The sequence below is a fragment of the Akebia trifoliata genome, chromosome 2 (genome assembly GCF_017979445.1).
Source record: "Akebia trifoliata isolate Shusen 1 chromosome 2, ASM1797944v1, whole genome shotgun sequence".
NCBI lineage: Eukaryota > Viridiplantae > Streptophyta > Magnoliopsida > Ranunculales > Lardizabalaceae > Akebia > Akebia trifoliata.
Genome location: NC_141376.1, coordinates 32,124,026 through 32,196,114, shown reverse-complemented (window position 1 = coordinate 32,196,114; position 72,089 = coordinate 32,124,026). Strand labels below are relative to the sequence as shown.

Below are 72,089 nucleotides of genomic sequence, written 5' to 3'. Positions count from 1 at the left end.
CAAAAAGGCCTTCAACTTTTATGGCAGATGTTTTAAAAATTGACCATTGACGGTTTTTAAATTTTTGCAACTCTAAGGCCTCAGTTACTGCAACATCATTGAGTGCACCAGGAAGATTCTGAATACAAGGCACCAGAAAACAAGTATAAATTTTGAGAAATTACAGTACCTTCCAGGAAATATTTATTTGCAAAAAACTTAAATGGGGAGTAGATGATAAAACTGAAGGAGGCCTTGTCAAAAAAAAAAAAAAATCTACTTCGCAAAATATGAATGTTATCCCCTCAATTTAGGTCATAGAAAAGAGAGAACACGGCAATAACAATAATCATAACTTTTTTGTTCTCAAAATTGAGGACTACTACACCTTTTATGTGGAATCTGATAAATTTCAACAATTTGTCTACTAAAATTCAATGAAAATCGGTCCAATCTCTACGATACCCTAGGAGACTAGAATCAAATTGTAAAAAATTGACACTACAACATTTTTTATCTACAGCGGCGGATGTTTCCGCCGCTACAAGGTAATTTTTCTGCCGGTAAAAGCTATTGCGGCGATGAGCAGCGGAACCAAAGATCCGTCGTTGTTCCCCATCGGTTCACATTGTTCTGCGTTTCTCTCCGTCTTTCATGTATTTGTCTTATAAATATTAGATGGTTTTTTATTGATATATAGTTAAGAATCAAAGATAGGCTTTAAATCAATCATGAAGACTACATTCTTCTTTCTTTTTCTATGTTGTGCTTTTGTTCTTATAAGAATAATGGGAGAAGAGATATCAGTAGCACCAGCATTTAGGCACCATGATACTTGATGTTACTTACTTCCAGTAGTTAACAATAGAGATACTTCAAATGCTAGGCCAACATTATGACTAATAGTCCTAAACTCACAACATTCCATTCAAACAAACTTAACTGTTGCACAGTTGATAGCCAACCTTTCTCGACATGTTAGATTCGTCAACACCGTTATTCCACCCACTATTGGAGCATTCAAGACAAGATCCTAGGAAGCATGGGTAATCTTTCTTGGCAATAATGAACCAAAATTGATTTTGGCAATACTAATATTTGTAGACTATCATATTGAGACACCTAGCATTTAGGATTTTTGAAGATGCCGTGATGAACACCTTGCATCTTTGTCTTACAATGAGACATAAAGTGACAAATAGAGACACACACTAATGTATTCCCATAAAGGAAACTAAGAAGTGTTCAAGAAATTGTTGAACTCAGTATAAACATGGTTTCCAAACATTTACAAACTTAATTCTAACTAAAATATTACAAAAGAAAACCAGTAACAACACATGCAGTAGTCATTACCAGCAAAGACTTTAAGCAAACTAGTAAGGCATTTTCTCTTATTTCATTACAAAGGGATACAAAATTCAAGGATGGATTGCAAACATGCAAATTGAGACTCAATTCCAACTAAAATATTTCAAAACGAAACAGAAATTCTTCGAATGAGATTTGAAGGATCATCTCTTTTTCTGCCTATGTATATTGATTGTTCAATAATAAGGATCATCTCTTTTTCCCTAACACGAGGAGCTAAAGCATAGCATGGAGTGACACTTGACACAATGTGGGTGGAAACTACATATCACCTTTAGAGGATACTGGCATGTTTCAATCATGGGCAGATGATTCAATATACATCTTTTCTGCTACACTTGGTGTGACAACTTTCACTGATTCAAATCTCAAAATCAAATATCCTAAAAGCATGACTGCCTATGTTGCACCGACGTACATCTATGCAACTGCTTGATTAATGGGACCAAGCTCAATCATAAACCTGAATTCCAATTTGACATGGGTTTTCCAAATTGACCCAGGGTTTCTTTACTTGGTTAGAAGGTGACTCACATTCTCCCCACAAGCTTTACACTCAAGAAAAATAACAATTTTTCTGCCCTATAAGAGTGGTGCAAATCCACTAAGATTTCTTCCCTCACTGACACAGGATGTGTGGCAGGCATATAACACCTCTTTCACGATGTGGACTAGGGGTGCACATGGTTCGGATTGGTTCGGATTTTGGCAAAATTGAAACCGAACCAAACATGATCGGTTCCATAAATTTGAAACCAAACCAATCCAATTACCCTATAGAACCGAACCAATCCAATCCAATCTTGGTTCGGATTGGTTCGGATCGGTTCTCGGTTCTCATACTTATTGAAGATAGATACCTTCTTCCTCAATCCAAGCATTCTATCTCCTCCAATCTTCAAACCTTAAAAGCAAGTAGGACTTTTTTTGAACGTGGACTTTGGATAATAAAAAAATTAAAAGGAAGAAGAAGAAAGAAATAAAATTGAAATTTTTATTTTTTAAATAATTATATATATATATATATATATATAGATATATAGATAATATATATATATATATATATTAATATATATATATATATATAATTGGTTCGGTTCGGATTGGTTCGGTTCTATTATATCCTAATCCGAACCGAACCAAATTAATCGGATTTTTTTTTCTTCGATCCGTACCCGAACCGTGGGTGTGTTTAGTCCGAACCAATCCAATCCAAAAGCTTCGGATTTGTTCGGATCTCGGATTTACCCAATCCATGTGCACCCCTAATGTGGACATAGCAACACAAGCCTAGTCTCCTCTATGTCATAATAGAGATTGGTAGTTGGTTTGAAATCCAAAACCCAGGGCTACAGAAACAGCAGCCCTCTTACATAGGCTGGAATCATTCAAGGCAAACAAAGGTGTTTGTTTAAAATAAAATAAAAAAATCAGAGAAGAACTTGGGAATAGAAGTTGACATATATCTAAGTTGCACACGTGTAGGCTTAGAGAAAAGAAACATCAAAACCTTGAAGTTTTCCCCAAGATATGAGTAGAATTATTGATCGGTCTTTGTATCCATTTGAAGCCATTTAGCATTCTATGTTATATCGAACCTTAAATTGCACTTCGCATAGATTTACCGCTGTTATTTACCAGAAGAATAGAAGATAGAGGAATAAGCAGTCTAATATGCAAGATATCATGCTACCGACAATCAACATACGTGGAAAATTGTGTCACAGCTATATACATATGAAAGAGCAGTCGCTAACACATAACAAAGAGGAAAGCAACAAGTACAATTTGAGAGCTAGAACATTCCCTTAATATTTATGTCCAAGGAAGACCATAAAACAGAAGCATGTCAAAGGTTTGAACGTAACCAACTCTTAGAACACATATATGATCTTCTATTGATTGCTAGTCTCGTCTACAAATAGGAGGGGGGGAAAAGCTAAGATAGACAAAGGAACCAACCTCTTCAAACTGAAGGTAAATGTTATGCTTAGAAACAATAGAGAATTTTGCAGAAACAAGCAGAGTTGCACCTTCCTCTTCCCTTATATGAAAGAAGCAAAAAGAGTTCAGTCAATGGGCACAAATATTGTAGTAAAAGCAGATATGAACACTCTTTCAATATTATAACACATGGCTCTGGACAGAGTTGAGTGTAGTGGAATGGAGGAAAATATTTGTTCAATGAACCCAAATCTTTGGGTTTGGACACTCAAATGGGACAGATTATTGGCATGATAAGAAATGTCACAACATATTTAGAGACCCTGAATGTACATGGTATGAGTATGTGACAACATATTCGCTCTTAAGCTCATTAATAATTAGATTCAACATTCTTGTCTTATTTTACATTTGTATCGAATGAAGTCATTTCAAGAATAATATCTTTCTTGTGATAGTAACAAAGTTAATTGAGGGTGACAAATCGTAGATCAAATACCCAAAATGGAAGGATAGCACAAATATTCTAAAAAATCATGAGAAAAGGTCATAAGGCATTGCTTGAGGTTTGTTAGAGGCAAAACATGAGGATCTTAAGAAAAGAAAATCAAAAGATGCAACTGAGTTTTTTTTTATAGTAAGAGAAGAGAAAGTCATCTTTTTATGATAGTGCCTCTCTTGCCAAAGTTTCTTTTTGTCCTCACTATCTCGATCAAGTCAAGAGATGATGTTTCCTTGCTACTGCAACTTTAGAATAGCCAAAGATAAGCCTCATTATACCCTGTTTGCATTGTTTATAAATGGATGGAGACGTGAAGTTCTTAGCTCTTTGTTTGTGTTTGTGTTGAAGTTGAAGAGCTAGATTGGTGTTTGGGTTTAAGTTAAACTGTTAAAGAGCTACATCTGTTTCGTGGAAGAGAAGGAAAATGTGTGAGTTTAAATCATGCATGATTTGTAGAAATTGCCAGTGAGTACCCATCTCCCCACTCAACGACGCATAACAGCGTAACCAATTCCAATTTCATGGAGTCAAAATGAATAGCTACAATAAAGAACAAAGTGAATTCAAAATGTTAAAACAAATGCAAAGGAATAACAATCCATGATTCATATATAATCATAAAAAACATTGGATCATAGTCAATCCAAGGCTGAGAGGCACAACCTTGAAGAATCCGAGTCTAATTGTTTTAATCCAACATATCAATTGAGAGTATAATCATACTACACATATTTTCATAATATATTGGTATGTCAACATTTCGGAATGTTCCACCAAAACATTCCGAAGTTGAGCAAAACTTTGAACAATGGATAAGCAAAACTTGGACTTCCTGCCTTGTCTTGTTCATGAACAATATTGGTATCTCGGGCATTTTTCGAAACCTTGTTTTGAATTAGGGTTAGTTAGGTTTAGATGTTCTTTATAGATGTTTATTATATTTTTCATTTTGAGGTCATGAATGAAAAATCCAATCCACCTCAAATCAAATCACTATTTCATCTTCTTCTTATTTAATTCTTAATTTTGATATCTAATTCATCAAGTTAGGAATTAAGTTTGTAACAAATTACAAACAAATACAAAGAAACAAACAAAATAAATAAATAAAACCCAATGAAACACTAAAAAAAAACCAACAAATTAAAACAAAAACAAAACAATGGAGCTTTGAAAAAAACTTCACCTGAGGGATCGAGTAGAAGAGATTTATGAGATGAGTAAGAGTGTTCGCCTACTCTGTGACAGCCTTCACCCACTTTGGATCACCATGGCCGAGAGCATGAACTACTATACCAAATACTCTCGCCCTTCAATATCATATAATATACATCATTGGCCACTCGAAAGAACAATTGGATTTCTAGCATAAGTTCCAACTATAACACTAACCTCCATCGCTATAACCTCTTTACTCTCCTCAAACCGTGATTTCCCAGAATTTGCAGAAACCGATGCTTGCTCCTCCAAATTAAGGCATGCAGAAATTCTCCCAACACCATTAACTCGAACAAAAGATCTTCCTTTCTTTAGGTTAAACAAACTAGGACGATCGATTGCAGGAGAAATTGAATGGTTGAGTAATAAACTAAGAGAACTCACGTTCAAGAACTCTTGATCTCACAGAAAAGCTTGATTTCTAGTTGAACTGGTCAGATAGAACACCGCCCCATGAAAATCGCCCAAATAAACAGCTCTACAAGCCCTAGATTTTTGCAGTGAGAGAGAGAGAGAGAGAGTGAAAGAGACGAAGGATGAGCGGGAAAGAATCGCGGGTTTTCTCTCCGTCAAATTTTTTTTAAGTATTTTTTTTACCGATGACTTTTTTTATCCGCTGCAGATAAATTGGATGAAATTCTTTTTTCGCCCAATGCATACGTCCTATAGGGGCAGATAAAAGCATCCGCTGCAACTAAATTGGATGAATTTTATTTTTGCCCAATGCATACGTCCTATGGAGGCGGATAAAAGCATCCGCTGAAAATTCTTTTTCACCCAATGTACACGTCCTATAGGGGCGGATAAAAGGATCTGTTGCAAAAAATTGTTATATTGCATTCCTATAACGGAGGATAAAATGATTCGCTGCAAAAATGTACATATAATTTTTTTTCTAGTCTCTGTAGCAGCGGATAAATTAATCCGCTGCTATATTCAATCTCACTAAAATGAAATATTTTATATTTGGGTCCCTATCCGTGGCCAACAGTTTGGCAAACATTTTGGCAAACACTTTTTCAAAACATGGGTTAGAGGTCTTGGAATGGGCTGATTTTTGGTGAGGATGATCTCTACGGTGAGGAGATCATCCTCACCAAAAATCAGCTCATTCCAAAACTTCTAGCCCCATTTTACAAGTTGAAAAATCGTGAACCGTCCATTTTTTGTAAACCATTTTTGATGAGGTTAGAAGTTTTGGAATGAGCTGATTTTTGGTGAGGATGATCTCCTCACCGTAGAGATCATCCTCACCAAAAATCAGCCCATTCCAAGACCTCTAACCCATGTTTTGAAAAATGTGTTTGCCAAAATGTTTGCCAAACTGTTGGCCATGGATCGCTACCCTTTATATTTAAAAAAAATTCATTCTGTAGCGGCAGAAATAATAATCCGCTGCTATATTCAATTTAAAATAAATTGATAAAGAACAACTCATTAACATAACTTTTTATACTAAAAAAATAAAAATTGATTTTTTAGTGGTGGATAAATTAATCCACTATTATATTCAATTTTCACTAAATATTTAAAAAATTCATTTTATCGTGGCGGATATAGTAATCCGCCGCTATATTCAATTTAAAATAAATTGATAAAGTGCAACACATTAACTGAACTTTTTATATTTAAAAAAATTAATTTTTTACTGGCAGATTTTTCAATCCGCTGTTATATTCAATTAAAAAAAATTTATAAGCAGAACTCACTAAACCGAACTTTTTATATAAAAGAAAATTGGGTTTTGTAGAGGCGTTTGGGAGGGTACCTATCGTGGCGGATACAATTATCCGCTGCAAAATATATATATAGAGAGGCGGATAAAATGATCCGCTATTATAAACCGCCGCTGTAAGTCAAAAATGTTGTAGTGAGATTCGTTTGATGATTGTGTTTCTCTTCTATTTTTTTTTTTACACACATGATGTTACTTGTCTCCTCACAACGTGAAAAAAGCCCTATATTTGACGGCCCAAGACCGTCAAATTTCATAAAATTTGACGGACCAAGGAGTCAAATCTTTTATTGTCAAATTTATTTTTTCAACGGACCAAAACCATTAGATTAATGGAGGATGGGAAATTTTTGATGATTTTAAGCCGTCGAATTGGGGATCATAAAAAATTTCAACAGTTACAGGCCATCAAAATTCGCTTTCTAAAATTTATGTGCTTTGGCCTGTTGAATTTTCTTATCAAAATTTTCAGTTTTCACATAGTGCCTGGTATAGGAAAAAGCCCTTCAATCAACCAATGAAGATTGAAACCCTTCTTACTTTGCTTCTACTCTGAGCTTCTCTGAAACCATCAAAGCATGTTGAAGAGATCGAGATATGATTGAAAGAGAACCAGGGCTTGAGGGATAACCAGAGATTGAGAGAGAAGTTCGAGAATGAAAAAGAGAGAAAAATGAGAGGAGTTCATGAAAAATAGGGTTTTCTATCATAATTTTTTTATTTAAAAAAAATAGTCTAATAATCGATGGCTTATGAGATTCGAATATTTGGAGAATTGAGGCCCATCGAATTAGCTGGTCAAAAATTCCCATTTTTTTAGGTGGTGTTCCTTCTTCAATTTATTTTTATTTACAACTAAATACATATTAAGAAGATAAAGATTTCAGATAAGGATTACAATATCTATAAGATAAGAGATACACCAACAATCCTATAACTATTATGAAACTAGTTGTTTTAATCGTGAGTGTTTGACTCTGAGGCGTCTATAAAGAAAACTAGTCATTCGAAGAATAATAGCACAGTTAATAATAGGAAAAAAATGAGACATGTGCATTTGCACACCACCTTCTTGTTATAATAAATGGTAATCGGATTAAAACAATAACAAACATCCACTTGGAAAATTTTTTTAAGGATTTCATGGCATATTTTGATTACTCAACCTCTAATTTATAAAGGTTTCTTATAAAAAAATACCTTGCATGTTTTGGTAACTCATCCTTCAATGTGATAAAGGCTCTTGTAAAATGTCCCTAAACAAAAAACTTCCACTTCAAAGGCAAAATATTATTTAAAGCTTTCATGGCATATTTAATATGATAAAGGCTTTAGTAATATATCCATACATAACAAACTTCCACTTAGAAGGGAAATTTTTCGAGTCGTGATAATATAACGCCCCCTTCTAACAAACACCCTCATCACAGAACTGTAGATCATTTTCCTCGAGATACGCAGAATCACAAATATTTTTCTTATGTGTCCCAAGGTGAATAATCTATGGTTCTGTGATGGTGGCGTAAAGGGGCGTTTGTGAGAGGAGGGTGTCACATTATCACAGTTCAAAATTTTAAGGATTTCATGGTGGATGTTGACAACTCAACCATTAATTTATGAAGGTGTCTTTGAAAAAGACCTTGCATTTTTTTGGTAACATACACATCCTTCCGTATGATAAAGGCTTTTGTTAAATGTTCCTAAAAAGAAATGCTTTAAAGACAAATAGGTTGTTAAATAATTTAATTTAAGAAGGTTTATCTTACAATCTACAAAAGAAGGGATGGTGGTCTATTTAAATCTTTTGGTCAAGACCCAAAAACTATTATTTGATTTCTTATTATTTAAGAAATTTTCTTTAAATTCTAAGAATTGACCTTCCTAAAAAATAGTTGATTTTGGCTATTGAATAAAAATCAAAAATAAAAAATTTCCGGTTTTCAATGAACTGGGCAGTCATTTCTAAAAATTCCGATTTTTAATGAACCACAAGTCATTAATAAAAATTTCGGTCGGACCCAATCGAATCGTTGCTCCGATCCAATTTTTAAAACACTGGATCCATGTAAAAGATTATGGTTGTGAAACCTCCCTGGAAGATCGACTATGAAATCATACATATCAAAAGAGAGAGAGATGGAAGAATCATTTCCAATGAAGGGTGGAGATGGCCCTTACAGCTACGCCAAAAATTCTTCTCATCAGGTTCTCTTTCTTTAATTTTAATTGATCTTGAATTAATAAGGGCAACCACACCATCGGTAAATTTTTTTGTGTTACATAGGTTAAAAGTTTTTGAACGAGCTGATGTTTTGTGAGGATAATCTCTATAGTCTGGAGATCATCTTCACCAAAAATCAGCCCATTCTGAAACTTCTAACCCGATCAAAATTGGTTTACAAAAAATGGATGATTTACAATTCTTGAACTTGTTTTGATGGGGTTACAAGTTTTGGAATAGGCTGATTTTTTGTGAGGACGATCTCCTAATTATAGAGATCATCATCACCAAAAATGAGCTCATTTTGAAACTTTTAACCTATTATTACAAAACAATTTGGCTATGGTGCTTTTATAATTACTCAAAAACAAAAAAAAAGTGTAATGATTTTCTAACTCTACCTGACAGGGTTTCAAAAACTCTTCTGACGTGTATCCTGCAAGAATTATAGATTATTTCCCTCGGGATAACAACTACATATCACCATAAAATATGTTCAATTGTGTATCCCAAGGAAAAAAATCTACAGTTGTTGCACTTGGCAACGTCAATGAGTTTTTGAGCTGCCTTGTCAAGTTCAATTACAAAATCAACACTGATAAAAATAAGAATAAAAAGAGTCCTGATTTTCTAACTAAAAAGCTTCACTCGGTCAATACTCGGCTAATGTGGCATGGAACCATAGAATCTTTTCCTAGGGATACACACTGCACATCCCCATAAAATATGTGTAATTGTGGATCCCGAGGAAAATAATCTAAGGTTCTATGCCACAGCAGCCAAGTATCGACCAAGTGAATTATTTTAGTTAGAAAATCATTATTCTAAAAAAAAGGAATAAAACGAGAGAATCGAGAGCTAAGGATAGCATGGAATGAAGGATCAAGATTTTTGTTTAGCTGGCTCCAAATCTTTCGATTAAAACTTTGGAAAGATGACCATATTTTTTAAAAGATGGATGTAAAAGGCTAAGAATAAGAAAATGAGTAATGATGAATGTATGTGGTAAGTCATACACGGTCTGTACGCGATCGACTTGTCAAGGGCATAGATCCACAAATCTTTTTCTTGTTGTACAAACCCCGTAGAAAAAGATCTATGGTTCTATGCCCTTGCCACATCAGCTGCATATTATTTACCGTTTGCATTCATCATTACTCTAAAAAATATAAACTTTTTTGACATCCAATTTCTAAAATATTGTTCTTAATTGCATAGGCCTTTTAAACCATTATTTTATTAAATACTTAAAATACGTTTTATGGTATCATCAAAAGCATTGAATTTTTTTTGACAAAACTAAAATGATTATGAATTGATAATGTGATGATAATGAACTTCATTAAAGCTTTGAAGGATGTTTTTATTGAAAGAAAATGTTTTTGAATAATGATAAATCGACTCCCCCTCTGACATTCTTCCCTTCTACTCTCTTATTAAGTGAACAGGTGTATCGAAACAAGAAAATGAATCGAAATACAAACAAAAGATACAATCACACAAAGAAACACAAAGATTTTACATGCTTCCCTCACAATTGAGGTACATCCACAGATCACACAGTTTCTACTATGAAGAGAAAGTTATAAATTACACTCTTTCACCAAAAATGAGAAATATAAATACCTAAGGAAACCTAAATAGAGTTTTACAAATTCAGTGTGAATCATCCTTATCTTCTAAGCTTAAAGACCAATAGATGTTGAAAGTCTTCAACTTCTCAATAGTAACTACCTTTGGTAAAGATATCTACAGGTTTCACATTTTTGTGAATCTTTTCCAAAGTAAACACCTCCTCCTCCAGAACTAAATGTATAAAATGATACCTGATGTAAATATACTTTGCCCTCGAATGAAATGTTGAGTTTTTTCACTAGGCGAATGGCACTCTGACTATTACTATGAAACTTGCAATCATCCATCACCTTACCCACCTCCTTCAAAAGAGATTGAAGCTATATCATTTTCTTGCATGCTTCTATAGCTGTAACATATTCTACGTCTACAATCGAGAGAGTAACTATCTTCTATAATTTTGAAATCTAACTCAATGTTCTATTACCCAATGTAAAAAGCATAACTTGTGGTGCTCTTTCAACTATCTAGGTCTCTTGCCATGTTAGAATCGTCATACCCCTGTAAACTGAGTTTTGCTCTACTATAACATAAAAATAGATCTGTGGTACCCCTTAAATATCTCATAATCAATTGCATAATCTTCCAATGCTCATTGCCTGAATTACTCATAAATTTGTTCACAATTCCCACTGCTTGTGCAATGTTTGGTCTAATATAGACCATTGCACACATAAGGCTACCAATTGCAAAAGCATATGGTACCTTTGACATGTATTCCCACTCCTCATCTATAGTCACTTCTTGCCTTCTTGAAAAAATAAAATGACTTGTTAAAGGAGTGCTCATTGGTTTAGCATAATCTATGTTGAACTTCTTTAGTACTTTTTTAATCTATTGTTTCTAAGATAACCGCAATCTTTTGTTCTTCCTATCTCTGCTAATCTGCATGCCAAGGAATTGTTTTGATGCACCCAAATCCTTCATAGAAAATTCTTTATAAAATTATTCCTTCAACCTTATTATTCCAATCATACTTGATCCTACAATAAACATATTATCTACATACAAGATAAGAATGATATAGGAGTCATAAAACTTCTTAAAATAACAACAATGATCAACATTACACCTTTTATACCCCCTACCAGACATAAAATTATCAAACTTGATATACCACTATCTAGGTGCTTGTTTCAACCCACACAAAATCTTTTTCAACTTACATACCAACTCCGCATTCCCTAATGCCTCATATCCCCATATGGCTGATTCATGTAAACATCTTCATTCAAGTCACCATGAAGGAAATCTATTTTTCATCTAGTTGTTCTAGATGTAGGTCTTCTGCAATAACAATACTTAAACAGATCTGATGGCACATAAATTCACAATAAAAGAGAAAATCTTATTTTAATCGATACTTGTCTTTTACTGAAATTCCTTCACAACTAATATGACCTTGTATCTTTTGATCCCATCATGCTCTTTATTTAACTTGTAAACTCATTTGTTATGCAAAATTTTTTTGATTTTGAGTAACTCAACCAAATCCCATGCTTGATTTGTAGATAATGAGTCTATTTCATCATCTTTCGTCTATTCCTATTTAACATTTGTCTCAACCTGCATAGCTTCATCATAACATTCTAGTTCATTATTATATGTCAGCAATAAATAATGTATAAAAGAAATATACCGAATTGAAATCTTTCCTTGTATAGCTCTAGTAAATCTTTTAAGTTCAAGTAGAGGAACTTGAGTAAGAAGATCTTGAGTTTCCTACTATCTGTTTTCATCCACTAACCTAAACGTAACCCTAGATGACACATCATCAAATTCAACATGGTCATCATTATTGAAATTTGTATGAGCTTCTCTTTTCATCACATTCTTCATATACATTGCATTTTCATTAAATATGACATCCTTACTTTTAACAATTTTCTAGGTCCCAAAATCAAAAGCCAAATTCATCAATGACATACCCAATGAAAATACACTTCTTAGGCTTAGGATCTAACTTGCTCCTTTCATCAAAATCAATGTGGACATAAGAGGTACTACCAAAAGAATTTAATGGAATAAATTTACCTCTTTCCTGCCCAATCTTATTCTACAAACCAAACTTCAAAGGAATAGAAGGTCCTTCGTTGACCAGTATGCATCAGTGTCCACAACATCAGCCCAAAACTACTTAGGCAACCCAGTATGTATCATCATACTCTTTGCGCTCTACAATGGTTCGGTTAATGCATTCTGCAATACCATTTTGTTGAGGTTTCTTAGGAATTGTTTTTTATCTTCTAATCCCAATCTGTGCACACCAATCTTCGAAATCATCACTATAGTACTCTCCACCATTGTCTGACCTCACACACTTCAATTTGAACCCAATTCATTCTTAACCAAGGCTTTCCACTTCTTGAACACACCAACTACATTAGACTTTTGCTTCAGAAAATAAATTTGAAGCTTTCTTGTGATGTCATTAATGAAGGTGACAAAAAAGTAAGAACCACCAAGGAAAGAAAATTTGTCTAGTCCTCATACATTAGTGTGAACAAGCTCTAATTTCTCTGATTTTGGAGTCCTTCCAATTTTTGAGAAACTCACATTCTTATGTTTTCCAAAGATATAGTGTTCACAAAAGTCTAAATTCCTCTTCTTTAGCCTAGACAGCTTATGATACCAAATATTAGCATCCACGCTTATAGAAGCCATTGTTATAGAATTGTAGGTCCCAGATGTAATATAAAATGTCCCATCTTTCTTACCATGGGCAACCATCATAGACCCTTTGATCATCTTCTAAGACTCATCATTTCACTAAAAACAAGAAATATAAATACCCCAATAAACCTAACTAGGGTTTTATATAATATTAGTGAAATTATGAAAATACCCTTGAAAATTTTCTTGATTTATAGTACCTCATTGTTGACTAATACTATCAGGATCCACAAACCACAACACTCCTGATGTGGCATCCTCATAAATATGTATAGTTGTGCATCCTGAGGAAAAAATTTAGAATCATGATAATCTGACTACCCCACGTGGCACACTCAATCAATTCTCTTGACGTGACAAGTTTGGGAATCGTAGATCTGAACACCTTGGGATTCAAAATGCATATCCGGAGTGAATTGTATATTCCAAGGCGTACAAGTCTACAGTCCCGAACTTGCCATGTCAAGAGAATCAATTGAGTATGCTACATGGGGCAGTCAGATTATCACGACTCAAAAATCTAGGATTCTATGCACATATCACGCTAGGAGAGTAAAAAAGGTGGTATGTCAAAAGGGGAGTTCGAAAATCATGATTCAATGTTTTTATTTCAGAGCTTTAATGATAATTTCAAGGATATTTTCATAATAATGATGAATACACACAGTTGATGTGGCAAGGGCACAGAACCATAGATATTTTTCCTATGTATCCCGATGAAAAATATCTATAGTTATGTGTCCTTGCCACGTCCGCCATGTACCCAACCGCGTGCATTCGTCACGAGTCATTTTTTTAATATTTAATGAAACAATGTTTTAAAAGGTCCTTGTAAGTTATAAAGACAAGCTCAAAAGATTTATACTTTCTATCATGAAACTTTTTGTTTTGTATTACAAAAAATGTGACCTTTGTTATCATTTTTCTTCCAACTTTGCGGGAGTTTTAATATTTTCAGAATTTTAAAATTCTAAATTATATTTGATTTATTTATTATTATTATTTTTTTTTTTGCTAAGCAAGAACTGATATTATAAAGAAGAGAAAGATTACAATTGGGAAAACCCTAGTTTACAACTCGAAAGTGAGCAAGGCCCATTCTATCCCCCAAAACTCTTCTTTTGGTAGTTAGAAGAAGGTCTTGAAAACTAGAATATACATTAGAGTTAGCACAAGAGCTTGCATAATGAGCTAAAGAAACTGCAGCCATGTTCTTCTCCCTCGACCAAACTTGTTGTTAGTTTGGTGGTTCACAAACTAGCAGCTGCTACGTGTGACTAATGGTTAAGTTAGTTTTATGAGGTAGTTGAATTGACAATTAAGTCAGTTAAGTTCTTTTTCTTGTTCTTGATCAGTTAAGGACAAACTGTTTTCTTCTGTATTCTCTTGATCTATAAAAGGGTCTTATATGTATCATTGTAAAAAGGAAATTCATATGAGATCTTTGGGTGTAAAAGGGTTTCAGGGAGTGAAAATTTCTGAGTGTGTTTCAAGGTTTTTGTTCTAAGAGTCTAATTTTGGCCATTGAGAAAGTCTGTAACAGAGAATAGAGGAGAGAATTGTACTTCTTGAGGGTGTATTACTTTGGTTCTTGATAGTGGATTGGTGGTGTTAAGCCTCCCGGGGACGTAAGATTTCAGTTTTGGATCCGAACCTCGTAAAACTTTGTTGTGTTGTCTGTTCTTGTCTTCTTTTCTTGTGTGGTTTTGTTTTAGATTGAATTATCACATGTGGTTTTAATCCAACAAATTGGTATCAGAGCTTGGTCAAGGATTCGATCAAGAAAATGTCAACAACTAAGTTTGACATTGAGAAATTCACAGGGAAGAATGATTTCTCATTATGAAAAATGAAGATGAAGGCCATCTTAACTCAGCAGGGCGTGGAGAAAGCTTTACTACCAGAGGAAAGTCTACCCGAAGACATGCCAGCTAAAGATAAGGCAGAAATGGCTAACAAAGCCTATAGTTCTATTATCTTGTGTTTGTTTGATCAGGTTCTTCGTCAAATTTCTAAAGAAAAGACAGTTGTTGTAGTTTGGAGGACACTAGAAGAACTATACAAGACAAAGGCACTCCCAAATCAAATTTATCTAAAGGAAAGGTTTTTTGGGTATAAAATGGATGAAAGCAAGTCAGTTGAAGACTCATTGGATGAGTTTAATAAGCTGATACTAGATCTTGAAGATCTTGATATAAAGATTGATGAAGAAGACAAAGCAGTTATATTGTTGAATTCTCTCCTTAAAACATTTAAGAATTTCAAAGAAACTCTTAAATATGGAAGAGAAACAATATCCATTGATGACATACTCAATGCTCTAAATTCAAAATTGCTTGATTTGAAAAGTAATGAAAAGCCCACAAACAATGCTGAAGGGCTTATTACAATAAGAAGACCAGCTAAGAGGGACAATAACAATAATCGACTAAGATCAAACACAAGGTCCCAATCGACTAGCAAGAAGGACTACACAAGGACAAAGTGTTATCACTGTAATAAGATGGGCCACATAAGAAGACTGTCCAGAAAGAAGAAGAAATGGCAATAGAACTGAGCAAACCCCTGCAGAAGCATCAATTGTCAAGGAAGAAGTTGTTAGTGCCGAGGTGTTGACTGCTTCATCAGATCAGATTTCTCAAGAGTGGGTCTTGGATTCAGGGTGTAGCTACCACATGTGTCCAAGAAGAGAATGGTTTCAAAAGTATCAAGCTATTGATGGAGGCAGAGTTCTTATGGGAAATAACATTGCTTGCATTGTGATTGGTATTGGGACTGTTGCAATCAAAATGTTTGATGGGATAACCAGGATCTTGAAAGATATGAGACATGTGCCTGATCTCAAGAGAAACCTACTGTCACTTGGGACCCTTGATGGAGATGGATACACATTCAAGGGAAGAGAAGGGAAATTGTTTGTTTCAAAAGGCTCACTTATTGAAAGGCCACAAGACAAATGGCCTTTATATTCTTCATGGAGAAACTTGTATTGAAATTGCATGTGTTGTAACAAGGTCCAGTATAGATAAGACTCAACTTTGGCACAGAAGAATGGGCCACATGAGTGATAAAGGGCTAATCGAGCTTAACAAGCAGGGACTGTTATGTGGTGGCCAGATCAGCAAGGTGGAGTTTTGTGAATACTACATCTTGGGAAAGCAACATAGACTTGCCTTCAAAATAGCCATTCACAACACCAAAAGGATAATGGAGCATGTCCATTAAGATCTATGGGGACCTGCTAAGATTCCCTCTCTCAGTGGCTCGAGGTACTTTCTTTCTTTTATTGATGATTTTTCCAGAAAAGTATGGATATACTTGCTAAAATCAAAAGATGAAACATTTGATAAGTTTAAAATATGGAAAACTTTGTTTGAAAACCAAACTGAAAAGAAATTGAAAATACTAAGGATAGATAATGGTATTGAGTTTTGTAGTGATGAATTTGGTTCTTACTGTCATGAACATGGTATTTTGAGGCATAAGACTGTAAGAGGTACCCCTCAACAAAATGGCCTAGCTGAGAGAATGAATAGGATCATTTTAGATAGAGTGAGATGCATGTTATATAGCTTAGGTCTTTCAAAAAATTTCAGGGCTGAAACTGCAAAAATTGCCTACTATTTGACCAATGGAACACCATCGAGTATCTTGAATTTTAAGACACCATAAAAAATTTGGAATGGAAAACCAACTGACTATAACAATCTAAAGGTTTTTGGTTGTCAAGCCTTTGCACATCAAAATGAAGGAAAATTGGAACCAAGGTCAATAAAATGCGTTTTTCTTGGCTACCCTGAAGGTGTGAAAGGTTACAGATTATTAGTCAAAGATTCACCTGGAACTAAAATCATTATCAGTAGAGATGTGTTTTTTAATGAAGACATTATGCCTTGTATTAGAACTAACCTTACAGGAACACAAGATGCACCAACTGGTTCCATACATAAGCTTCCTAATGATGATAAAGAGTATTTTGAGTTTGAGGTGGAGCAACCTGGGTTGACTGAAATTGTAACTCAACCAGAAACTAAAATTGACCAACCAGATGCTGAAACTGAACAATTAGAAGATAGAAGTGCAAACCAGATCACTGAACAATAGGTTGTTGAAGGGTAGTAGCAAGATGACACCATTACAGATTATAGTCTCACAAGAGATAGATAGAGAAGAACCATTAAACCTCCTGTGAGGTTTGGCTATGCAGATCTCATTGTTTATGATTTAGCAACTGTTGAGGAATATGAAGAACTTGAACCAAATTCATATGTTGAAGCTGTAAACAGCAGTGAGCACTCCAGTAATTGGCTCACTGCAATGAGTGGAGAGTTTGAATCATTGCAGAAAAACCATACCTGGACCTTGGTCAAGAAACCACCTAATCAGAAGATTGTGGGATGCAAGTGGGTGTTCAAAAGGAAGGAAGGTTTGACACCAAAGGATCCCAAGAGATTTAAGGCTAGACTAGTAGCCAAAGGTTTTACACAAAGAGAGGGGATTGATTACACTGAAATCTTTTCTCCAGTTGTGAAGCACACTTCCATTAGAGTGTTAATGGCAATTGTAGCTCAGATTGATTGGGAGTTGGAGCAGTTAGATGTAACAACTGCCTTCTTGTATGATGACTTGGAGGAAAGAATTTACATGGCCCAACCTGAGGGGTTTAAAGAACCAGGTGGTAAAGACTTGGTTTGTCTGCTTAAAAAGTCTTTATATGGTTTGAAACAATCACCTCACCAATGGTATAAGAGGTTTGACTCTTTTGTCATTAAGATTGGTTTCAAGAGGATCAACTATGATGGGTGCTTTTACTATAAGAAGTTGAAGACAGGAGATGTGATTTTCTTGCTCATCTATGTAGATGATATGCTGCTGGCCTGCAGAGATAAACAAGAAGTTTCAAAATTGAAAACTCTACTACAGTTAGAATTTGACATGAAAGATCTGGGGTATGCCAAGAAAATCCTTGGTATGGATATTTCTAGGAACAGAGAAGAGAAAAGGCTATTCTTGTCACAAAAGAATTACCTTGAAAACGTGCTAAAGAGATTCTCGATGCAGGATGCTAAACCAGTTAGTATCCCACTGTCTACACACTTCAAGTTTTCTTCTACTCAATATCTAGACACTGATGAAGAGAAGAAGAATATGGAGAATGTCCCTTATGCTGATGCCATTGGATCTGTCATATATGTCATGGTCTGCTCAAGACCTGATATTACTCATGTTGTCAGCAATCTGAGCAAGTATATGCCCAACCCAGGTAGACAGCATTGGGAAGGAGTGAAATGGTTACTGAGATACTTGACGGAGTCCTTGAGTGTAGGATTGAGGTTTGGAGGAAATGAAAAGGAGTTTGGGGTAGTTGGTTTTGTTGATTCTGATTTTGCTGATTCTGATTTTGCTGGAAATGCAAATAGAAGAAGGTCTACAACCGGTTATGTTTTCACCTTAGGTGGAGGTCCAGTAAACTGGAAATCACAACTTCAGTCTATAGTGGCTCTATCAACCACTGAGGCTGAATACATTGTAGCAATAGAGGCTATGGATTGTGGCTTCAAGGTTTGATCAAGAAACTGGAAGTCACAGAAGCAAATATTGTTTTGTACTCAGACAGTCAAAGTGTTATTCAACTTTGCAAGAATCCAGCATTCCATGAAAGAACAAAACATGTTGATGTAAGGTTTCATTTTATCAGAGATGTGGTGAGCTCAGGAAAAGTTAGGTTGGAGAAGATCTCAACTACCAACAACCCTACAAACATGGCAACCAAAATCGTTCCATTAAACAAGTTCAGTCACTGCTTAGACTTGATTCAGATGGAAGGAGGCAAGTGATTAAAACAGCACACTTAACACTGCCAACATCTGCTAGAATTTGAGTACCAAGGTGGAGAATTGTTAGTTTGGTGGTTCACAAACTAGCAGCTACCACGTGTGACTAATGGTTAAGTTAGTTTTATGAGGTAGCTGAATTGACAATTAAGTTAGTTAAGTTCTTTTTCTTGTTCTTGATCAATTAAGGACAGATTGTTTTCTTCTGTTGTATTTTCATTCCCTTGATCTATATAAGGGTCTTATATGTATCATTGTAAAAGGGGAATTCATATGAGAGCTTTGGGTGTAAAAGGGTTTCGGGGAGTGAATTTCTGAGTGTGTTTCAAGTTTCTTGTTCTAAGAGTCTAATTTTGGCCATTGAGAAAGTCTGTAACAGAGAATAGAGGAGAGAATTGTACTTCTTGAGGGTGTATTACTTTGGTTCTTGATAGTGGATTGGTGGTGTTAAGCCTCTCGGGGACGTAGGATTCCAGTTTTGGATCCGAACCTTGTAAAACCTTGCTGTGTTGTCTGTTCTTATCTTCTTTTCTTGTGTGATTCGGTTTTAGATTGAAATCTCACATGTGGTTTTAATCCAACACTTGCGTTGACAACTTACTTTTATTATAAAAGAGTAAAAGATCAAACTTCCATGGGATACTACCATTAGACAGACCTCTTACAAGAAGAAGAAAATCGGATTCAATGACAACTCTAATATTGTGAAGCTGAAATTAAGTGATCAAGGGCTGAAGGTAAGGCTTTGAATTCAGCTTCATTAGTGGTTGTAGCTCAAAAGAACCAAGAGGCAGCTAGAATTACATTTCCATCAGCATCTCGGACACTATGTGAAAACCGGAAATTTTAACTAGAAAATTTGACGGGACTAAGCCCACAAATTTTAGAAACCGAATTTCAATGGCCCCTGACCATTGAAATTTTTTATCTTCCCCAATTCGACAGCTTAGAGCCCTCAAATTTCTCTCATCCTCCATTAATTTGATGGTTTCAATCCATCAAAAAAAAAATGACAATGAAAACTGATGTCTTGGGCTGTCAAATATAGGCTTTTTCACGTTGTGGAAGAATTATTCCACCATCGACTTATCGACTTTGAGTCCACAGATTTTAAAAAATAGATTGAACTTATTGTGACAGCTTGATCTCTTTCTTTAATTGTAGAAAGAGGGAATGGATGGTATCAAGGCAATGATTGATGCAGCCATAGCCGAAAAGCTTGAAACTAAACATCCTTCATCATCTTCATCAAACTTGTTTTGCTCTGTCAGGCCTAATACATTCTTCGCAGTGTGAAACATAATAGAAGCATTAGAGCTAAAATACCAATCCCAAGGCCTAAGTTCATCTCTCCCTGAGTTTCAAGTGTTCTTTAACGACCACGTCGGAAATGATTTCAGCACACTCTTCACCTCACTTCCACCCGAAAGGCATTATTTTACAGCCACTGTACCAGGATCTTTCCACAGGCGATTATTTCCGACCTCTTCAATAGATTTTGTACATTCTTCTTCTTCATTGCAATGGTTACCTAAGGTGCCAAAAGAAGTGCTGGATGTGAATGGTCCGGCATTCAATAAGGGGAGGATAGATTATATGAGTGGAAGAGAAGAAGTTGGGAAGGCTTATTCTGCACAATATGAAAAGGACATGGAAGGTTTTTTGAAGGCAAGAGCAGAAGAGCTTGTGCCAGGGGTATTGATTGCATTACTTATATCTAAGTCGTGCAAATGGTACAGTTCCAGGGCAGTGCTCACTTGGTCCACTCTTCAAACCATCGGAATCTACCCTCATTGACATGGTTAATATGGTATGTGTGTTTATTTGTATTAAAACTCATCAAAGTCAAGCCAAAACCTGGTCAAATTACAAGTCAAACATCCAACATAAAATCGCTGAACTCTCTTGGGATGCAATTCGGATAAAGAAAAATAATTGGCCTAGACCACACCTTAGGAAAGGGAGTTCTTGGGTTTGAATTCCTCCCCCCACCCTAGGGTTACCCTCAAGGATTTATCCCAGAAATTACATGGTCCGTGCAGGGGAGGTCACTGCACATGCCTCGAGAGGATTAGTTAGGTGCTCCAAGAGCAACTCCAACCGTCCTTCAAAACTTCAAATATAAATGTGATCGTATCCAAACCAAACTCCAACCGTCCCTCATTTTGAAGAAAACCCCTCTAAATCATTATTCATATTGCTTCAGATATGAAGGGGGGAGAGAAGATTTGAAGCTCCACCTCTATCACTATTCACCTTTTTCAATAAACCCTATTATGTCCCTTTTTTGTATAAATGTCAATTTTAATCTCCCATTTTCCTGTAACATGATTTAAATACCATTTTTGTTCCTGGCACTTGTGAATAGTCTCGGTACTCTACACACTTTCAACATTACCATACAGAGACCCAAAGGTAGGTTGGTTAATATTGTATCTAATGTAAATTCTAAAGAACTGATTCTTCCCACTCTCGTCTTCCTTCGGAGAATTTCAACCCACCTTCACTCGTCATCTCTACCATTCCTCCCAACCAGATCGACTATGGATGATTCGTCAGTAACTCCCATAGAGACCCCGAACCTTCCCCCCATTTTGGTACAGAGTCAACACCTCCAGTTGAATGCTCTATACATCCTTGCTACAAAGGAGATCTGCCAACCAGAGCTAGTCTTTTCGTTTAATATTTTAAAAATCAAATCGAATCGATTAATCCTTCAAACTCGACGAAAATGTGTCACAAATTATGTTTGATTGTGAACCACCAATTTTACAAGATTTTCTTACTTATGAAAATAAATTAAGGTAATTAAAATTGGGGTGCCAATAAAACTCTCTTTTTTTCTTTTAATTGGAGTATAATAAGTAAATCTTTGAGTGCCACTAGCAACACTCTTTTTTATTTTACATTTTTTTTATGTGTTTGAACAGTGTTTTAGATTTATCAAACAAAAAAAAAAGGGTTTTAGAGTAATGAATAATGATTTGAAAGTGGAACCCAGTCGAGTTGAAAAATGGCTTGGAGCCTTCAAAATGAAGAAGATACCACTTTGAAGGCAATTTTTGAGCCCTCAGTTGGACATGCTCTAAGAGGCCTGGATATCTTGTTTCCAAAAATAAATATAAACATCATATGAGACAATGCTCTTTTTGTTGCCAAAACCTTTTTGATTGGAAGTTGATGAAAATGTTATTTAGGACATTTCCAATTAGTCCATGAAAGAAAAACAAAGTTACAATTTCTCTGTCTCTCGTATATCTCTCACACCCTTTAGGGTTTCATCTCTTACCCTTTATATACTTAGAGTTACAAAGAGATTAAACGGGTCAAATCCAAAATCAAACCAAATGGGTCCAATATTTTGCCTTGGGGTTTCACCCTCGGACCCTTAAACGGGTCATGCAGGTCGTTAACGGATCATCAAAAGATCCGGGTTGAATCTACGACAACTCTCCATATACAAGAATAGAAGACATAACCCAACAGGAACCATGTATAAAAAGGATCCTAGCTCACGCAATAATGTTTAAACCAGTGTAATCTTGTAATTATATTTCACTATCATTGGATTCTCTCTTTTAAGTCAGAAAGAGTTACCTTTGCAGGGAGTGATGAGTGAAGATAAGTTGGACTCCTTTAATTTGCCAATCTATGCCCCATCAATAGAAGAGTTGGAGTCGTTAGTAGAGAGAAATGGGTGTCTAAGTTTAGAGGTAATGAAACCAGTGCATGCCTTGAGAAAGGCAATAGTATTTAGTGCCCAAGAGTGTAAAGCTGGCTTGGAGTCACTCATCAGTAATCACTTCGGTACTGAAATAATAGAGACATTGTTTGATCAATACACTGAGAAAATTGCAGAACCTTTTGAAATCAACTTCGAAGATAGCCTTGCTATGGGGTTATTTGTCCTACTTAAGCGCAAAGTTACTCATTAGAAGAAAGCCATCACCTACCACACACACACTGGTGTAGAACAGGTAATAAAACTTCGAACAGACATAAATTTTTTTCAGTTGTGGAAAAATTAGTGTTCTATATCGTTAGAACGATCTCTACGTAGTGAAAATCCTCTTACATTGATTGAGCTTTAAGATACATGTCAAAGAAGGTCATTTCAGAGGTCAAAATACACTTCTTAGATTACACTTACTATGTTTTTAGTAATTTTTCTTTTAAGTGTTTTAATGCATGTTGAGTCCTGAGTTTGAGTAAAGTTAGAATTTTTTTATTACTTTGGAAAAAAATATTTTGGTTCAGTTTTACTATTTGGTAGAAGTTTGGTGGAGACGTAAGTACAAGATGGAGCGAGTCAAATTAGAATTCTTAAGTTCTATTAGTAACAGTGCTGTAAAAGATGTTTTCATTATGATTATTATTGTTCAGAATTACAATAAACAATAAGTGTTTTTAGAGAATTATTTTGCCATTTTGCCTTGTGGATTAAAGTTTTGCAATATAGATTGGAGGTTTTTTATCTGAGGAAGATGGTGATCTTTCTTTCCACCTCGGTTCTACTGCACACTCATCGCACGTAATATGTTGTAATCATGGTTTTTAAACTCGGTATCGCGTCTCGTCTCGTTCAGCTCCGATACCGAGTCATCTCGGACAAGTTTTCCGATACGTTTGAGACGTCTCACGAGATAACTCGAAAATTTGTACATGAGTTGTAAAACTCGGTCAAAAAAATCACTTTGTGAGTTGGTCTCGTTCAGCTCTGATACCGAGTTAACTCGGGCGATACGTCTCGGTCTTGGACGAGTTTAAAAACCATGGTTGTAATCAATGTTGTTTAATTTATAATTAAGCTTACTCCATTTTTAAGTAAATAAACATGCACATAATATGGTGGCAGGTAACCAAATTAGCTCCTTCAAGCATTGCAATTCTTATGGCGGTTTGGTCCAATTAGGGTGTTCGAACCCAAGCATTGTAAGGAAGAAGATGAAGGGAGGATTATCTATTGGAGTAATTTGTTATAATGCATTGTAATAAGGTGTACTATGATGCACTGTATCATATCTATTGAGATTAAGATAAGGTTAAATTGATTTAGTTGAGATTTATTAAAGATAGAGTTTATCTCTAGATATGATTTGATTTCTATAAAACCTTAGTAGGATTGCTGTAATTATTATCTTATTAAGATAATCAATTGAATTTCATTTCTCTATATGGTATCAAAGCAACCAAAAGAATCACCTTCTCACTTTTTAATGGAGTCTAAATACCCATATCCATTGCATCTCAATGTTGCTAACTTCGTCTCTCCAAGTTATCACACAATAACTTTCTATTGTGGGAAGCACAAATACTCTCATTGATTGAGAATCAAGATCTATTTGGATTTATTAATGGAGAGACAGTGATGCCGAATCCAGATGTGGAATTTAACAATGAAGGAGAACGACTTCCCAATCCAGACTTAATGTCATGGATTCGCACTGATTGTTTGGTGAAAGTATGGATCACTAGAACTCTCTCAGAAGATGTTCTTGGTCTAATTATACGTTTAAAAACCTCATACGAAACATGGCATGCATTGGAAAATGCCTTTGCACAAAACTCTCACGCTATAGAGTTTGAATTATTGTCAAAGATGTGTGGTCAAAAGAAAGGTACATAATCCCTTTTATGAATATTTGAGTGCATTCAAATCAATATGCGACCAATTGAATGCCAATGGTAAATTAGTTTCTGATTAAAATAAGGTCGTTTGGGTCCTTAGTGGACTCGGTTCTAAAAATGAATCATTTGCTACAATGATGTTAAAACCCTCATTTCTTCTTATGCCGACTTGATCCCCTTGCTTCAAAGCCATGAATTGAGAAATAAGGGAAATCCAATCGAGACAACTAACCCTTCTATGGTATTCTATAGTTAACAATTTGGGAGAAACAATGCTAGGGGAGGCTTTTCTACTAGAGGCAGAGGATGATCATTTACTTCTAGGAGCCGAGGTTTTCCCCAAACAGGTTAAAGGTTCAACAATCAACAAGAAAATACCCAATATGTTGGCCAACACAATGCACATCCTCCTCAAAATCGTACAGATAATATTGTTATAACATGCCAGATTTGCAAAAGGCTTGGTCATGATGGTCTCCATTGTTGGCATCGCTTCAATAACAACTTTCAAGCTGAAGATATTCCTCAAGCTTTAGCTACAATGCAAGTTTCAGATACTCAAGATACCGATTGCTATCTTGACACTGGAGCATATGCTCATATTGCTAAAAATGTAGGTATACTTACAAATTTAATTCCTTGTGTTGGAATTGATTCTGTTATAATTGGAATTGAAAAATGCTTGCACATTTATCATGTCGTTGAAGGAAAATTTTCTACTGGTACTACATCTCTTTCATCGTGCAATGTGTTAGTAGTACTTGATATTAAAAAGAGTTTACCATCTGTATCTCAGATGACTATTGATTATCCTTGCTATTTTGTATTTAATGGTGATGGTTTTCAAATCAAGGACATGTGGACAAATTAGATACTGGCTATGGGGAATAAACATGGTGGTCTCTACGTTTTGGATGGTATACACAAGAAAGCTTACTCTTCTAATCGATTTCAAACTACTAGTGAAGATGTGTGGGACCAACAACTTGGACATCCACAAGAGAAAGTTCTTAAATTTCTCAAAAAATAATGGGTTAATTTTTATTCGTAAGAAATCAAGTGCTATGTGCACAAGTTGTCGGTTGAGTAAGAATGCTAAGTTACCTTTCTTTGCATCTACTGATCGGTCTATGGAACCACTGAATAAAGTTCATTGTGATTTGTGGGGAGTTGCTCTTGTTAATTCAATTCAAGGTTGATTTTGTTGATGATTTCTCTCGATATAATTGGTTTTATCCGTTAAAGAGAAAATCTGATTTCTTTGAGTATTTTCTCATTTGTCACAAAATGGTTGAACAGCTTGATCAAAAAATTAAGATTTTTCAATCCGATGTTGGTGGTGAATTTTTAAAAACGAAATTTAATTCTTACATCATTTGGCCGAATGTGGTATTATCCATGAATTATCGTGCCCAGGTACACCTCAACAAAATAGTATAGCGGAGCGCAAACATCAATATGCGATAGAATTTGGTCTTGGCATGATGTATAATGTTGGGGATTCCAAAATAGTATTGGGTAGAAGCATTTTCTACGGCAATTTTTCTCATAAATCAATTTTCATCACCGACTTTGAATATGGCTTGCCCCTACACTACCTTGTTTCAGAAAAGATCAGATTATACTACCCTTTGATTATTTAAATCTTGTTGCTTCTCATATTTACGTAACTATACAACAAATAAATTTGAGTCTCAATCCTTGCCGTGTATTTTTCTTGGGTATAGTGATAAGCACAAAGGTTATAGTTGCCTTCATCGCATTATGGGTATAGTATATATCTCAAGCCATGTTTTCAATAAAAATAATTTTCCTATTGCTCAACTAACTTCTAATGCTGGACAGAAAAGTGGTGATTTTCTATCTTCAATGAGTGGGTTGATTCTTGGAACTCACTTGTCTCTACCATCATTTGTCCACCTTCCCTATCTAATGAACCACCTCCCATCACAAGTTCAGTTCCCCAAACTTATGCACTTATTTTCTCCCAAACTAATCAACACCTTCTTAATGTCGAAGTAATGCCAATCCCATCCGTTGACCCCTCCCATTTAACCGAACTGTCTTCATAATGACATTCTTCAACACATATTACCCAACCAACCAATAGTACCATTCCAAATAATTCTATAACCGATACACCCACCCCTCCATCTACCATTTCCCCTTCCAATCCGCCTTCTCCTACAATGTCATTCTATGGTCACTAGAAGCAAGGTGGGTACCTTTAATCAAAATCCCAAATATGCTCATCTCAGATATCTCCTTCTCCTTGAACCTAAGACAGGTAAGTCGACCTTGAAACATGATGGTTGGAAGCATGCCATGATGGAAGAAAGGCAAACCCTTATTCATAATCACATTTGAGATCTTATTCCTAGGTCCCCGTTGATGAATATTAATGTGGGATGATCGGTTGTAAAACTTGCTAAATAAATGCAGAGATTAAGATTAAGAAATGGACTTTGGGTAAGTCGAATTCGTTCCACAGGGATAGCTTGGATTCAAATGTTCAAACGGATAGAAACCAAAACAGAGTTTTAAAACAGATTCTTTAAAAACAAAACAGATTTGTTGCACAAATGAAATGAAAATTACTTGCAATTGAAATTAAAAACAGAAAAGAAAGATTGAAGATATAAGAAAGAGAGATTAGAGAAGTCAATCAAACCATTGCAATTCATCCAAAATGCTGATTTATTCTAATTATAACTCAATCCACGTAGCAAGTCATTGCTCGTGGATCGGATGATAAATCGAATTAAACATTGATGGTAACCAAAGAGTATTCATGAGAATTCCAACTTCAAACAAGTGTAACTGACTTATACTTCAATTCTTCACATAGCATGATTGTTCTTGAGCTTATCTAAGTAACAATCATCTAAGCTTGATTTGAATGTATAAGCTTGCTAGTCTTGTTCTAAGAGGAATTTCAGAATTAACACATAAAGTAGAAAGAAAGAATTTAAAACAACATAAGTAGGATGAAATTGCTCCGGCATTCTTGACATCTCTACGGAGAGTCTAGCCGATCATCGCAAGATTCATATTGCAGAAATTAATAACAGAATGAAGAACATGGGTGAAGAAGATGATGATCAATCTAAAATCCTTATTTATAGCTCTCCAACAAATTACAAAGATAAAGAATTGAGCACTCTTAATGTTCTCCCTACACTCAAGAGATCTCTCAATAGAAAATTACAGAGAATTAAAGAGAGGAAAAATCAAAAAGTAGAAAAGAAGAGAGCAAGGAGAAGCCCCAAGAGGGGACCCCTTCTTTGAAATCAACCCTCAAATTTATAATGTTCTTATTCGGGTAATCGGGGTGATTTAGCGGATAATTCGATTCAAATGACCCAATCAGTTACAACCACCGAAGCTTCTAGAAGCTTCTGTAAAAATCTCGAGGATAAATTCCTCGAAATGACCGCGGCGCGGTCTTGGCTAGCCGCGGCGCGGTGACGTGGCGCCCAAATCGATCGATATTTTTCTAGAAACTTCCTTTCGGCCCGCGTATTGTAACCATAATTGTTATTTCTTTTGTTGGTTTCCGAATGTGCCCTTTTCACCTGAAATTAGTAACAAACTATTGTTAGTCACATTAATTTGGGATTTAATAAAATTTATTATTATTTTAAGGGAACTAGTATTTATATGATGGTAATCTCGGTGAAATTACGGTCCCAAAATGATATTATTGGGACCTTATCACACCCCCAAACCTCAATTTTGCTAGTCCCGAGCAAAACTTAAATCTAAATAACTCCTCTTTCGTGAGGTTCCCGCCTACATTTAGCTTATGCAGTAAGCCCTTAAACCCCTAGGTTACCCCTAGTGGACGAGTTTGACTCGTGAGGGTTTGCAGTGAAAGAATATACCCACAAAATTCTAACATTTTACAAAAATATTAAAATCAAAATCAAAGTATGTAAAGTGAACATAACGACATTTCATAAATCAGTCAAAGGTCATTTATGTTTGAACAAAGTTCTAAGTTTTTATTCCTCATTTTAAGAAAATTTGAAAGATAACTTGAGTGCTTGTGTGATTTTCTGATTTTTTTTTTTTAAAGCAATATCTTTTTAGGAACAAGATTTCACCTCCTAACTGTTAAGAATGGTCGGTTCTACCTAAGTTCTAACTCGAAACTAAGCATCTTGTCTGGGATTGTGAGAGGTGTGGATATTCACTTTAATACCTCTAAGGGGATTTATCTGTGATATTCCAGTTTACTCACGTTTTTACCATTGACGGCTTTCACCCTACTGCACTATTTGGTCTCATTGGACTCTTTTTTTCATTTTTGCAGTTCTAGCCATCTTTGACATTTTTCTCGTATTTTCTGCTTTTTTTTTTTTAGATTTTATCACACTTCACCATTTTCTGGTATTCTTTTTACAAAAAGCAGGTAGCCCTTTTCAAGGTACCCAGTCTAATCCTATGGTTGTTGTCCAAGTAATACTAACTTCAGTTCTGTTTTTCTTCTAACAAGCCAACCAAGGGACAAAGAAGTCATAGTTCACTAGACTAGGTTTTCCCTGACACTCTAGTCAGAAAAGAGGGTCAACTTTTGTTCCATAAAATCTTATCTTTCCAAATACTTAATCAGAAGTAAAATTTTAAAGTATATCTTTCATAATTTTCTTAATGAGGAATAACCAAAATGAACTTTTGATCAAAAGTTAGAACATGAGCCTGAGATTTGAAATTCATATGTAAAAAATATATACAAAGATTTTGAAGAAAATATTTCGAAAGTGTTGAATATTTTTTAAATTTTTTTTTTTTTTTTTAAACATGAAATGAAACTAGCAATGAAATAAACATGAAACTAAACTATCAATGTAATGCAATGCAATTGTGAGCTAACCTAATACCCCCAAACCTAAATGACATATTGTCCTCAATATGCAAGCAGTAAGGAAAAATAAAAAGGTTAGATCACACCTGAAACGGATTGGGCATTAATGTGCAAAGTCTTGTTACAACTAATTGAAAAGAATGAAAGTTATAACAATGAGAATTTCCGAAGCCGTTTTTTTTTCCATAAAAGAAATCCTTTCTAAAATAGAAAAACAACCTAATTAAGAAATTAAGAACATCCTAATATAAAATTTAAACCTATCTTAATCCGAACATTCAGTAGTCTGTGCCTTTTTCTCCTCAATATAAGCTAACATCTATCTCTGCTACTCAATCAACAATTAGTGGCCAGGCTGCAGTCCTAGTGACACTCATTGAATTGGTTTGATAGTGGACTTGAAGATGAAGAGAATGAGAAAGGGATTAAGGTTAGAGGTTTTTTTTTTTTTTTTTTTTTTTAGAGAAAAATTTTATTTCCTAACTACACTACTTATTAAAATAAAAGCACATGGGTTGCCTCCCAAGCAGCGCTAAGTTTAACGTCTTCAGCCGGACCTATCAAAAGGTCTGATATATAGGAATTTTCCCAACATTCATTTTGACGGACACAACGATCGATTTCCTACCCCAGTTAATAGGTAGACAAATTTTTACCATCGTTAGGACTTGGAAATTATTTTTAAAAATGATCAACAACCCTCGTTTGTCCTCAGTTCTTAGTGTCATCACCTTTTCAAAACAAGTTTCAATCATCATATTCCCAAAGAGAATGGAGGTTGTAAGACATGAAGGGTCTTTACACTTTTGTGAAATGATGGGTTGGATGGGATACGAAATTGAATCAATAATGATCGGAATTGGTGTGACTAACAAAGTAGAATTGGTCGTTGATTCCTCCTGGACAACAATATCCTCTAATGGCGGATCAATTTGCTTAGCCAAATCTGTACAATCACCTTGCTTATTAGGACTTTGAAACATTGGTTGGCTCTCATGGGTTATCTCATTTGAAAATTGTCCATTCTCTCTTTCTTCTGAGGGTACAATAAACTGACCTAGTTGGACTTCCATCGTTGCTTCGGTTGGAATTGTAACCTCATTGGTTTGAATTTGAACTTCAATTGAGACAGGGTTATCAATTGTTGATGGATAATCATCGACATCTTCAAAAGAGTAGAACTGGTCACTAAGGTTATTTTGAAAGAATGGTGGATTTTCTGGGATTGAGATATCCTCATTTTCGAATTTATCAAATTTTCCTTCTTCTAAGGACAACGCTAGGTGACTCAGTTGAGTTCCTATGTTGACTAAGGCTTGACCCATATCTCATTGTTGTTGATGATTTAACAACTGTTGTTGATGATTTACCAACATTTGTTGATAGAGCTGTTGTTGTTGGATTAATTGTTGTTGTTGAATTAAGAAGGCAGACATCATAGACTCTAATGACGACGATTGAGGAGAAGACAAACATGAGTGAGTGGATGTTGGGTCAGGCTCTGTAATCGGAGAAATGTTGAGAATCATAGGATTGTTGGGAAATTATGGTTGGATTCATCATCGAAGTGTTATGCAAATAAAAATCCTCATGGTTACCAAAATGACTACCCTGAGTGAACTCGTTCTGACACGGTATGGAATTTTGGGAAAACAAATTATCTACGTAGTATGGTTGGTCGAACGAACTGGGTGTCGGCATCCAATACGAGTTTTGAGAATGATGCATATTGGCCTATGTAGTATGAAGCATGGGCTGACTCGGACAATGCTCGAGAGAATGACCATAATTATCACATAAGCCGCATGAGATCAAGGATTCTCTCCTAAACTCCATGACGATGTAAATCTGCTCGAAGTTCTGTATCTACTGTAGCATACACTTTGGACTTGCACACAAGAGAGGGAGGAATTCACACGTGATAACTGGGTGCATATGACTAGACAGCTCCTAACTGGTTCAAAGGATTAATCAAAGCCTCCAACCCAAATCTCTGAAATCGGAACAGTCAGTTTAATCTCCAAGAGGGGACCCCTTCTTTGAAATCAACCCTCAAATTTGTAATGTTCTTATTCGGGTAATCGTGGTGATTTAGCGGATAATTCGATTCAAATGACCCAATCAGTTACAACCACCGAAGCTTCTAGAAGCTTCTGTAAAAATCTCGAGGATAAATTCCTCGAAATGACCGCGGTGCGGTCTTGCCTAGCCACGGCACGGTGACGTGACGCCCAAATCGATCGATATTTTTCTAGAAACTTCCTTTCGGCCCGCGTATTGTAACCATAATTGTTATTTCTTTTGTTGGTTTTCGAATGTGCCCTTTTCACCTGAAATTAGTAACAAACTATTGTTAGTCACATTAATTTGGGATTTAATAAAATTTATTATTATTTTAAGGGAACTAGTATTTATATGATGGTAATCTCGGTGAAATTACGGTCCCAAAATGATATTATTGGGACCTTATCATGGGATGTTACACTCTGTGAAAAAAGCTCATATTTGACGGACCATCCTGTCAAATATTTTCTTGTATAATTTTTTTTTTTAGGGCCCTGAACTATCAAAATATTAGAAAATGAGCTTAAAAAAAAATTAAAAAAATCCATTGACTGTGACCGTCGAATATGAAGGTTTAACAAACAATAGGACGATCCACTAATTCATCAATCAGAATAAACGAAATAGTAATAAAAAAAATCAAAAAAATAAAAAAACAAAAGAATAATCATAAAACAAGCTCCTAATTAAACTAAACAACTTAAAATTCAGATTATATATTGAAATTCCATTACTAAACAAGTTCTAATTGATGCAATTGGGCACTTACAAATGAAATTGAGTCACATAATTACTTGGAAATTAAATACAATCAGAAGTAAATGGTCGTGATGCCTTAGATCTCTTCTAGCTCTCTCCGCTCTATCGTGCCCTCTTATTTTTTTCAAATAACTGAACATTTGGCTCCAAATCAATTAACTGATTAGACTAACTGGCAAGATGTGAGATGCTAACCCTTCCCTGTTGCTTTATATAGTTCGCAATTGCTTTCATTTCCTCCTGTGAGATGTATATGTACTTCCCTCGATCATCCATGACACTAGACAGTCGACCTAATACACAACAAATCCAGCAACACAGTACCTGATTGGGTTGTAACATTTTTTTCTCTTTAATCGATTCAAATAGATGATGTTAATGTGCCAACAAGTTAAAAGTTCATATATATTTTTCTAGAAACTTCCTATAGTTCCAAAATCCATGTCATTCCCACAATGTAATCAACATTTTAAGGGTCTATGTCCAAGGCCAAGGCGAACATCCATACCCGACAAGCTATCACTTGTACTTACGCAAGGGCCTAACCATGTATGAAAAAAAATCTCAATTCTGAAATGGGAAATGATCCAAAAAAAAAAATTTACTAAGTGGAGAGAACTGTGCAATTGAACCTTGGACCGTCAGACCATTTTCTCCTTTTAACACCTATAACCAACCTTCTATTTGAATTCATCCAATTATGAGAAAATATCAAAGGACAAGGTTCCAAAAGGTACACAAATCTACTAAAAATACAACGTAACTTATTAAATCAAAAGTTGCAACTCTCCTAAAACAAGCAAATAATTAGTGAATTGTGTAATGATTTGATCGAAGGGATTGTGCAGAAAATGATTCATGCCTTTTATCATATTAACTGCAAAAATGCTTAGATTACCCAATCAAGAAGATAAACAAATTCCTCCTTCGGTCTGTAATTTGTATTGCTCTTCCCACTAACAATCTCTAATGCACCAACACCGAAACAGTAAACATCTGCTTTGTTTATCAAGTAACCCTCATTGCGTATTCCGGAGCCGTATATCCTCTACAAAGATGACAAAACATATTGAGCATCAGGAAAAATTGTGAAAGAATTCTGAATACTCAAATGAACCTTTCTAATCATAAAAAGAGAAGTAACTGTATCAGAAAAAGCGAAATTTGTAATTCAACAAATACGTTATAACTTATAGATACCTGATAATGTTGTCATGACCCTGGGGTCATTAACATGACAAAAAATTCCATGTGACATTATTTTAAGCCCACTGTCCCAATGAATATTTGTGCCACCCTTTGTTGGGCTTGGACCTAAACACCAAATATTATTGTTCTTGCCCAGTTGGATTTGAGAATTTTTCACAAGGAGTTTGGAACTATTAGTGCTTTAGTAATGGTCCTGGTTCATGATGAAAAATGTTCCAACCCAATGTTTTGATATCATCAATCAGGCTGATTTTTTGTCGTGTAGAGCCGAAAATTCACGAGGTCATTGGGTCTTCGAGACTATGCCACATGGAATTTTGGGTGTGGGGTTGTTGAATGATCAAATAGATAAATAAAGGTTAACATAACCAATAAATAAACAAAGAATACGTATCATGCATGTTTACTCCACCTCGGTCCAACATAACTTAGACATTTCACGATTTGCAGTTATGATACATACAGTCTGTTTGTTAAACTCTACGTAACAAAGGACAACACATTACATAAGAACTTGCCACATTGTATGATGTTTTACTCTATTTCAGATGCACAAAAAGTTACCACTCCTTGCAAGCAACCAGTTTGAAGTTCTAGGCCAACTCTTAAGTTCTACCAAAAGAGAGCAATATGGAAGAAATAATTTAGAGGGCAAGAAATGATCGCAACCACGCCACCTTTTGCACCTTTCATCTAAAAAGTAAATGTCCCTTAAAGGTCATAGAATAGAATAAGGCATTTAGAGTTTTCTTTTTTTTTGTAGAATATATGCACTACAGAGCACAAAGATAAGAGTATTGAAACAAATAAATATTTAGCATGCATTTCGATGCACAAGCATATCATTTTTTTCTCAAATATAACATCTAATTTATATTGAGCAAAGATAAATGAAAAACAATGGGAAAATAAGTTAATCAACATACATTTGTTTCAAACCTAAATACATTTGAATAGAAACAAATATGACGAATAAACAAGTACATATGACCTTACAATCTAATAAGCAAATAATTTAGACCATATCTGTGAATTAGTGAGAAGATCCATAACCATTTCTCTTTCTCTCATACTGCAAAGGATGAAGATGATATTGTCAATTTCCTTGCAAGGAGTGATAACTTTTCATGCATAATAACTGTCTTTTCTTGCAAAATAAACTATATTATTTACTTTGAAAAAAGGGGAGGGGGTCATAAGAAACGCTTTAAAACAAGCAATCATCTAAGGTTATAGAGCTTTAAAGTTCAAACCAGCAATCCAAATAGGTACCTAAAACAAGATTTACCTAAAAAAGAATACTCTCTTACAGTGCACAATTGAAGTCTTGAACAAGGACCTATATAATACAGAAAAAAGAATATATCAAAAGTATAAAAAGAAAATTAATCAAAATTATATAAAATATTCATCTGAATGAAATTTATCAATCAATTCATTTTTTTAAGTTCAACTAATATCTAAAGTAACATTTAAACAACTAGTTGGAAATTCACAATACAAAATGAGCAACCAATATAGATTACGACGGACAATGAATTGATTTCTTGAACCAGCAAGGTAAATCAAGATTTTGTATTTGATTACATATTCGGACCCAGCAATGACAGAGTAGTACTTCTTAAAGAACTCAAAAAAATAGGTTCAATTGGATCATCATTTTCTTTCTTCCTTTATCTGGGCTTAGGACCAGCAATGTAAAAGGTTTAATTTTTTCATTGGCGAAGTTAAAAAAAGTTACCTAAAAAGAAAAAACTATTAGTTACTAATTAAATAATATAAAAGTCCTAGAAGACAATAAATGAGTCAATAAAAACTAGTATCAAGTAAGTCTACCATTGGAATATGTAATAAACCAATCAAAATCATATACAAATACATATGTAGTACATATCCAAAGATAATAGAAATGTAATACAAGTTCAAAAGACAAGAGTGGATTATGATATAATATATGTCATCATATGAGGCCACCTAATGATAGAGCCTATGTCAAATGAATCAATAAGAGCTATAGTATCAAGTAAGTCACCACTAGAACATCTAATGAACAATATCAAAGTACATATATAGTACAAATCCAAAGACAACAGAAGTCCAAAAGAAATAAAGGGATCATGATATGATGTCTATCATCATACAAGGCCACCTAATGATAGAATCTATGTCAATATTCACGAACGTCATTCCCTCAACCACATCCTTATCCTGTAGCTGTGTAAACATGTCAAAAATCTCATCAACAAGGACATAATAGTAATTCGAGGACAATACCTCTATACGAACAAGTATCCCACGGGCATAGGTTTTAGTCAAATGCAAGTTGCACAAATTGCACATTTGATCACGTAGGGCGGGATAGTGTGATGATGTTATCCCCTACAAACAGTTAAGAGTATTAATATTCTATACAAGATAATTAGAAAAATCTAATTTTAATAAAATATAGATCAGTACCTTGAAAGAACTTCCAACGTCATATTGGGAAGAGGACTTGGTAAATGGCTGCGGCACTAAGTTCAGCTTCTCTATCAAATTCTGCAGTTGTTGACTCATGTTGAAAATATGACCCTCCAACTTTTACATCTCAATTTATTTTGGAGCAATGTACTGCATAGTATTTTTTATATCCCCTCACCCAAGCCTCTCACTCGCCCTTTTCTATCTTTCCCACTTACCTATGAAATAAATATTAATCTTATTAAAATAAGATCATGTTTGTAAAACAAAACAAAAAATGAATGAAATAACATGAATATACCTTTGCAACTGCATCATTATCTAAATTGTTTGTTCCAAATGTGGGATCCAAACTAATCAATTCGTTAATCAAAAACTATAAATAAAATAAATTTGTGACCACTCACAATGGTATTGGCTCAATTCGGGTGTCAAAGTGGTACCACCAGGCCTAGTGTGACTAGAGATGTACAACTATTTTATACTTGACTGGCTACCATCTGATCTCATTTTTTTCTATAAACTAGAAATCAATTTTGATATATCTATAAAAAATAATCAAGTATCTACCCACGTTTAATTATAATGTAAAACTTACCAACTCCTCAGCTCTATTTGCTATACCCTTTCTACCAATATTGTGTGGGGTTTTCAATTTAACACGTATATTCACATATTTCAAGCTCTTTTCATTTTTCTCGTGTATCGACTTTAAGTCGACAAACATTTACCAATCTTCTTGCTTCACCCATCTTTTAAGTTTATTCATCTTGCATTGAGCATTTGTATTACCAGATGTAAGATATTTCTTTCCTAGCTGGTAGTTCCAATTCCTCCAAGCATTACCAATTTTCTATAAACAAAAATCCCGATGATCATCGATGATCTCAAAGTGATCATATTTTGGAAAATGAACAAATTGATCAAATTAAACAACAAAGATATAGTAAATAAAAGTCAACATTAATAAAAATATTATAAATAAATAACAATTACCTGGATCAAATACCAAATGAGATCAAGTATACGGGTGAGTACTCTATTCTAAGAAGGGTATAGAGGTGATACATTCGCCATAGAAAACGACTTATAAGTATAGCTAAGGCAACTGAATTCTCACCAATGCATTGTCCATGCCCATTGAAGCTCAAACGACATCATAGACAAGAAAATGAAAAATAACTGCGATCTGTGGTTAGTGTCGAAGAAGATGTTGTATCTATCAATTGGGAAGATATAGGTCTATATCCCGATAATTCAGGTCAAGAAGCTAAACAATCATACAATGAATCATGTAGCTCGGAAGTATCAGAGTTTGGATCATGAGACCCATTCTGTGACATATTACCTGCATTCAAATTGTAACATACAAATAATTTATTAGAACATAAAAAATATTAAATATTATAAATAAGTAACAATTACCTGAATCAAATGCCAAATGAGATCAAGTATATGGGTGAGTACTATATTCCAAGAAGGGTACAGAAGTGATACATTCATCATAACAAAATGACCTATAAGTGTAGTTAAGGCAACTAAATTCTCACCGATGTATTGTCCATGTTTATTGAAGCTCAAACGACATCGTGAACAAGAAGATGAAGAAGAAGCACAATTTGTGTTAGTGTCGAAGAAGATGGTACATATGTCTATTGGAAAGATATAGGCTTATGTCCCGATAATTCAGGTCAAGAAGTTAAATAGTAATGCAATGAATCATGTAGCTTGGAAGTATCAGATTTTGGATCACGAGACTCATTCTATGACATATTACCTATATTCAAATTGTAACATACAAATAATTTATTAGAACATAAAAAATATTATTATAATTAAATATGCAAGAGAAATATTAATAACTTACATCAATGTGGAAACATGGTATCTATACATAAGGCTATGAAATATATGAGAGATGTTACTGATATTCTAATTTTCATCATCTTCTTGAAGGGTTGATGTCAAGGTATTTGCACCCATATTTGCAGTAAAAGAAATCCTCAAAAGCAGCTACATCTCAATTCAATCTCTTTGGACCTTCTAATACTACGTGTCAATCATCTATTGGTCTATTGTGAGCCTTACAATAAAATACTTGTGTTGCTTGTGATGCAAAAATAAAGGGTTCATCGTCTTTTCTTGAATTCCTCATTAATGTTCCTAAATTAACATATCTCAAATTTGTTTCTAGATCAACAACATAATCATTTGAGACTTCAATACGTATCCAATCACAATAAAATGAAGTCTCTGTGAAGTCAACATAATTCAATTCAATTATTTTTTTTAACAACACCGTAATAAGTAATTTCTTAGTCCACCATATTCATATCCCCAGTACTTGACCTAAAACTGGTCATAGCCTTTATTGAGACCTCTGAATTTTGTTTTGTCAAGTTCATTTCATATTTCATTTTGTGAAAAACATAACCATTTACGGCATACGCATTATATGAAATGGCATCAAAGTATGAACTATCTGCAAGTCTCTTCGTAATCGACGGATGAGCCTCATCTTTTAATTGTTATCTAACCTAAGGGACATAAGGTAGTGGCGGTTCTGATCGTGGATTGGCCTTATGATTTATTACTAATGTGTGTCCTTGAAGATTGTGAGTTTGAAGGTATTCTTGATACCTCTTGTTAAAAATATTGTAAGGTCATTGTAAAAGTCTAAATTAAATATTATAATCAAGTATGAATTTTACTTATTTTTCCCATTTTGGATTCTCAACAGACTGTAAGAGTACCCACTTGTAGGCTTGTTGGTACTGCACATTAGTAAGAACATATGACTTTTCATTTTTATCAATAGGATAGGCACGCTCATTATCATCATCCATGAATCTTCTATGCCCTTTCTTATGACTTCCTAAAATACTTATACTTTTCGGCATATAATGTATAGAATACATCATTGCTTCTTCTAAGAGATAATATTCTAAAATAGAGCCCTCTAGATATATATGATTAACAACATACCATTTAAAATCCTCATCATCCTGATACATGTGTAACATATCAAGAAGTATTTTTTTTAAAGAAATTAATTAAAATATATCATAAATTATATTATTGAATTATCGTTCAAAAGGATACATCCATCGATATTTGACAGGTCCACATATTAAAGTTTCCTCTTCTAAGTGCATAACGACGTGTATCATAGAAACAAAAATTCAGGGAGAAAGTATTTTTCAATCACACAAAATGTTTCTACAGCACCTTCTTTAATACTTTGTAACTTCATATGATTGACTTTTTTCAAACACAAGACATTGAAAAATAATGTCAATTGTTGAATAATAGCACATAATGATTTCTATTTCTGTCTTAATTACATGCATTAACAACACCGGAAGTACTTGTTGCATAAAGATGTGATAATCATATGACTTTAGATTTTTCAACTAAAGTTCTTGTAAATTCACATTGTGTTTCCAACTTAAATTGTACCCCGTAGAAACTTGCAAATTGTAAAAAGTTTTGCAGATTAAATCTTTTTTCTCATGGGACAATTCTTATAGAGCTTTGGGTAATTCATATTTTTCATTGATGTTCACTGGTCATAAATTTTTCTTTATCTTTATTTTTTTCAAATCTAATCGAACTTTACAACCATCCTTAGTCTTATTTTTAGTCTTCATTATTGTTGTAAGGAGGTTTTCTGCCACATTCTTCTCAACATGCATTACATCTATATTATGACAAATAGAAAGTTTCTTCCAATATGGTAAGTCAAAGAATATTGACTTTTTGACCACAAAGTCTCATCATTTACAGATCTCTTCTTCTTGCTAAGGACTTTTCCAAATTCGATCAAAATAATTTTCATTTTGTTTAATAATTCAATACTACTCAAACGACGACTCAGCTTTCTATGTTCTTCCATTCTATTAAACTGTGATTTTTGACTTCTAAAACGATGTGTTGGATCGGCTAAGAATTTTTTGTGTCCCATGTAAGCAAACTTCCCTCTATGTTTTAACCAGACTGATTCGGTCGTTTCACTACAAACAGGACATCCAAACTTACCTATGGTATTACAACCCGACATATGACCATACGCTGGAAAATAATATATAGCCCATAACAAAATTTCTTTCATGGTAAACATACTATTAGTGATACAATCATATGTTTCAATTCCAGTCGACCATAACTCATCAAACTCTGTAATCAATGGTTGCAAGTAGACGTTAATGTCATGCCTTGAATTATTTTTTCAAGAATCAATAATGTTAACGTCGTAAATTCTTTCGACATACATAACGTTGGTGGAAGTTTGCACAAAACAACCATAACTGGCCAACAATTATATGAATTATTTTTTATTTCAAATGGATTAAATTCATCTATTGCAAGTCCTAACCGTACAGTAAGTAGCTCAGTAACAAAATCTTTCCATTTACAATCTATTGTTTTCCAACAAGTAGAATCCCTCGGATGATGCATGAACATCTTGTTTTCATTTTCACCAATTTTGGAATGTCATTTCATATTCTCTGCAATCCACAATACAGTGTACATCAGTTTCAATCTTGGTGTTAGTGGAAAGTACCTTAAATTTTTTTGTAGCAGATGCTTGCTCTTCAACTTTCTATCGTTACTTGGTTTACATCTACTTTCATCACATTTAGGATAATAATCCATATATTCATGCTCTCACTAATACAATATACAATCATTAGGGCATGCATGAATAATTTCACATTTTATTCTCAGAGTCTTAATCATCTTTTTCGCAGAATAGGCGTTCTCTGGTAAAGTATTCTCCTTCAATAGTATTCTTTTAATCATTTAGAATAACTCGTCGAAACTCTTGTGAGACTATTAATGTCTACTTTTCATGCTCAACGATTCAATTATAATAAAAAAATTTTGTATCTTTTTCTCGACACGACGAATATAGGGGTTGTATCACATCTTCCATCATTCTCTTATATTGAATATCATCTGCAACATGACCATCATTTTTTTCTCGACATTCATCTACAAAAGTATCTACATCATCTTCAACTTCTTCATTAGGAAAATGGCTAAGTGCATCATTCAACATATTAATCACTCTTGGGAGCGTATTTTTGTCATACTGACTATCAGATGCAATAGCCCCAACTGTAACATAACTTCACCCCAATATTCACCATGGAAACTCCATGTCGTCTAATGTATCGATACCGTCACAGATTAGGTGTTCTAAAATTAGGTATAATTTTTTCTTCCCAAAAGACGTATTACGACATTTGATACAAGGACAATAATAGTAACCATCGGCCCTCAAACTTAAACTATTTTGTTTCAAATGCATGAGGAAAGAACATACACCTTTGAGGTATCTTTTTAGTTTTTGACCTGACAAGTCCTCTTAACCTCTTGAGCTTCTTGTGATCTATGTATATTTACATTTATACCTTCTAAAAAAATTATTGATATAAAAAGTTATACCATCCAAAATTCACATTATAACATTTAATCAAACCTTCAAGTATATATTTTATTTTTGTACTTCCTAAAGAAGTCTTTCTAGCACAAAGATACTGACATAAATCCCACAGACTTTTCAAAGATAGCCATTGAGTTAATTGGGTGATACAAATGCACATAGTGTTTGAAATAAAGGTCAATTTCCCAAATCAAGATTCACGAGGTCCACTCAATAAAAGAGATGCAATTTATGTTTCAAGATTGCTAAGTTGTGGTGTGATTTTGATAGGAATGGCAAATATGCTTGTGTTGGGCCTTGGAACAACAGGAAATAATCCAAATTATGGGTAAGGGATGATATGCATCTTTTAGTTTAGTGGTTTTAATTCCACATGTTTTTCTTTTTGGGTTGGTGAAGTTAGCTGGTTTTGTTACTTGTCAACATTTTGTTTCACAGATTGATGGCATGCTATTAAAACAAGTAGGCGAATACACAAATAATGGGCAAGAACATAATACTTTGTGTGTGTGTGTGTGTGTGTGTTGCGTTGCCACATAGCTAGATCATTTCTTAGCATCTCTAATTTTTATTTCTTTTTTCACCTGAAACTTCTGTTTCTTGACATCTTATTATCATATTACCTAACTTTCACAAAGCCTTATTTTATTACAGAACAACACGAAACCCACATGCACTTAAAAGATATACGAGTGGGTCCTTCTCAAGCCTAGCCGCACTTGTAACATCTGGACTATGTTCTACTGTACTAGGACAGATGGTAAAGGTTGTACCCGTCAGATTTGTGCATAACAATCTATTGTCAAGATATTCTCCTAATTTGTAAAGCATGTTTTATGAAAATTACAGGCTCAATTCAAATTCCTTCTCCACTTTCTAAGGTAGTAGGCGTTAAAATGACATATGGGCGGACTGACATGAAAGGGTAGGGCTACTAAGTAGACGTTAGATCTTCTATTTTCTTCATATGACTTTGGATGCTACCATATATTTTTATCATGAGAAAAAGGGAGAAAATTGTAGCTATTAGCATATATCTTTGTACAACATTTCTTTTTGGTTTAATATATACATTTTAGTTTCTAAACTATTAACTTGTAGAAGATAAGTTCAAAATTATAGTAGTATTTTTTCTGGTATTAGCAATTTAAGTTTGCACTCTTTATGAGTTTTGTGCAGGTCACTATGTAATTTGGGACTGTGAAAATTATTGGACCAATTGCAGCATCAGTTGAGAATGCCATGCTAGTGTATGCTTCTTGCTTATTAATGTCTCATTTTTTTACTTTGAACTAAGTTGCTTATGTACCCACTATCTTCTTTTCCTATGGATCAATATGAGATTTTATTTGAGTAGTCATTGAGACATGAATGAAAAATTGCTCTTACTTATTCAAATCAAATTACATGCTTCAAAATATAGGAATCTATCGGTATTGAAATTGATAAGAAATATATCGGATAAAAAACCTAAGTCTTCAATCCAAATCTAACTATATTGGATAAAAAAAAAACCTAATACAATCTATATAAAGAAAAGAGGGATTAGAGAGAGTACCTAGCTCGAAGTCGCAATGATTTCTGGCTTGTTGCGTGAGGTGATGCAGCAGGTGACCGTGCCTTGGTAACCAATGTGATCACTTCAAGTTATCAGAGATAGGTAGCGAGATCAATAAGTCACTTCGAGCTATTAGATATAGGTAGCGATGAGATACAGACCCAGATGAGATACAGAGAAAATGAGGATCAGATTTAGATCGAAATCGATCGATCAAATAGAGTAGGAGATGAGATCTATAAAGGGAGACAGATCGAGAGAGAGAGAGAGAGGGATATAAAGATCAATCGAGAGAGATAGAAAGAAAGAGAGATAGAGGGGTCGATCAATAGAGAGACTATGAAAGAGGTCGATTGAGAGAGAGAGAGAAAAAAAAACGAAGTTGATCGATCAAGAGAGAGACTGTGAGAAAGAAATTGAGAGGTTGATCGATCGAGAGAGAGAGAGATAAAGAGCAAGGTCAATTGAGAGAGAGACTATGAGAAAGAGAGAGAGATGGAGAGGTCGATCAATTAATGACTTTGAGAGAGAGATAGAGAAAAAGAGAGAGAGATGAGATCGACAGAGAGATGAAAACATGGTCGAAAGGCCGTGGAATTTTGGATTTTAAAATTCATCAGGCTAGGCCCAACAAATTTTTTGATTCAAATTTGGGATTTTCACGTAGTGTCTTTTGCTCTTTAATTGATCTGACATGCTAACATTTTGGGTTGATTTTAACTCATTGACTTGGTCCATTGACATTGTATTCTTCACCACCGCGTAATATTCTTGACTCATTATTCTCAAGATTGTTTTTTAATTGGTCAAGCACTCGAGTTCAAGTGCCTTTAGTCTCATCTCAAAGCCCAAATCCTTGGAGCATCCACAAATTCATTTTCATATTTTTCTTCGTAAATAAAATCTCCAACTCCTATTCTACAATTTCCTTCTCTTTAAAATAAAAATTAAAATCAATACTTTGAAATTGAGCTACTCTAGTCTTGATAGCTTTTAAGATTCTTTCTTCTCTCTAAGGCACTTTGGATTCCCCATTGATGCAATCAATAGCCACTTTCGAGTCAGCTCTGACCTTTAAAAAATTAATGTTTAGGCTTGAGCCATGGTCAAACCATTTAGGATGGCTTACAGCTCATGATGGATAACCAACTTCCCAATGGTGTTTTCAGCCAGGGGCCCCACTGTAGCTCCTCTATTTTCTCTAATGATCGTTCCCTCTCCTCCAACATTTCCTCTAAATGATCCATCTGAGTTGAGTGCATGGAACTCTTCAGTAGGCTTGGTCCAGATGCATTTCACAAGGGTTCTATTGTCAAACTTAGGGTTCAAGTCCCAAGAAGTCATGAAAGCTCTTGTTAAAGCATGGCCTTCTACGCTAGCCTCAAGGTTGTGGACTTCGAACTGGACATCAGGCACTATGATGCTTTCTAGGAGCTCTAAAGGGAGGAAATTGTTTTAAAACATTATTGAAGTCACATTATTAAGCTCCATGTCGTGGACTCTGAACTGGACATCACACACCTTTTTTGTTTGAGATCCCTCTTAAAAAGAAAAATTAGTCATGTTAGGATGAATATCACATATCCCTGCATTTTCCACCCATTTACCCCCACTCCCTCACTTTCCTCCAATCCGCCACCCCCCCCCCCCCCCCCCTTCTCCTCAATTTTTTGAAGATGGCATCTCCCCTTTACTTGGGCTTTTTCTCATAGACTAATTGAGAATGATCTAAATACCCTTTTCTTCAAACTCTAACAAAAACCTTTCAATTTTGTCTCCAAAATTCTTCTTCTTCAAGTTATTTAACTTTAGCACTAACTATAATTTGCCCCCATTGCAAGAAATCATGGCTTTGCCCCCTACTCAAAACTATGTACTTTCTTTCATAAGAGAAAAGTAATATAAAAGTTATTTTTAAGAGGAATCTCAAACCAACAAGAAAACTTTAATGTTTGTGTGATCCTATTAATCTATCCTTTAAGGGGGAATTTGATGTTAGAACCCAATTAACGTGTGGCCCATTAACCTACACGTTTTTAGGTTTTTGACTTGCACAAGGATTCTATAATTATAGAGACGTTAATAATTAATGATAAATCCCAATTGTATTAGAAATAACTCTTTAAGTATTAAAAAGAAACCTTAATGGATAGGAATCGTACTAAAAGAGGATTTATAGGTTCTCTATTCCCATCTATGTAAGTGGATCGACACCCCCATAATAAATACGCATAAAATGTGAATAACTAATAAGAGAGAGGATTTTGTAGGTGGTGATCTCCATCGATCAATAAAGTCTTAGGCCGAACCAATATAGAGAGGAAAGAGAATGTGAGTCTAAAAATTAGAGAACATGGAACAAGGTTCACAAAATCGGGGATTTACGCACACACAAGCACGTGGATTGCAAAAATTAAACCTCCAACTTATTGGTTTATCGATTGAACTTATGGCACAAGGTAAGTACCTTAACCTTTAAACTTTAGAAGCATGAATAGGTTTCTTGAGATAAATACATGATTCTTAATCTTGAAAAATTATAGACTAATAGTTATGTGGATAAAGATTTATTATAGATTAAATCTCACATGTGGTATCAGAGCGTAGGAAGAGAATCTCAATATCTCAGATTAATTGTCTATTTATGCATTATTATTGTCTAATTGGCTAAGTTCCTTTTGAAATATTGTAAAAACTAAATGGTTATTTTCTAACCCTTTTAATCTTAAGATTAATTGGTTTTGTTTGAATTTATTTTATTGCCATTGATTTAGTTTGGATTTTTACAAATCTATAAATTTCAAGATTTTTTTATTTCCGGTTGGGTTTATACAAACTCATAATTTTCCAATTTTGATTTTGATTTGGGTTTATTACGAACCCATATATTTCCAATTTTTTTGATCCCATAAGTTTTCAGATTTTTACTATCGATTCGATTTATACAAACACATAAAGTTTCAGATTTTTATTATTGATTAAATTTATACAAACCCATAAAGTTTTAGATTTTGATTATTGAAACCCATAAAATTTCAAATTTTATTATTGTCTTGATTTATATAAACCTATAAAATTTCAAATTTTGAAAATCATAAAATTTCAAATTTTCGATTCACAATTGGCATTACTCTTAGTAAATCTTATAATGTTTTAATTTAGGATTATTAATAATTTTATTAAATTTGTAGCTTTTTATTTTCAATGATTGTTATTTTGGTTATGTTACAATGTTGTCATTATTTTAAAGTGTATTACTCATTAAGTTTCCATTGTTGTGACTCCATACTTACAAAATTTTATAAAGTATTATAATATTAACACCTCTTGGAGAGTAACCTAAAAGTTTAGTAATATTATTGGCCAATTTTGATATACATAAATTCTATTAAATTTGTAGACACCAAAGTAATTTAAATTAGTAAATTTATTAAATATCTAATTACATTAAATTTTGGTCTTTGGGGTGATATTAAAGAACGATAACATTTACAATGATAGACTCAATTATATTATGTGATGTATTTATAGGAATCTGATTATGATCTTAGGATAAATAAAGATCTGGTTATGTTTTCATAAGTAATGAAAAATAATGATTCTTCTAATGGAAAAAGAATTAAAATTCAAATACCAGAATCGTATTTGAGATCTCATTGAATTATCTTCTAAAAGTAAGAAAGTCGGCTATAAATGGGTCTTCAAGATCAAGCACAACGCAAAAAATAATATTGAACAATTTAAAATCAGACTTGTGGCCAAAAGTTTTATTCAGAATAAAGGTATCGATTACACTTTCTCTCCAATTTCAAAGAAAAACTCATTAGGAATCATTATAGTAATGGTACTCATTATGATTTGGAGTTACAATAAATGGATGTGAAAACGATTTTCTTGAATGGGAATTTGGATGAAAAAATCTACATGAAACAACCTTTAGGGTTCATAGAAAATCTACATGAAACAACCTTAGAGCCATTAAATTTCTACCATCCTCCTTTAATTTGACAGTTTCAATCCGTTGAAAAAAAAAATGACCATGAAAATTTTGAAATTTAATAGTATTGGATTGTCAAATATAAGCTTATTTTCACATTGCAAAGACTATATTATGAAGGGTTTTAATGTTGCAATACATGGGAGGAAATATAATATAGATGACATACAACCGTCACGACTCAAATTAGTATCTAACCGAAATATAGTATTATAGTATCTAATGAATATTGGGATTATTGACAAGATTTCAAAATTCTTGATCATGTATAAAAATATTTTGATTATAAAATTCTAAATTAAATTTTTTTCAAAAGTAAATTATCTTGTAAAAGAAAAATTCACTTTAACACAATCGGTTTAATGGGCCAAGTGAGAGAATGTTAGAACCCAATTAACGTGTGGCCCATTGCCCTACATGTTTTTAGGTTTTTAACTTGCACAAGGATTCTATAATTATAGAGACGTCAATAATTAAAGATAAATCTCAATTGTATTAGAAATAGAAATAACTCTTTAAATATTATAAGGAAACCTTGATGTATAGGAATCCTACTGAAATAAGCACACACGAAACGTGAGTAACAAATAAGAGAGATAGGGCTTTGAACTGTGGTGATCTCCATCCATCATTAAAGCCCTAGGCCGAATCATTATAGAGTGGGAAGAGAATGTGAATTTAGAAATTAAAGAATGTGGAACAAGGTTCACACGATCAGAGATTTACGCACATTGGATCACAAACACATGGATCGATTTAACTTATGGCATAAGATAAGTACCTTAACCTTAAATCTTTAGAAGCATGAATAGGTTTCTTGAGACATACATTATTCTTAATTTTGAAAAATTATTAACTAATAATTATGTGAATAAAGATTTGTTATGGATTAAATCTCACATTTGGTTCAGATTGTAAAACCTGACTCCCAATTATGATCTTGGATTATTAGAACTATATTATAGAAATCGATTTCCAGAATCTAAAATCGCGTATGATGACACTGATTCTAAAATTTGATTTTAAAATCTAAAATCAAAATCTTGTTCAGCTAAAACCGTCTGTGAGAGTTTCTAATTCTCCAAGTTTTTTTTGTTTTTTATTGTGAAAAAATAGATGGACAACAATACCGACTGATTCACAGGATTCTAAAATCTGATTATTAGTGAGAATTGGATTTTAGAATCAGAATCACATGCCTCCTAAGTGTGATTCCTCCTATATTAGAAGATCTATCTCCCTATGATATTTTTTTTCAAAAAAGTACGAAGAAGACAATCAAAATGGAGATAAAAGGATTAGCACATGTGATCATCATATCAAGAGATTCAAAACAACATCAAATCTAATCACCATGACTGGGGGTAAGATCCTTTATTTTTCGCATCTAATGGTTTCACCAACAGAACGATGACTGAAAGAAAAGACATTTGACGCTTAATACTTTTTTTACGAATTACTTCTTTGAACCAGTAGGCAGACATCTTCGGGTACCTCTTAAGACTTTTGAAGTCGACGTAGACAATACCGAACCTTGCTGTGTACCCTAATCTCCATTCAAAGTTGTCAAGCAATGACCATGCAAAGTAACCAATCACATTGGCTCCTTCATCAATTGCTTTCTTGAGTTCAATCAAATAGCTTTTGTAGTAATTGATTCTTTTGGTGTCATGCAATCCCTTAGGAAGGGTAACGTTACCAGGATCATCCATGCCTATAAACACAAATATAATCAACATTAAGTTTTCATGTCAATTACCTCTATAACAAAATAAAAACTATGGATTGTTGGTCCCACCATTTTCGGATAGAATCATAGTAGGGTTGCCATAATGCTCTTTTATATAGGTCACAGCTTTGTACAGTCCCCATGGTACTATGTAAAGCCAGTAAGAGTTCGCCTACAAATGAGCAATTTTTCATATATGAAGTTAAGGTTGAGAAGAAAACCACAATTTAACAAACTAAATTGACTCATATTCTCAACCATGCCAATAGAACCAGAAACCAATGTGCCATGCATCAAAATATTCAAAAGAATTCAACACTTTTAGCGAATAAAAATAATTAAAAAAAAAAAAAAGGAATAATGATGAATGCACGCAGTTGGGTATGCGGCTGACATGGCAAGGGCACAGAACCACACATCTTTTTCCTGTGTATCCCGATGAAAAAGATCTATGGTTCTATGCCCTTGCCACGTCAGCCATGTACCCAACAACGTATTCATCAGGACTCTAAAAAGAACTACTGACATAGATAATCTTTTTTTTTTTTTTTTTCAAATAATATAGGCCAAAGTTACTTACCCTTGGTCCAATTGGCACCTTATTGCGTTCATCTACAATGTTCACACACAAAAGAGGGTAATATACACGATTTAATCAATTAAAGGAAATATTGGAACGAAAAGTGTTACAAGTTTTCTGTTATAAGGTAAGGGAAGATAAAGGGGCTTACAAGCAAATCCAGCATTCCAATCCATCTGGTAGCCTTTGACCTTTTGATTGGTTTGTTGTTGATCATACATGTAGTAAGCTGTATATTGGTTTACACCCAAAAAATCAATTGAGCCCTTCACCATCTTAACCTCTGCTCTAGTGAACTTCGGAAGCCTCTCTCGAACTATATTTTGCATTGTCTTCGGGTATTCCCCATAAACGATTGGATGAAGAAACCTTATAATATAAAAAAACAAAAATGAGAGTATCGATCAACAAATGAAATAAATTATCATGCATGTCTAAGTAAGTGATCTAATTAATGATGTTAAGAGGTTATTACCATCCAACATGAAAGTCCCTTGCTCTTTGGGCCGCGTATTGGTCAGCCTTCGATTTAGTAAGAGGTTCATACCAAACAAAATCCAAAAGAATTCCAATCCTCCCTTTTTGTTTTGCCTAACAATTTATACAAAATTGTTATATCACGAGATGTTTATGCCTAATTGGAATAATAATAGTTATATCAAATATGTGACTCTTACTTGATATTTTTCACGGTATCTTTGAACTGCAGCTGCATGGGATAAAATCAAATTATGGGCCACAATGTATGGCTCGGTTGCAGAATTCCCTTCTGTGCAGTTTCCGAATGCTTTAGAACATCTTTTCGGAGCGAAGAACCCATTGTCATACCCAAGAGCAGCAACAACTCTTGGTTCATTGAACGTCATCCAATTTTTCACTCGATCGCCAAATGTTTTGAAACAAAAATCTGCATAGTCAGCGAAGTCCTTCCTGTATGTTTTGAACCAATAATTAAATTCTCACCCCCAATCACAAAAACTTTACTACATCATATTTAAAGAGATTCATAACTGCTCATCCCTCATCCTAGTAATGAGACTGTAATGTTGGAACGGATAAATTGGATTGAATGTGCTCCCAATCATCATGTAAATAAGTTATTTATCAAAATCAGCATTGCAAGGGAGCGATAAGTAATAATTAAGTCAAGCTGGAGTAACATTGAAATGTACATCGTGGGGAACATTTCTGACGTGAATGAGTGTCAGAATCCTAGATGATTTTCATCGAGATACGAGTGAGATCTCGATAAAAGCATTTGTGATTCTGACACACATCCACATCAGAAATGTCCCCCACAATGTACATTTTAATGTTACTTCAGCATTATCCAATAATTAAATGTACCAAAATACTCTAGCTTAATGTACTTACACAACATTGTGGCTCAACAACCCGTTGTATTTCTTCTCGAGTGCTTCGGGAAGATCATAGTGATAGAGGTTTGCATAAGGAGTAATGCCTACAAGTTCAATAAATATATATATAAAAAATTCAATCAATCGAAGTACAAAATTGAACATTACCAGTTACAATAATTAGATGCCAATAATATTCTTAGGAGTAATTTTGAGAAACCCTCCAAGTTTTAGTGACAATTGGAGATACCTTGACCCCTGAGGTTTTCAAACTAATGGCGTACCCATTGACTTTGGTCTTCCATGAGAGACTAACACAATTACTCAATGACCAAAATGCTCCCACTTTTAATCTCCTCCTATCAAAAACCTTTGTTTTTTCACCCCAAACACCCTATCTTGTTCTAATCATCTGACGGTTGAAGAATATCAGCCTCAAGGGTAATTATTATTATTTTATGTTTGCCCATGTGGAAAACAAGGGCTTTTTGCAAGAGGTTGAATACAAGAAGAAATTTTTGGTCATTTTACGTTAGTCTACTATGGAAGACCAAATCAATATGTCATCTTTTCAAAAACCCGAGGAGTTTCTCTAATTTTCTTGAAATCCGAGGTGCATCTCAAAATTACACAATTCCTTTAAGGGTATTTACCATTAGTAACACCCAGCGAAATTTGTGATATATGGGTTTACCCTTGCAAAATGCAAGATTAGGTTTACCCCTAACTCGAAGTCAAGGTCTATATTCTTCTTTTTTTATTGAATTAAGGGTAAAAATTTGATTTTAGGCAAATAATCTTATATTTTGCAGGTAAAAATTGAATAAAGGGACCTTGACTTTTTGTCAAACAGGTAACTTAATCTTATATTTTGCAGGGGCAAACCTAATATCACCAATTTCGTAGAGGGGTATAACTAAAATTTCCTTCACTTGATGCATTGTAAATTTGTAATACTTTACTTTACTTTTTTTTTTTTTTTTTTTTCCTTATCATGGGATTAGTCTCACTAGAAGTGAGACTGGTTGAGTCAAGGGTCAACCAGACCAGGAGGTGGCCCTCGTGGGGTTTCGAGCACTCGACCTACCCTTCTTGGGAAGCTTATCAAGGCTTGGCTTGCCACTAGGCCAACCCCTTGGAGTTATAAATTTGTAATACAATAATGAATTTCTGACTAGAAAGTCTTCACTCAGTCCATGCTCGGCTAACGTGGCAAGGACATGGAACCATAGATTCATTTCCTCGGGATACATAACTGCACATATTTTATGGGGATGTGTAATTATGTATCCCGAAGAAAAAGATCTATGGTTCCATGTCCTTGCCACATCAGCAAATTATTGACCAAGTAAGAAAATCACAACTCATTGTAATATAGTATAATAAGACTGTCTATCTGTCGGTCGGCAAGATTTGAGGACCATCATGCCAATTGTAGCCAAACCACCAAAGCAATGACATACAACTGTTCCTCAATAATAGAGGAAGAAATTTCATTGCTTAAGATTTAGTGGGCCCAATTCTAATCCAATCAAACTATGAAAGATAATAATAATAATAGAGTGAGAGATATAATATTGACTGATTGACCATCCTTATAATAAATAATAAAAAATTACCTCTTTGAAGCATGTAATCGATCAATCTGTTGTAATAAGCAACTCCCTTCCAGTTCACCTTCCCCACACCATCTACATAAAATATATTCAAATTTCAAATAAAAACTATACAAAAAGATGTTTTTTAAAGTAAATTTGATATTTGATGATAAAATTTAATTACTTGGAAAAATTCTAGACCACGAGATTGAGAATCGGTATGCATCAAAGTTCAATTTTTCCATTAGATCCACATCGTCCTGCAATCGAAACCATTTTAATATTACATAGCAAAAAATTAAATAAAAGAGCATGTAGATCGGATCTTAAGGTTGAAGATGAAGGGAAATTTTTTTAGGCAAGAGTTAAAGATGATCGGTTTTGAAACGAAAAATCAAGAATTTTTTACTACAGGTTGAAGATGAGGGCATTTAAGTAACTTTTCATTTGTCTGTTCGCATAATTTCAAATCTCGTTCGTTTGGTGATAAGTCATCTCGATATCATTCACCAATGAGACAGATTTACGTGGAGTCTTGCCATGGTTTTAAATCTTGATTGGACGTCTTGTTCATGGACAAAACTGATTTGTCTCAGATGAGTCAACTCATCTTAGTCTCAAATGAAATTTGAAACCATGAATCTTGGGCTTTGCATCATCTCACGAGATAAACAATATGACTCGAACGATATTTTGAAAATCTTGTTTGAGTCAATACAGCATAATCAAATCAATTGGGATTTTGTATATTTTAATTAAAATGATTACTTCTTTGAGAATTTAAATATTTATCATGTAAGCAAAATATGATCTTATTACAATACATTTTCAATCTACCTCATTTCATAAAATAAAATAAAAAATTATACTAATTTTAATATAAATATGTATGAATAAATAATTATAAACTGAGTTAAATGACGAGTCCTGATAAAATGACTCGTCAGGTGGAATACTCGATGACTCACTGACGTGGACAAGTTTGGAAATCGTAGATCTTTCTGCCTTGGGATACGTGACTCCCTCGGGATACACATACAGATCTACAGTTCCAAACTTGTCACATCAATGAGTCGATTGAGTATGCCACCTGGCGAGTCATTCCATCACGACTCTTAAATGAGTTGGCTCGTCCAATACAACTCGGTCTCTTCTTTCCAGTCTTAAATTTTAATTGAAACTATGTCTGTTAGAGTAGACCGAGGTCAAGGGAAGGTATCTCAATACCCACCAAAAAACTGAGGGGTATGTCTAAATAATAATAATAACAAGGTGTTTTTGGAGATTACGCTCCATGTTTTGGAGAATATTGAGATACCCACACGTTTCCAAACTGGTAAAGACATGCGCCACTTGAACTCAGTCTTCTATGATAAACTACAAAAAAGTAACATGAATGCCCTCATCTTCAACCTTCAGACTTCAGGGTTAAAAAATTTTGATTTTTGGGAACGTAAAAAATATGGAAATTTGGTAGAAAAATATAGAGATTTCTACAGAGGGTTAAGAATTAAAGATAAGCACAAATAGAAAAAATATATATTTACCATAGAGGTTAAAGAGCTTGAATTTGAACCGATTTGGAAAAAAAAATGTCGATAGTGAGGTTAAAGATGAGGGCATTTAGATCATTTAGGATAAGTCTACGAGATAAGACTGAGGTCAAGGGATTTTTAATTATTTTCAAAACATAGGAGTAACTCAAATATTCACTAAAACGTGGAAGGGTACGTCTAAATCAGTAATAATAATTATTATAAATTATGAAGAAAAAAATAAACAAAGATGAAAGATCTTACTTTGTATCGGTGGTACTGATCGACCGAAACTTCGCCGGTAGCGTTGTTTGCAATTATTCCTGTAAATATTTAAAAATATATATATATATATATATATATAATATATATATATATATATTAGACACAAATGGAAAAAAGATAGAAAAGAAAGGGCAATTACGGTAATTTTGCATTACCAGGAATTTTCACAAAGACGTCCCAGATGCTCGGTCCTCTACCATCCTTACTCGCCATTCCCTCTACTTGATAAGCTGACGTGGCAGTTCCAAACACAAAACCCTTGGAAAAGCTTTCTCTGCTGAGTCCACCTGTATCGAATCGTACGGTTTGTGGCCATGAAGTCGCACCCAATTCTGATGCATACGCGGCGCACAGAATAACGAATAGAGAATGCAGTAGCAAGTAGAGTTGCAGTGGAGACTTCATTGTGAAATTAGAGAGAGCTTCTGTGTTTCTGTTCTGTTCTGTGTGAGAGATCTGTGAATGTGAGTTAGAATTTAAACGATAGATAAGATACGATTGAGACAGAAGTTGTGGGCCCTCATTGGTGTGAAATGACTCTATTACCCTTTACTTTTACCTAACAGATTATTTTAAGGAAACTTTTGTCGTTTAAACTGTTAAATCAACCATCGAAAACGTTTCTAATAGAAATGATATGACAAAGATTAGAGTTTATAGGTGTCTTGCGTTTACGTCAAGCTGTAAGGTTACTTTTTTGACTTTTTTGCCCTCTATCTTTACCTAAGTAAAGCTCTACCACACTTGATTAAATCAAGGCGTTTTCATAAATAAAAATAAAAATAAAAAACATGGGGCCTAAAGACATAATTTCTTTTTTTCCTTTTTTTTTCTTTTTCTGAGAAATTCTATTACCACACCAACTTTTACTTTACAACACACCAATCCTTTGAAAGTAAGCAACTGTCTATAACATAAGAATTGGTGTGTTATAAGTAAAAGTTGATCCCTCAATAACACTCTTCTCTTTTTTTGTTTTTCTTTTGACAAGTCTGTTTTGTACAATTACTCAAAAACTTCACTAAATAAGATAACTCTCAACTATGAATGTAAATAATAAGAGTGCACATGCTTCGGATTTTGGCAAAATTGGAATCGAATCAATCCAAACCAACCTTGGTTCAGATCGATTCTCAATTCTTATACTTATTATTTTTTATCGTAAAATTAAAATAGTTAAAACTTAAAACTAAACAAAATAAATATTAAACAAAGCGTCAGGCATAACACATAACACCCATAAACAAAACATCAACATACTTATTATTTCAACAGAAACAAAGCATCACGCATAACACATTAAAAATAAATATCATGAAAAAATTAGAAAATAAATATCATTTAACACTTACCTTATATGGGATGATTGAAGATCAAAGTCATTCTTAAAATTAAATATTGCTTGTTGCTTTATGATTAAAAGTAAGGAGGTACATTTTTTATAAGTTTTTATTAGAAAAAAACAGAGAAGATGAAGTTGAAGACTTTAATGAGTTACTTCTAACATACTAACACAGTTGAAAGAGAGAGAGAGAGACAGAGAGATGAGTTACCTCTTCGTTTTTCGACGAGGTGGCGAGTGATGAGGTGAGTGAGGGAGACGAACGATAGTTAGATTTTCTTCAAACTTGAAGGAGAGAGAAATAGAGAATAAAAGAACGAAACAAAGAAAGGGTTATATATATATATATATATATTGGTTTAGTTCTCGGATTGGTTCCGTTCTATTATACCCTTAATCCGGAACCAAACCAAATCAATCAGATTTTTTTTTTTTTTACAATCCACACCCAAACCAAATCATGCTCAATCCAATCCAAGATACTCGAATTTACCCAATCCAATGTGCACCCCTAGTAAATAAGGACATTATTGTCCATGAATTATTTTTTCATGGGAAAATTACTTAAATGACCATGGCAGAGGGACTTTTTATAAATAGTCTCTAAATTTTTGGTGGTATTTTAATTATTTATTTAGTAAACTTTTCTTTTCTCAATGGTCCCTGAACCTCATTTCTCGTTTTAACTTTTTAAAATATCCAAATTACATTTTTCTCATCTTCTTCACATGTTTAGATTTTTCAACGACGATTCTAATCATCTCCGACGATTTTTTATCATGAATGATGACAAGAGAATGTATAATCTTAATTTTGAACATTTAGATGTTTTTTTTTTTTTTTTTTTTGACAACTTATTAAAAAAAATTAAGAAACAAAGTTGAGATTCTAAACTTTTTTTATGATTACATGGTAACTTTTGATTTGAGAGTCTATTTCACATCTATGGTATATACATTTGGGGTGTTTTGAAAAGATTTATTCAATAAAAATGAATAAATTTGAATCACATTTACAGTGTCGAGCTCACCAATTTTTATTGTCAAGTTCAAAAATTTTATTGTTGGGTTTGACGATAATTAAACATGACAAAAAAGCGTCATGTTCATCAATAACTATCATAAAACTCTGAATATTAATATTATCAAACTCAATGATATATGTTATGTAGTCCCTAAATTTGATAAACTCGGTGTTTTTAAGTTATATTTAATTGTTGTTGAGTTCGACAATATTTTCATAAAAAATTATCAAACTCACCCAAAAAAAAAGTATTGTACTCAACAATAAAAAGTGGTGAACTTGACAATAAAAATTTGTGACATTGTAAATGTGACTCATATATATATATATATATTATATATATATATATATATAATATATATATATATATATATTTTTCATTCTTCCATTTTTTTCGACTTTGATACTAGGTAAATCTTCTCAAAATACCCAAAATGCATATATTAATTATAGTTGTAAAATGGATACTTGAATCGAAAGTTACGATGTAATCATAAAAAAATTTAGAATCTCAATTTCGTTCTTCATTTTTTATTTATAAATCGTTGAAATTAAAAAAAAAAAAAAAAAGTATATCACTCACCATTCATCATTCATGATAAAAAATCATCAAAAATATTGATTGAAATCGCCATTGAAAAATCTAATTATGTAAAGAAAATGAGGAAAATGGTAGGTTAGGTATTTCAACAACATTATATCAAGAGAAATGAGGTTCAAGGACTATTAAAGGAAAAAAAAAATGTTTACGAAATGAATGATTAACATATCGTCCAATACTTAGGATTATTTGAAAAGGTCCCTCCCTCAAGGTTATTCAAGTAATTTTTTCTTTCTCCATTGTATTCTAAAATTTATTTATTTTCTTTGAATTTCTTTTCCCTGGTCAAGGATCCGGACCTAATTGTATAGACGTGTCCACTACTCCCAAACTGTCCTTAGATGTCTTATTTAGAGAATACTCCATCCTGATTGTTCATTACATACATAAAACAAAGGTTGAACATCGATTCCTCACATTTACTTTGTTAATTTGTTGAGATTCTCAAATATAGCCTTAAGTGGGCAATCTACGACATCAAACTCATTGTGTATATTCTTTTATTTATAGTACCTTTATGATTTGAAGTTCGACATTCAATATCATTTTCCTCAAAAGTCGCATTCACATTCATGACCAATCAATCACTTTATGCTATATACCTATGGAGCATCTAGGAACAAGAAGATTTAATCGAAAATATCGACAAATTCTTGTGTAGTCTAAGGAAATGAAATAAGAAAAAAAAGATCCGTTACTATAATTCCATCTCTATCGAATTTGAATATCAAAATAACTGATCTAGTCATGATTCAATGGGTCAAGTCCACTTACTTTTTCTTTTATTGATTTCTTATCTTTAAACGATGGATTTGATTGGAATAATGGTGGATCCTATGAAATGGAAATTATGCTCCCTCCTTTTATCTTTATATAATATAACATAATAATAAGAAGAACAATAAGGATCACTTTTCTATTCTTGCCCCCACGAGAATGTATTAATAGAAGAAAATTAATTTACATTCTGAATGTAGGGAATCCAACCTATCCCCAAGTAAAGTTTGTCTAGCTAAGTTAAACACATGGGAAGCATTACAAGAAATACTAAATTTGGCTAATTCATCAGCAACACATTTAAAAATTGAAGGACTTGAACGAGAGTTGTGATTTGAACCATATTATTCGAAGAAGACTCGAAGGAACAACAACCTTTTCTAATAAAATCTCCATCACTATTTTTAAGAACAAAACCTCCACCGGAACTTCTCGGGTTATTTATGCTTGCTCCATGTACAGTAAGCTTAACCCAACCATTTTGTGGAGGACGCCAAGACATAGTTAGAGCTCTTCGAGGGGGACAAGGAAGAGCTTTAACACCCAACTTTATTTCGAGCCAACCAAATAAACCATAGCACAAGTGCTGCGAATCTCATTTGAGATCGAGATGAGCTTCCCCATTTACTGGTCTTCGGAAATGAACTATGATGTGAAACCGAATCACAAAAATGAAAAAAAAAAAAAAAAGGTCCATAATGTTTCCAAAGTTTTAATGCAATGAGCACAACTTATAATATCTTCCTGTGGAACTAGTGATATTAGATTTACCCCTACAAAATGCGAGATTAAGTTTACTCTCCTTGACCAAAGTCAACTTTTTTTTTTTTCTTTTTGATGATTTCATGATAAAGTTTAGATTTTTTTTTTTTTTTTTCAAAATGTCCTTCAAAAATATTTTATATATATATATATAATATATATATATATATATATATATATATATGGGTCAGGTTCAAGGGCCATGTGAGAAAACATGTAAGAAAACTTTCGTTTTTCAAAATAAGGGTTAGAGGTTTTGGATTGAGCTGATTTTTTGCAAGGATGGTCACTATGATGAGAAGATCATCCTCACAAAAAATCAGCTCAATCGGAAATCTCTAAATCCATCAAAAGTGATTTACAAATTAGTGATAAAAATTGAAAAAAAATCGACGGTCCACATTCTAAATCACTTTTAATGGGGTTAGAAGTTTCAGATTGGGCTGATTTTTTTTTTGGATGATCTTCCCATCATAGAGATCATCCTCACAAAAAATCAGCTCAATCTAAAATTTCTAACCCATATTTTAAAATTTTATTTACCGCCGAAAGTTTTCTTACATGTTTTCTCACATGGCCCTTGAACCTGACCCTATATATATAATATATATATAATTTTCACCATTAAATCATCAATAAAAAAAATAAAAAAAGCAATCTTGACTTTCGGTCAAGGAGGTAAATCTAATAATGCATTTTACAAGGGTTAACCTGATGCATTTTACAGAAAGTGAATAAAACTGCCTAGGTATTTCTATTAGCTTTTGAAAAATACCATTAAGATAAATTTGAGATAAAGAAATGAATTCAAAAGTCCCATCGAACTTCAACGCCAAAAGTCAAATATAATCCAAAACATTATAATGACTTTAATGGTTGAATATTTGAGGACAATTTCGTAAATATTTGAAATCCTCTTGAAACCGACAAGAAAGCAACTTGTGATGATTAACAATCGTTGCAGTATCTCGTGAACGACAATCACATTGGAAACTAACCGATAAGGGGGCATGGGGCACCACTGGTGCGTTTAATTTGAAAAATGAATATTTAGCTAACCACCCTCGTAATATTGGTGAAATTAAGGATATCCCCCACAAAATGCAAAATAAATTTTACCCCCTTCGACTGATACCCAAAATAATATTGAAATTACTAAAATACCACCATAATTAATGTTTAAAGTTTTCCAAAAAAAATTAGGTAATTGAATATAATTTTAAAATATTTATATGCATAAATAAAATTAAATCTTTATGTAAATTTTTGGTTGTGAATAGCTTTTATACTTTGGATTAGATTAATTTGTTGAGCTCGTCTTCCTTAATGAATAATTTCCTCCCTTACAATTGTATTATTGTTCTTATTTATTTATAAGTTTAGTCCCCATTCTACATCATTTTCTTCTTCACATTAACAATTTCCATGGTGATCATCTTAAAGTAATTAATAATGTGAAGTTGAGCTCCCAATGGAGTTTGACTTTGAAGCAAGCAGCCAGGGTGGAGTCAGGATTTTCTTGTAGTGGGGGCCAACTATGGTTAGTTGTATAGTTGAAGAATTTGCAGATGAATGATTTTAGGGAGAAATTCAGAGGTTTTTATTAGAAGTTAAAGAAAAAGATATTTAGATCATTTCCAATTAGTATATGAGAAGGCATGGTCAGGATACAATGTCATCAACAAAAAATTGAAGGAGGGTGGCAAAAATTGGAGAGAGGTGAAGGTGTGAGGGCAAATGGGAAGAGAGGTGAGGGAGTGGGGACAAATAGGGCATGTAATTAATTGAAAATATAAGGGTGTCTCAAAGTTTTGTGGGAGAAATTGCCACCACCAACTCTTTATTAGCTCTGCCCCTGCGGGCAGCCCGCTTCAAAATTTGAAAAATAAAATTACATTTTTGAATTCTGCATGGGGGGGCAATACAAATTTTAATATTTATAGGCATAGATAATAATGATTTTGTTTTCTAGTTAGAGTTAATATAGCAAATCATAATAATAAAATTAGCGTTTCCTCATTATGCAATCGAGATATTGTTTTGAGTCGAAAACATGTGAAGGAACTCAACTAACTGTTGTCATCGTTATTTATTAATGCATGATATGAGATGTTTTAAATTTGATTTTACATGATTACTTTAAAATGACGATGAAATGTGAATAAGATAAATAAATGACAAGGTATTACTACTTAGATATAACCCTAAATGATGACCTAATTTAGAAATTAATTAATAAAAAATAATAAATAAAAAGTTACTATTGACACACCAACTTTACTAATGCCACACCAATTCCTATATAAGTAGGTGTGGCAATAGCAGCTCTCATAAAAAATCCTAAAGGATTGACTGACCAATGAAAACCCTAACAAAATCCATTTATATATATATATATATATATTATATATATATATATTATATATATATATATAAATTTGCATAAAATATCAAATTCGTCGTTATCTCTTCACTAGTCAAGGATGTTGAGTGACTTTCTATTAAAAGCCAAAGCATTGCATTTTTTCAAGGGAGGGGGGCCCTAATGTAGATGATTCTATAGCACGTGCACATGTGGGTGGGACCAAATCAACCCCCCACGGCCCCTACAAAAAGTTATTTAAATGTGAAAAAAGCTTATATTTGACGGTTCAAGACTATTGAACTTAATAAAATTGGACGGACTAAGGAATTGAATTTTTTATTGTCAATTTTTTTATTGTGATGGATTGATACTCTCAAATTAATGGAGAATGGGAGAAATTTGATGGCTCTACACCTTTGAATTGGGGAACATAAAAAATTTCAATGGTATAAATCATCGAAATTCGATTTCTAAAATTTGTGGGCTTTGGCATGTCGAATTTTCTTATCAAAATTTTCAGTTTTCTAAAGGTATATCAAGGTAAAATAACCAAAATACCCTTGTATTCAACCTCTTTCCATAAAAACATTGAGAAGGTAAATCAAGCAATTTGGGAAAGCTGTTGAAGACAAGATTGAAGATAATGACCTGCAGAGATTGGATAGGTTGAAAAAAAAAACCTAGAGAATGAAAAAATCCAATATAATTGAATTTTTGGAAGAAAAATCGAAAGTTCATAGTTAGAAGATGAAGATTAGGGCCTTTAATTCATTTTCTCCACGATTCTCATGGAAGACTGTAGTCATGGGGTGTGCTACTGGTATGAATTATGAGAAAACATTTAAAAGTCAAAAATACTTGCCCAAACCCATAGGTTTATATCTAAATTATCAGAAAGAAAATAAGACGAAAAGTTAAATTAAAATCATGTTTCACAAATATTTTATTGGAATCAAACTCGACCCAAAATTACTATTGCCTCGAGCAAAAGTAAATTTTAAGACTAACAGGGAAATCATATTTTCTCGACAGATTAATTTTTCAAAAATTGATTAATAAAATCTATGGTACATATATAAAGCTATGCTGTTGCTAGTTTAGGGAAAAACAACCAAACTTCATATGAAATTTAGAATGGACGTGTGCATCAAGTTCAAAGACGTTTTAGGGATCTCATGGGTTACCCTATGAGACCCGCAATCATAAAAGAAGCCATAGAATCACTCTTCTCACTCAATTTTGGACCCCACATTTAAAAGTTCAGCCTTTCAATTTTTATTTATTTATTATTATTATTTTGACGTAATAGGCAAAGGCATGCAGTTGGAATTTGGAAACACAACTTAGAATTACTGATAAAGTCACTCTTCTCACTCACTGGTTCTTCAAAATATAGGTTAGAAATTTCGGATTTATTTGATTTTTTGTGAGGATGATTTCTATGATGAGAAAATCATTCTCACAAAAAATCAGCTCAATCTGAAACTTCTAAGTCCATCAAAAGTGGTTTAAAAATTATTGATAAAAAATAGACGGTCCACATTCTACATCACTTTTGATGAGGCTAGAAGTTTGAAATTGGACTCATTTTTTTTTTTTTTTGGATGATATTCTCATCATAGAGATCATCCTCACAAAAAATCAATTTAATCCGAAATTTCTAACCCCTATTTTGAAAATTTGTTATTATTACATTGTTTTTACATATGCCCCATGATCCGTCTCTTATATATATAAGGAAAGCGATCAGAAGTCCTAAAAAGAGTCAAACATTTTTCAAAATAATGGGCTGATTTTTTATGAGGATAATCTCTATGATGAATTGGTCATCTTCACCAAAAATCAACTCATTCCAAAAGTTCTAAACCTAATTTACAAGTTGAAGAATCGTAGACTGTCCAATTTTTGTAAATCTCTTTTAATGGGGTTGGAAGTTTCGGAATGAGCTGATCTTTGGTGAGGATGATCTCCTCATCATAGAGATCATCTTCAAAACAATCAGCCCATTCTGAAACTTCTAATCCATTCATTGAAAAAATGTTTGACACAATATTTAGTTCTCTTAGGGCCTCCAAACGCCACTCTTTACGGATTTTTGTAATTATTTTGAAAAAAAAAAATGAACAATATTACATTTTAGTAATAAATAAAAAATTTAATCATATTCATTTTTATAATTTTATTAAATAACTTTTGTCCTTTTCAATAAAACATCCTGCAAGGCTGTAACCACTTGCATGATTCGTGGTCAATGAAAGTGCTTTGTCTGCATTTAGTAACCTTGAAATTAAAACCATGTTTCACAAATATTTTATTGGAATCAAACCTGGCCCAAAATTCCTATTGCCTCGAACAAAAGTAAAATTTTAAGCCTAATAGGGAAATCATATTTTCTCAACAAATTAAATTTTCAAGAATTACATATAAAACTACATTGTTGCTAGTTTAGGAAAAACAAAATCTTTGACCACAGAGTAAAGCAAAACACTAGACTCCCAATCCCACGATACATGATCGAGACGATTGTCAATGGGATAATATATCTCAGCAATTTACGACCAAAAGTCTAGTTAGGGTGCAGACTGGTGGCAAACACATGACATAATAAACATATTAACTTTGACATTGAAACGACACGTGACTTCTATGAACGACAGATTTATACGAAATTTAGAGTAAACGTGTGTCAACATTTTCAAGTGCAATAGGTGTATGATGGCATGACATACAACCAATGACTTAACTGGTAAACCTATAAAAAGGCACGGGACAAAGGCAAATGTACACAAATATTCAAACTAACAAGCCTCAATACTCGATTAAAATATCAACCGACTTAATCGTTGAAATGCAATCACAGGATCCATGGAATTTTGAATGAGATTGAAAGTGTTGGAGATAATATATACCCACAAAATATAGGAATCCCAAGAAAATTCAATTGAGTCAAACATACTCTTTAGTCTATTAGGCGGACTGATGTCATGGCTTTGGTAGGACACATATCTAATATCAAGTTCAAAAGACGTTTTAGGGGTCTCATGCGGTACTACCATATGAGACCCGCAATCATAAAAGAAGCCATAAAAGATGAGGTTGTCTTTACTAAATGGTTGCTACTAGTGTCCCAGCGTCACTCCTCTCTTCACTCAATTTTGGACCCCACATTTGAAAGTTCGGCCTTTCAAATTTTTTTGACTTACTAGGCAAAAGATAGGCAAAAGAAAGCAGTTGGAATTTGCAAACACAACTTAGGACTTATTCAGACACATATGGTAAAAGTATATATTACTCTACGACTACCAATTAAAAAAAGAAAAAAAAGGTATTGTTTGATTCATGGGTGGAACCAAGGGTAGAAATTTTTTTATGGGGACAAGAGTGAGAAAAAATAATTGTGGGGGCAACCAAGATTGGAAAAATAATTGTGAGGGCAATAGTGGCCCATTTTTTTTATCCACCACTAAAATCTGCCACAATAGCTGACTAATGCATAAACTTTGAAAATTCTTGTGGGGCAAGTGCCCCCACTCTAAATCTGCCCCTGGTTTGAATAGAAGTCAGATGCCTAGATTCGAGGAACAATAATGAATCTTGTAGCTACACACAATGTGCTCATACCCTCGATTAAATAACACTTTGACCTCCTATAGTTTGGCATAATTCCATGTTGACCCTCTAATGTTTTGATAATTTCACTTACCGCTCCTTTCATTAACGATGTTAAAATTCAGATTTTTTATTTTTATTTTTTATTGGTAAAACGGGGCTATGCGAGGCTCACCCCTGAATTAAAGGAGGCTAAAATCTCTGAAAAATACAACTAATATCCCTTGCAATAAGAGCATGAAGTTCAGGAACAACACAAGATGAATCAAGGGATATAATAAAGCCATTAACAGTAATGACTTCCTTCACCAAAATTAACTCTTATACATGCATTACCCTTTATTTTATTTATTACAAAACAAAACTTTTAAAACGATAATTACCCTCTAAGTATTCACATTGATATTTTTGTTTATCAAGAAAAATAATATTTTAAAAAAGGTAAAATGGTCTTTATAAAAATTAAATTCATTTTTTAAATGTGTGATAGACGGCAAGTGGATGGAAGGGAGTAAATGAGTCCCTTAGATAACTATAAGAGAGATAAGTGCAATTATGAAACATTTGGGAATCAACATGAAATGATGCCAAACTACAAGGGGTCCAAGTGTATTTTACCCTAAATAAAAAAGAGGGAAGGAATCAAAGTTAAACTTGTTGCTTGAAAAAAAATATATTAACAAAAGATCTTTCAACAAAGAAAAAAATATTGATCCTTTTTGCTAAACAAAAATATTGTTATTTACAAGCCACATATTTAATTTGTTGTGCATCTCAAGGTGTAGGGAGATGAAAACATATCCGCACGATTACATTTTTTTTTATATTTGAGGTACCCGACTAAAATTAGGAGAGATTCTATTACCACACAAAGTTTTGCTAACAACATCCCAATTCATATATATATAAGGGGAAAACGATCAGAGACCCTAAAGAGAGTCATATATTGTGCCAAACATTTTTCAAAATAGTGGGCTGATTCTTTGTGAGGATGACACCTCTATGATAAATTGATCATCTTCATCAAAAATCAGTTCATTCCGAAATTTCTAAACCTAATTCATAAATTGAAGAATCGTGGACCGTTCGATTTTTGTAAATCTTTTTTAATGGGATTGGAAGTTTTGGAATGAACTGATCTTTGGTGAGGATGATCTCCTCATCATAAAGATCATCTTTAAAACAATCAACCCATTCCAAAATTTATAATTCATATATTGAAAAAATATTTAACACAATGTTTAGCTCTTTGTAGGGTCTCCCAACGTCACTCTTTATGGAATTTTGTAATTACTTTGAAAGATAATGATCAATATTATATTTTATGAAAAAATAATGAAAATCATGTTCATTTTTATAATTTTATTAAATAACTTTTGTCTTTTTCAGTGAAACATCCTGGAAGGCTGTAACCACTTGCATGATTCGTGGTCAAGGAGTGTTGTCCTGGTCAGCAGTGGTGGCTTGAATCAAACATTTTTAGCTTGGCATGTTGTGACTTCTGAACAGATTCCTTTGACCTATAGATTGGTCAGAGAGTCCTTAATTTTACTAAACGATAAATAATAATAAAACTCGAGAATCGGAATGACAAATTTTTGCGCACATAACAGTCAAACACGAATTTCAAAGAAATCCAAAGTTGACCGATCACGCAAATTTTGTGTGATCTGTTCATCTGGGATTTTGTAAAATCCCGAATTTATGTGAGAAAAAATTTATGTGAGAAAAAAATAATCTTAAGAGGAATTAGAGTTCATGCATCCCAAAATTTGTGAACGTCACGTTTTGCTCTAAAAGCTGAAAGGAGTAGATTTCCATTACAATATATGATCGAGGCATAAACACATGAACAAGTTATCTCTTTTGAAATTTTAAAATCCTTTAATATTCATTGGGTATTGAGAGTAGGGTAATAATTCAACCCTACCTTTTTGCTTTTTATTTTAATTGAGTATTGTATTTACCTTATGGTATTCTAGTCTCATATCTATTAGGAATAGAGTTGATTTGTAATTCTTATATGATTGTACTTCTATTAGTCTTAAAATTGATAGAGATAGTGAACGGGCCTACACATGCACACGGGTCCATTGATCTGAAAATCTTAATGCATGTGCACATGTACGACATGCAGGAGGGGCGTGTCTCTTCTTCTAATTTCGTGTATGTTCAAAACAATATAGAATGAAGAGGTGTGTGAATAATCACTTCCTCTTTTATTTAAACCCTTTTTACTTAATCGATTTAAACATATAATTCACTCATCTCCTTTTTGTTTAATCGTTATCAATATACAATACTACATTATGAGAGCACACAATTTAGCCGATTGGAGTAATCCCTTGGAACGTGGGTTATTGTATCTTGAAAAGCAAACGTCTACAGAACTGTGGTGCCATAGCAATGGCGAAATTCACTTTAGGGCAATGCTTCTTGCAGGCCTCGACTATTATTAAACTTAAGTATTTTCTATTGCATTCAAATCCAAAATCAGGAATTTCCTCAAACTTCTTCCCTCTCCTTTCATAAGAAATTAATACCCACTTTCCAACAATCTAAAGCGAAATTTACATTCACTGATTTCAATGGTAAGAATTTTAAATTCTAGCAAAAAAATGTTGTTTTATTTAACTATATTGTGTTTGACTCATGTTATCACCCAAAAACAAGTTTCTTTGAATGATAATGAGGAATACCAAATCAAAATAAACGAATATCGAAAATGGGAACATTCTAGTTTCATGTGCCAGAATTATATCTTAAATTGATTAAGTAGTATTATTTATAAGGTTTACTCCTCCGTTGAATCTGCCAAGACTTTATGGGAAAATCTTGAAAAAAAATACACTCTAGAAGATGTAGGCACAAAGAAATTTGTTATTAAACATTTTCTTGACTTTAATATGATAGATTCTAAGCCTGTAGTATCACAAACCGAAGAGTTCCAAATCATTATTCATGAAATTCATGCCAAAGGCATTAGTATAAGTGAAAGATTCCAAGTTTGATCGATAATTGAAAAATTACCACCATCTTGAAAGGATTTCAAAAATAATTTGAAACATAAAATAAAAAAAATAGAACTCGAGGATCTAGTTATAAGGTTTAAAATAGAGGAAGATAACCGAAAGAATGAGACAACTACTATGATTTTCCAAAGTGAATGTAGTGGAAGAAAATCCTTCTAAATTCACTAGAAAATTCAAACCCAAATTCCAGAAAAAGAATGGAAAGAAGAACTTTCATGATCCAAAAGCCAATATCCAGAAGATCAAAAGAAATTGACAATAAACTTGGACACCGTGCCAATGAGTGTCGCAAGAAAAAAAGTTAGCAACACCATCAAAAATAAAAACAAACCAATGTAATTGAAACTTTGAATCTATAATGATTGTTTCATAAGTGAATCTGGTAGGAAAAACTAATTGTAGACACCCCAATTTGAACGGCCCCTACTTGAAAATGACTAAAAAATGACGTATTTATAAAAAAAAAACGTCAACGTGCCTTAGAGCCCAAATTTTCAAATTTGATCATTTTTATTCAAATCAAAGGCCTTAAAACTCTCAATAGTCCTATGTACCCACAATAAGACTTATCTAAACCCCACCATCTTCTCAACCTATCATCATTCTAACCCTAACTTAATCAAGTCCAACCCAACCCCTAAGCCCAATGGACCTAAACTAATCATAAATGCAACCCAACCTAAACTATTACCTAATCCTAAGTTCAAGCTCCTACTCTAACCCAAACACAAACCCATACCTATGTTCATGATCATAACCAATCAAGATTCATACAATCATTGATCATCAAGGTGAACACATGTCACCACCACAACCCACCTCCCTAAATCCATTTACCAAATCTCATCATCATTCTCAAAAATTTGATCAACCCACACCCATGTCATAACATAATCCCATCACATTCTCCTAAAAACACTCCACAAACTATTTCCATATGCCCACACCCCTTCTCTTTAATCAACTCACCTAACCCACACCCCCATACCTTTTTTGCCGTGTATCACCATCTCCTCCATTCTCCCAAAATATCAACACCTAACCTCCTTACATAATCATTTTTCTAATCAACACCCACACCCCTAACCCCACATAACACTCTACCCATATGGGTTGAAGGATCCAACCCACTTATGTCAAGAATAATCCATTTCCACTACCTTTCATATATATCCCTACCCAACATCAAAATAACAACCCCCCAATGCTGACACCTTATGTCATTATCTTTTAATCATCCACCTTTGACATTTCTAACCCTAAAAATAATCCAAGAAACCTATAAAACCCCCTCATCCCTCTAAAAAATGCTTATGCTTTCAAGCCCTACGAAATTCTAAAAGAAAATTCTCAACTTCTCTCTACTCAACTCTCTCTCTCTCCCATTCTTCTTCTAACCCAGTCTTAAGGTGATCTAGAATAAGGTTTCAATTTATGTAAATTCCCCTTCTCTCCCCTTTCCATTTCCCCCTTATATCTCCCCCTCCCTCACTTCTTTAATTTTATTTCTTAGAAAACCTCTAAAAGATGTGATGCTAGTCCTCTCCTATTTCCGGTAGATCAGACTTCGATTCGATCGAAAGTGTAAGGGTTGAAACCCTTTTTAAAAAACATAAAATTTATATCATATTTAATCATCATCCACAATTTGCACACCATAAAAAACGTTTTGAGGTTATCAAAGATTGGGCCCTTCTCAACCCATGAGAATAGGCCCATAGCTACTAGTCAACAATCTTCAAAATTATTTCTCTAAGGTAAGATTTTGGTGAAGATCACCTCTTTCAATGAAATGCTTACGACTAAAGTCGATAACAAACTCCTTAAGGGTACAAATTGTCAATCATTTGACCTTTTTTTATTTCGTTCTTTTTTATTAAAAATGACAATTTTTTTTATTAAAAATGACCACATTTTTAAGATTCGTATCATTTGATGGAAAGAGATGGGTGCCTAACACCTCCCTTCTCTCTAACCGGACCCTTACCTAGACCTTAGGTGGATTGGTGTCTTAATCTATACGAGAGTCACTATGATGCCAAAATAACACTTTTTCAAAAAAATATCTTTCAGGCGACCATTCACACCCATTTCTAAAAAAAGAATGATGACGACTCCAAATCCTTGTAAAGGTGATATTTGGATTCAAAAATCATGTATCTATACCAATGATTGGTGGTTGGATACAGGAACCACCAAACACATACTTCAAGAAAGACATGTTTTCCTCCTACAACAATGTTGGAGATGAAAAATTCATCCACATCCAATGTGATCAAAAAAAGATAAATGAATCTGAATTTCACATTTGACAAAGTTCTAACTCTGAATGAAGTTCTTTACGTTCCAAACATTCGAAATAACATGGTTTCAACTTTTCTTTTAAGTAAGAGAACTTTCAAAATGGTGTTTGAATCCGACAAATATATAATCACTAGGAGTGGAATGTTTGTGGGAAAAGGATTATCTATATGGTGGGTTATTCAAATTCAATATAATTTTTGAATTTATTAATAATAATGATACTTCTGCTTATATTCTTAAATGTTTTAATATTTAACACATTAAATTAGGCCATGTTAATAATTGATCAATTATTTAATTAATGAATATTAGTATGATTCCTAAAATGCAAATTAACACGTCTAAAAAATGTGAAATATGTATTGAATCAAAGTTTGCTAAAAAAACATTTTTAAAAATATTGAAAAATCTTCAAAATCTTTATAATTAATTAATTTTGATTTGTAAGATTTAAAATATATTCAATCTAGAGGCGATAAATAATATTTTATAACATTTATCGACAATTGCATTAGATTTTATATGATTTATCTTTTAAGTAATAAATATGAAGCATTAGATATGTTTAAAAGTCACAAATTTGAAGTTGAAAATCAACTTGAAAAGAAAATTGAAATTTTAAGATTTGACAGACGATGAAAGTATGAATATAATCCTCTAATTATTTTTTGTCAAGAAAATGAAATTATACACCAAACAACTGCTTCTTATTCTCTCCAACAGAACGGCATAACATAAAAAAAAAAAAAAACTTTAAAAAACATGGTTAATTCATTACTTGTAAGTTCTAGTGTACCCCAAAATTTGTGAGCAGAAGTCATATTGACTTCATATTATATTTTAAATAAAATAACTTTAAAAAATTATGATAAATCACCTTATGAAATTTGAAAAGGTAAAATGCCTATTTTTAAATACATGAAAGTGTTTGGTAGTTTAGCCAAAGTGGTTGCCCTCTTGCTTGCAAGAATCAAATTAGGTCCTAAAACTATCAATTGCATTTTTATTGGGTTTGTTATTAATAATAGTGCTTACAGATTTTTGTGTATAAATCTAAAGTAAATGACATTAATTCTAACACCATAATTGAATTTAGAGATGTTAGAATTTTTGAGGATGTGTGTCCTTGTAAGAAATAAAATTGATAGACCTTTAAAAAGATCTCACAATGAAATATCTGATAATGAACCTAAAGAACAAGAATCTGATATAAAACTAGGAGAAACAAAAGAACTAGAGCAACATCCTTTGAATCTGATTTTATTAATTTTCTCTTAGAAAGAGACCCTCATACCTTTAAGAATGCAATTTATTTGTGGATTCACAAATTTTGAAAGAAATTGTTGTATTTGCCCTTGAAAATGTATTTTCTATCAAAGATTTTTAGGACTCAGGGTATTTTGGAAATTATTTTTCACAACGATTTGGTCAAAAATATTGATTTCATATATTTTGAGATATTTTAATGTGGATAGTGTTCAAGGCTCTACCAAAGTATTTTGATTATTTTTGGAAAGTCTTGTGAAAATTTCTAATGACTTCCTTGGTCTTGGGTACTTTTTTTTTTTTTTTGAATGTTCGAGAGCTTTTTCTTAAGCGTAACATGTTTTCTAGGTCTATTTTAGTGTCAAGGGTGTTCTCGTCATTGTGTTTAAGTTTCATGAATATTGAGTTTTTGTAGGATTTGCACATATGCATGTAGGGATGTACATTCGGGTAGAACCGAAATGAACCAAACCAAAAACTGATTTTCAAGTTCGATTTCGGTTTGGGTGTTGCTAAAACCAAAATCAAACCAGGAATTTTGGGGTTCGATTTGGATTTTCATCAAAACTCAATACCCAAAATCGAATCAAACCAAAAATTCTGGGTTTAGTTTAGTTTCGGATCCGATTCCGGGTTCGAGTAACCTTCTATAACCTTACATAAACTTATATACACTTATATATAAACTTGAATTTGAAATTTATAACTTATATAAATTATATAAGTTATAAAATAACTTGTATAAATTAAACATTTAAAGTATATAACTTATATAATAAAACACTTATATTATATGGTTATATATAAAACTTGGGCTATA

General features: G+C 33.5%; 1 protein-coding gene across 1 annotated transcript; it reads right to left on the bottom strand.

The window, feature by feature from the left end:
* Window positions 1-48,387: 48,387 nt before the first annotated feature.
* LOC147410172 (beta-glucosidase 44-like) lies at window positions 48,388-54,651 on the bottom strand. The gene is made up of 11 exons (XM_086432414.1): window positions 54,344-54,651; window positions 54,168-54,226; window positions 52,553-52,628; window positions 52,390-52,461; window positions 50,787-50,874; window positions 50,090-50,342; window positions 49,888-50,003; window positions 49,564-49,781; window positions 49,413-49,444; window positions 48,902-49,004; window positions 48,388-48,817 (listed from the first exon to the last, which is right to left on the bottom strand). Exons 1-11 carry the CDS (start codon window positions 54,591-54,593, stop codon window positions 48,453-48,455), a joined length of 1,632 nt encoding a protein of 543 aa, XP_086288540.1. The 5' UTR covers window positions 54,594-54,651; the 3' UTR covers window positions 48,388-48,452.
* Between the last annotated feature and the right edge of the window lie 17,438 nt (window positions 54,652-72,089).

Coding starts and splice junctions, on each gene's coding strand:
- LOC147410172 (XM_086432414.1), bottom strand. CDS start 54,593: ATGAAGTCTCCACTGCAACTCTACTTGCTACTGCATTCTCTATTCGTT. Junction 50,343..50,786: donor TTGTTGAGCCACAATGTTGT/GTAAGTACATTA, acceptor CAAAACATACAG/GAAGGACTTCGCTGACTATG. Junction 49,005..49,412: donor AGGTGCCAATTGGACCAAGG/GTAAGTAACTTT, acceptor GCTCATTTGTAG/GCGAACTCTTACTGGCTTTA.